This window comes from Anopheles bellator, chromosome 2 (assembly GCF_943735745.2).
Source record: "Anopheles bellator chromosome 2, idAnoBellAS_SP24_06.2, whole genome shotgun sequence".
Classification (NCBI taxonomy): Eukaryota; Metazoa; Arthropoda; class Insecta; order Diptera; family Culicidae; genus Anopheles; species Anopheles bellator.
In genome coordinates, this window is record NC_071286.1 from 20,078,941 (window position 1) to 20,149,339 (window position 70,399).

The 70,399-nt window shown below is 47.6% G+C and overlaps 6 protein-coding genes and 1 non-coding gene across 7 annotated transcripts; 3 read left to right on the forward strand and 4 right to left on the reverse strand.

Annotated features, from left to right (window-relative positions):
- Window positions 1–20,657: 20,657 nt before the first annotated feature.
- On the reverse strand, window positions 20,658–21,783 carry LOC131207158 (hatching enzyme 1.2-like). Its single transcript, XM_058199769.1, has 4 exons — window positions 21,666–21,783; window positions 21,431–21,610; window positions 21,046–21,363; window positions 20,658–20,983 (listed from the first exon to the last, which is right to left on the reverse strand). Exons 1-4 carry the CDS (start codon window positions 21,781–21,783, stop codon window positions 20,658–20,660), a joined length of 942 nt encoding a protein of 313 aa, XP_058055752.1.
- Window positions 21,784–21,891: 108 nt separating this feature from the next.
- LOC131207159 (high choriolytic enzyme 1-like) lies at window positions 21,892–22,821 on the reverse strand. The gene is made up of 4 exons (XM_058199770.1): window positions 22,764–22,821; window positions 22,565–22,699; window positions 22,337–22,500; window positions 21,892–22,266 (listed from the first exon to the last, which is right to left on the reverse strand). The coding sequence occupies exons 1-4, from the start codon at window positions 22,819–22,821 to the stop codon at window positions 21,892–21,894; spliced, it is 732 nt and encodes a 243-aa protein (XP_058055753.1).
- A 9,324-nt stretch (window positions 22,822–32,145) lies between these two features.
- On the reverse strand, window positions 32,146–34,554 carry LOC131212452 (heterogeneous nuclear ribonucleoprotein 27C). Its single transcript, XM_058206320.1, has 2 exons — window positions 34,421–34,554; window positions 32,146–33,715 (listed from the first exon to the last, which is right to left on the reverse strand). The coding sequence occupies exon 2, from the start codon at window positions 33,525–33,527 to the stop codon at window positions 32,292–32,294; it is 1,236 nt and encodes a 411-aa protein (XP_058062303.1). The 5' UTR covers window positions 33,528–33,715; window positions 34,421–34,554; the 3' UTR covers window positions 32,146–32,291.
- Window positions 34,555–35,564: 1,010 nt separating this feature from the next.
- On the forward strand, window positions 35,565–40,462 carry LOC131210967 (DNA polymerase alpha catalytic subunit). Its single transcript, XM_058204300.1, has 4 exons — window positions 35,565–35,645; window positions 35,711–35,914; window positions 35,990–40,069; window positions 40,146–40,462. The coding sequence occupies exons 1-4, from the start codon at window positions 35,630–35,632 to the stop codon at window positions 40,460–40,462; spliced, it is 4,617 nt and encodes a 1,538-aa protein (XP_058060283.1). The 5' UTR covers window positions 35,565–35,629.
- A 591-nt stretch (window positions 40,463–41,053) lies between these two features.
- Window positions 41,054–42,949, reverse strand: LOC131207160 (uncharacterized). The gene has a single exon (XM_058199771.1). The coding sequence runs from the start codon at window positions 42,947–42,949 to the stop codon at window positions 41,054–41,056; it is 1,896 nt and encodes a 631-aa protein (XP_058055754.1).
- Window positions 42,950–43,151: 202 nt separating this feature from the next.
- LOC131212631 (nucleosome assembly protein 1-like 1) lies at window positions 43,152–46,169 on the forward strand. The gene is made up of 2 exons (XM_058206565.1): window positions 43,152–43,288; window positions 43,956–46,169. Exon 2 carries the CDS (start codon window positions 44,019–44,021, stop codon window positions 45,237–45,239), a length of 1,221 nt encoding a protein of 406 aa, XP_058062548.1. The 5' UTR covers window positions 43,152–43,288; window positions 43,956–44,018; the 3' UTR covers window positions 45,240–46,169.
- A 23,375-nt stretch (window positions 46,170–69,544) lies between these two features.
- Trnaf-gaa (transfer RNA phenylalanine (anticodon GAA)) lies at window positions 69,545–69,617 on the forward strand. The gene has a single exon. It is a non-coding gene; the product is annotated as a tRNA-Phe (tRNA).
- Window positions 69,618–70,399: the final 782 nt, after the last annotated feature.

Here is a 70,399-nt window from a genome sequence, read left to right on the forward strand (position 1 = left end):
AGAGTTTCACTGGAAGATAAAAACATAACCGTATTTTGTTTTCTAGATTCGATGTTTGGGCCCCTTTTTTCGCAGCGATTACCCCATAATCATCCTATCCTTTTTCACGGGTCGAAGGCAATTTATATCATCTCGAGTGGAACATTAATGAGTGGTGGGCCTTGTCTGTTTTGTGATCTCTTTATTTCATTTCTCTGATCTGGTGCTCCGATCGGGCCCTACCCGCTTTGAGCACTTCATTAATATTAATCGATTGAAGGCGCATTTTAATGCATCGCTTAGGGTTGGAATTGGGCAAACAACCGAGCAGATTGAAATTGAGCATAAATATTGCTCAAAGCTTTTTATGTGTAACAATATTAACATAAATTCGAACGGGTTGATGCGATGCGTAATGGATATTGATGTGGCCACGGGACCGAGCACGGTGGGAACATAGTCCCAACAAACACGAAATCCTGCCCACTAAAAGAGACATCAGGATGGTTTCTCACAAGAAAAACTCTAGCATCTTCAGGTTCCGAAAAAAAGTTAACCATCGTTTGCCGGCGAACCAGAACCACCGGGGCAATAAAATTCCAAAATCAAAAGACGCTGAAACGACGACGATGGCTTCAGCGGACTCGGTGAAGAAGATGGGGAAAACTTTTCCCGGCCCCCGAAGTTCCGGGCCAGTTCGACTACACTTTACTAAATTATTCATTAACAGATTGCCAGCAGCAGCAACCACCGTGTCTTGCCGAGCCTCGGAAAAGTGGCTCGCCTCACCGAACGGGGGCGGCCCAAAGTGGCCGTTCCCGAACCAGGAAAACGAGAGAAAAATCACCGTTCCACCGATTTTCCTTTTGAAATGGTAATAACAATCATGAGCCGCCACCGCCACGTGATACTATGCGCTGGGAGTGAAAACAAAATGCGTCCACAACCGAAAGAATACCGGAAAGGGAGTCGAAGGGAGTATCCTTTTACGAGCACATCATCTCCCACGGGCAGCACTACGCGCCCTTACGGCCGCACTTACATATTAACGCAACACGAAAGTGTTTTCCACGAGGGAGACCAGAAACGGATGGGGGGGCCTCTGTTGTCGAGGCGAGGCGAAAAACATTATTTTTATGTATTTTTCATCAAGACGAATATGGAGTGATAATGATGAATACGCTCAATTATGATAAAAGCATGGCGCCCGAACTCAGCCTCTCGCACGGGCCAGAGCTGGTTCTAGTGGTGTGCTTTCTCTTTATTATTTTTTTAGTGTATTATTGTTTCCTACAAAGCAGCCTTCAAAAGGGTTTGCTTTGCGAGAACCAAAAAGAAAACCCAAAAAGGGAGGCTTCTCTTTTGAAGATATAAAAAGCATTTTCAGTGCTTCTATGCTGCAGCATACGGGAATCGAACGGAAGCACCCGGCGGAGGGCCACATCGCCGGGAAGCGGAACCTGTTGTCTGGCGAGGCACCCGACAGCGCCAAGTGAGACACTTGAGGGTGCATTAAAACTATCACTTTCACAACCCGTCCCATGGGAAAACGGGGAAAACTCTTCCATATTTCATCTTGATGCACAACATAAGAGGGAGGCATCACGTGAAGGCGGCGGGTGCTAGGTGCTGTTATCCACTTCGATCCACTGCCTTTGAATAGCGAAACAACTACCAACAATGTGTAGGGGGAACTGACTCCATCCATTACTCCGGACCACCGCCACAGTGATTATTACTCAATTTATATCAATTTGTTTGTCATATTCTCCGACCCGCAGTACGGCCGCTTCGGATTCGGCAGATTTTTGGCCAATCCCCGGCGCATTCCCAATGAACCCAGTATCCCTCCCCCAAGTATTGCTTTCCACGGAAGATGGATGTGTTCCGAAGCGAGTATGTGTGTGTTCGTATTTTATCTAATTTATGGCGCACGGCCATGCTCGAGGCCCCCGTTATTTCTTACGAGGACTATCAAACATTCCACGGTCTCTCTCTCTCTCTCTCTCTCTCTCTCTCGTTCGCTCTCTGCCATCTTCGGTTGTGGTGGCAAATTAGAAAATTCCTGTGGCCATTGCGATGGCCTCCCAGAAGGAGTTTCAGTACTTGAGACATCCGGATCCCCAGTCCACGGCTCCATTAGACTAAGCACAGTTTATCTTCCCGAGAACTAGCGAGAAGTTCGCGATTTCGCGAATGTCTGGGCGGCCGGGGCCCATTTACGGAGAACCTACGGGCTAGGAAAAATCTAGCGCCAAATTTATAGCGTCCCAAGCCAACACGCCGGATTGCACGGTTCTCCGGAGTGCCTCCGGAGCGATCGATTGTCGCGCGGCCGGCTCGTCCGAAAGAAAGAGATTTCCGGATGGTGATTGGTTGGACCGCGGAATTCTCGAAAATCGGCTTCCAGTCCCCCAGCATTTGGGCGGCTGCGCTTCGTTGGGCGCTAGTTAAGATGAACGGCCATGAAAAGTCGATTTATGCCGTCCCAGGGGTAGAATTTGCTTCCATCCGATGTTTGCCGATGCCGTTTCGATTTGCAGCAATCGTCCTCCGGCGGTCGGGTCTGCCGTTGATGGATTGGTAGAAAAACTGAAACCGGGTGCGCCCTTTCTTAAGATTTCCTCCGAACCCGTCCGGCTCGCGTGGTTGTTACCGAGATCGGGTTTTATGATCTATCGATTGTGAAACTGTAAACGACACCGGCCGGTCGGCCGGACGGGCCCACGGAGCAATCGTTTATTGCTGCTTCACAACAGTCGCAAACCGGCGAATTTTAATTGTTTATTGCGGTAACGGAGAAATCCATAAATCAATCATCCGCAGGAATGATTTCGCGCGGAACGATTGGAGTCCAACCGGTTTCACGCCGGTGGTTTCAAATTGATTTCGGCGTTAACAATCATGGCAATATGATGGTTCCTTTCAAACGTTTCCGAAGGCCGATAATGGATGGCGATTTCTGGTATTGTTGGAAATCACTGCTCGCCCATAAAAATAAGCCGATAATGTACACGAATAGCTTGGAAACGTAATTGTTTTTCATCCTTTCTATTTTTTAACTATACTAAAAATATAAGATACTTCTGGGATTTGTTCTAAATTTTCTCTTTAATTTCTCATATTCTGTTTAATTATTTAATTTTTAAGTTAAAGCAAACATAAAATTGAAATGAACAAAAATATTTGAAAGGTTGTTTAACGAATTTTGAGCTTCGGACACCTATTGACCGAGGCTGAGAGATAAAGAAAAACGCCCCAATCGCCCCAAAAGATATCTTAAATCAAAAAGGGTCATGTCTTAGCTGTGCAACAGTGTGATAGATACGAATTGTAATCATCTTGTTTCTTCTCATTGTATGTCTGCGTATTTGGCCACCCATTCAGAGCAGCATCAACCTCAAAGCATCAACAATAGAGAAAAAATAATCAATCACGAGAAGATCTACAGCAGATAAAAAAGAACCACAACCATCATAGACACATCCTCCATCAACAAAACAACAATAGAGTAAACCCGAGATAAGGCCACCAGCAGTGTAGAAAATGCCACTGCAACAGTCATTCATGATTATTCGGCACACTTCTTAAGGTAATGTAGCTATGGCTCAGTGCCCTTTCTTTAAGATTGAAGACACTAAGAATGAGACAATGACCGCATAGCGGGCGCAATGCTGGCCAACAATCAAACACATCGCTTACTTTTTTACTTCATGCCCAAACGTCAAAATATCAATGTCGATGAAGGTGAAGGAAATGACATCGAAGCAACCGCGACTCCCGGAAAGCAATTAGTAACAGTAATTTATTTTTATTAGCTTGTCTCGTTCCGTCCAATCACAAAAGAGTAATGTCTGTTTTGTAACAAAAAACGGGAAAGCCAAGTTTACAAACTCCACCCGAATCGGCCATTTGCTTCCTCCTGTTACACTGAGTCATTTGGGAGTCTTCCCCGGGCCGCCCCAAACGGTGCATTCACGCTTCGCGACGCTCGTCGTCTTTAACGAAACAATCAGCGAAAAGCGGCCTCCGGTGTGTACTTTCCGCCCCGGTGTCGGTTCAATCATTTTCATTGATTTTTACGCCCCACGTTTTTCTGTTCCTTTGCAGCCGGAGCAGGTGCCAACTCCCCGATGGGAGCGGCTACTAACGACGAGCGGGTACGCAACTTCAAGAGCCGCCTAACCCGGAGTAAGTAAATCAGCCAAAAGTCGCTCGGAAAGTTGCCGACGCACCACGGCTCGATGACGATCTAGGGCAGGATAAGTGAAGGTGCGCCTCCTAGCGCCATTACCATCGCGAATGGGCCCGCGGGCCGCAATGCGCTGGGCGTCTGGAAGGGGCCAACAATCCACAGGAGGGACATACATTGCGCTTTATGCACAAATCGGCCGCCCAGCTCATGATTAGCCTTCTTGTGTCGCAGCCCGCGGTTTGCCGATAACAAGATACTCGGGCTCTTCAGCGCCTCCACTCCAACTCCACTGAGTTGCTGCATAACGATAAGAACTGATAGTCCCACTGAACTCAATCAGGTTTTGCGACCAGAGACAGACGACGTCTAGAACACGACACACACAGAGGGAAAGGGTGGCCGTAAGGAAATGTGTCTGGCAGGTAGCATACCGTCCGTACTTCACAAGAAATCGAGAATTCGTGGCGAAGGGGGTGCCAGTAACTACAATATCCGCCAAGCATCCGGCGTAGAGGAAGGAAACAGGGCCTCCAGGCTCACAGGGTCGCTTGTTTGTTGTGCCCAAATTGTGTCTGTTTTCTGTCCTGCGGTTACGCGGCTGATGCCGGGAGGCGCTACTTTATGTGAAGGAAATTAAATACTTCTTGCGTTTATCCCTTTTTTGTGCCCGGCCCGAGGGTTCGGCGGAGAAGCTGGGATTGCTGTGGCAAGTGCCGGGGAGAGACTCGGGATCAATTCCCGGTACAAACCGTGCGGTAGATTAGACGCTGTGTCACGGGTACACGCTGTGATATGGGTTCGCAAACCTGCCTGTCACCGCCCGGCCGGGTTTCTCTGGAATGGGTACGGTTCCGGTACTTCCTTCTTGGGGTGGCCATGGAGAGACAAATTTACTCGCGTTTTACACTTTTACGCACCAATTTCGTACAATCCCTGGCATTCCGGGAAAATCCTTTTCCCCGTTCGGAGGTGGTACTCTGGGCGCTTCTGTTAATATCCAACTACGCGTTGGACGATTATTTTCGGGCCGTTACTGCGAAGGTGTAAAACTTGGGAATGGATTTGGGAATTATTTTTAGAGGGCATAGCGAAAAGTGTGTATGTCTTCTATAAAAATTATATCATTTTATGAATTTAGAAAGTAAAAATTTTACATTACTATTCGCATCTTGTGCACATTATTGTTACTTTCTTTTTTATTTAAATTTGTTTGTTACTTCCGGTTAACTTCTGAGATTCTTTCAGCGTGATGAAGTATTGGAAAGGCCTGAACAATCGCATCTCCAAACAATCCAATAGTACAACAATATCCTTGAATAGGTAACGAGACACCAACACCTAATTCGCGGACCGAAAATTAACCTTCAACCTTCACGGCTTCCGAGAGCAGCCAAACTCTTCAGGTGATTATACGAACCATCATCTTCATCTTCCAACTGGGCCGGCCCAACGATTCGGGAGTCGTAGGAAGTAACCCCATTTTCTGGGGTAAAATTAAATTTTACCACGTAATCTCATTAACTTACGCGGGGTGAGATTAAAAAATTAGATCTTGCTCCCTTCGCGCGGCACGCAATTTGGTTGTCATCCGCGTGAACTTTAAGACCGTTTCCGGTCGTTTGCAGCCACGGAAGCGTTTAACGCCCACCTTTGACACACTCTGTTTGTCACTTTCCGAGCAACACTATTAATTTCACCCTATCCACCCTGGAAGAAGGTTTAGTTTGAGATAAAAAAGGGCCACATTAACCTATTTCCGGGTCACCGGATCGTGACCGGCTCGCGGTTCGAAAGCAACAAGCGCGACCGGTCGAAACAAACAACCCGCGAGGCGCGAACGGAGATGAGTTTTATAATTTACTGCCTCGATTTATGCGGCTGTGAAGGTTGCAGAAAAGAGGTCCTGAGCGCTGGGTAAAATTGTGCCTCAAAAAATCATAGTAAATTTTGCAAACTTTCCAGTGATGACGACAAACGATTGACATTCTTTGTGGGTCTCCTGGCTGGTTGGTCAACATTTAACATTCCGTTGCTTTCTGAGGGTTCCCAGTTTTTCTACTTCAACCCCAATTCAACCGTTCTGGCAAACGTTGTAGAAGGTGAATAAGAATTAATTAAATTTCTCGCAACGCGTCGTAATCACGTCGCATCGTTTGGGAGGGAAGATTGCTTTTCTCCTTTTTTAATACTCTATATTCAAAGTCATAGGAAATAAAATATTACACTTCTCGACTGAATAACAATTATTAAATTCCTTGGTGTGCACAGCAGTGCCCAGAATATGCTGAGATCCCGGTACAATACTTCCGTCCATTGAACTCAGTATTTTAGTTCACAACGGAAGGCGTTCCTTAAAAGAATCCATTATAGCTGGCGGTGCCAAAGAAGAATGTTCGAAAATTCTTTCACCGACATAAAAATGCACAAAAAACTAGTCGACCAATGAGTAATGATCCGTTTGCGTCTACTTTATCACTGCCCAAACCGCAACGGCAAACCGCCAACTTATCTGGTTTGCCAACTTTTTGCCAATTTATCGACGAGAAATGGGATGTCGGAAGAAATAAACTTCGGTGGGAAAGAGAATAGAAAATCGCGAAGCTTCCCTTTCCTTTTTTCGATCATTTGCATCCTTACGGACCATTGAGCTCCACAGCATCGATTTTCTACTCCATCTTGCTTAATTGAGACCCAGAACATAAGATACCTTTCGCTTATGCTTCCGATAGTTTCTGTTTGGAAGAAAAATAAAGAATTACTCTCGTCGAGCAACTAAAGTGCTGGTATTGGTCCGGAAAAGCGCATTGCACTAGTTAAAAGAACAATGTGTCACGGATCTTTTTTCCGTAATCAATTAGTGCCATCTGAACCAAGTGCGACCCCCCATAAATCTCCACCCGATTCTGCAACTGCAATCCGACTTTCAACAACTCTCCACCAAACATTGCCAGCAAAATCCACAATCGAACGGCACCCGGGCGGTGTAATAATCCTGACCCAACTCTACGACATCTGCACTCTGCGCCACGTTGCGCCGCGCGGTAAGTCACTTGCAATAAAGTGCAATTATTTCTCCCAACTCACCGCCTTTCGGACGTCTCGGTCGGTCCACAAAAGATGGCCCTTTTGTCCCGTAATGCTCGGTCCCACTCGGGGCCGGGTCGGGACGGTGTTGTGTTCGGTCCAACGGTAGACGCGAAAAATGACATCCAACCACTCCATCCGAGAAGTCCCGGACTGAGGTAATCCTTGGACCTATAAATGAGAAAGTACACTCCATTGGGCGGTCTGGGCGGTTCTGCTAGTCGCGCCGGTGACCCAAGGATTTTTAACTACAAAGACACTCCTTTTCAGCGACCAACGATGGCAGCCCGGCACTCAGAATCTTGCCACCATCCGGTCCTAATTTCTGCCAGCGTCATCGGGGACATCTGCCATGGTGGCAGCCGTATGGCCTAACCATTCTGCTGGACGTGTGTCGGCAAGCTAGTGGACCAAGTGCTTCCGACTGGAAACTCCTAGGTGGTGTTCGGATCGTGACTCGGTTCGGTGCCGGGTGTCGTGCCATGCCCTTAAGCCGCTGACTCGCGACCATATCGTAAAGTTTAATCTCCCAATGATCGTCCACTGCTAACCAGCGTCCCGATGGGTCATCGGGCAATAAAGAACTCCGGGGCCAGCTTTCTGGTGACAGTTTGGTTGAAATGGTTCCCAACCATAGCAGACCCCCGGTACGATGCACCGGTGCAAATGGTACTTCAAGGGCAGAGTGTCTGGATATTATGGTTTCAAAAATCAGGTAAATCACTAGATTTGGCCCACGATTATCCTTTAAGTCACGATTTTGAGGTAGAGTGGCGATAATGTGGAAGATAACAGGATAACAAGCCACTTTAATAGTGACATCTTAAAGACCTTCTTCCGATGCATTCGTATTGGGTCAGGCATGTTATGCAAAGCTTCATCTAAACAGTTCAAATTACGTTCAATGCAAAAAGCGTTAATGAGAAATGGTAATTTAGGACACAAATCGTTGTGCGCCATATTTCTCCTCCGTGGCCTCGGCAAAATACCGCACAATTTCAAATAATTTAGGAATGTAATTAATTACCACCATTCCGTGGGGGCGTCGAAAATTCGATCAAACCTGCGATAAAAAGTGCCCCCAAAGCGGAAACGGAGCATGGAACCGCAGGCATTGAAATATCACTACAATGCCGTCGTCATTTTTCCACCGCTCGTTAGCGATATCAGTGCCCACGCAGTCAGTGGAGTGGAGGTAAGAAAAACCGACAAGAACATGGTTCCCGGAAAAACGACCGAATTTGTTGGACAATTTTTCTTTCCACTCGAAATCACACAACTCGTGTAGGCGCATACGGCGCATAATTCCGCGTATCATGCCGCTTATCACCACCACCGTTGCGCTGCGTGTGTTGTACTCCCGACACCCGACTGTTCTTTTTTTCGGTCCTGGGGGGACCTATGGGCGCTTTCCCTCTATTTCTGTCATTATTTGATTTCTTCTAGGAAAACCTAGCTCCGCACGGGGCTGCCGCCTTTTCACTGTTTATCAGCTGTCCTCGTTCCCTGTGTCACGATGTTTTCCGCCTTCCGTTGACACTTCCCAAATCTCATTACTTCCGTCACATTAAGCCTTATGTCAGTTCATCATCTGCCATATCTTGCCACTACCCGAACGCACCGATTCTGGTCGTCATCCTATTCTGGTTGCAGCTCCAACTCCACCGCCAAGTCCCATTTCCTTTTTGGTGGCCTTTTCCAAGGCAAATCGCACCACCCGGGAAAATGACACCGAACCGAACCGGGGCAAACGATTTCGGCAAACCCTCGGAATCCCTCGCAGCAGATTGTCATTGGCAGTGAAGAGCGAAGAAAAAAAAGATGGAACCACCCAGATTTTGCTTGCTCCGTAGCTTTGCTTTGATTTTAATCAAATGCATCAAACGGAGCCGGAAGCTGAGCCGGCTGCCGAGGGTGGCAGAGCGAGAAAAGATCGGGACCGTCGCATTTTGGCAGCTGCGGGAGCAACGGTTTAATGGAGGAGAAAACTGGAAGGAACCCACTGACGAACCGTCACAGCTGAGGTCAATATTTGGCCAGCGCTGCTGCAGCCAACAATTCGGAGATAACATCAGGCGTTACCGAGCGCCAAACATCTACGGCATTGGCATCCAGGCTTTAAACAGACACTCTCCGCCGTTTGGATCAACGCCCGCCCAATATTCAAAGCGAAAGATTACTCCGAGAAGACAATATGGCTCAGAGTAGCGATTCGACAAAGCGTTCCAATTCAGTAGTCTCAGTAGACCTCAAGTTACTGTGCCGTTCAAGCTTTCTGGTCTTGGGTTTATGGTCTGCCGTTGACGGCTAGATGACGGTTGATTTGTTTGCCTCCTCCATTGGGCTGCTCTGCATGGTTTGTAGCTCACAGGATACCGTCTGTTCCGACGACGATGCTGCTAATGGCAACGATTACATATGATCTATTCATTGCCCGTATCGTGAAGTTTTTTTCTACACGGAACCCCGAATGCCGATCGGATTCTGGTTCCGGGCGTATTAAGATGTCAATCATCTCATTCCGAGTCTTCGGGTACTTCTGGCCACTCGCATTGATTTTTTGAGTAGTTGATGAGCTTCTACGTTGATGGGATTTTAATTTCTCGCTCCAACCCTGACGAGCCCTCCCCGGTCGTGGCTATTAACGTGTAAATCCTACCGTCCGGCCAATCGGCAGGATACGCTACGCCGACTTAAGCATATCAATCAATCGGACCTCGAATCCGACTGATGGACGTTTGGAAGATGAAAGGATTAACGGTGCCGATGCTCATCCCAGTACGGGGGAAGCACACGGCACATGGATATAATTGGAGTTTCCGTCCAGGAGTTTTTGTAGCTCCGACAGATTGTCTTCACTGAGACAACCATTAAACAGCATCTCGAATTCGCCTCCTTTCTGCGAATCGCTTAGAGCACGTCCGAGGCATTGCGAAGGCGAACCTTTGGCCTTTTTAAACCCCTTGTTTCCTGAAGATCAACAATCTGCCACCGTCGTCGAACGTCATCCCACACCGTGGCTCTAATTGACCACTCGCCGCTCCCTGCGTCCCGCTGTGTGTCAAACCACCCGAGTGACGAAATCATCGTCCATCCATTAGCTGCGAACCCTGCGGAAACACCCGGTGCGCCATTAGAAAGGATCTCCCGTGGGTGCATCCTCAGCGTCCACGGACACCAAGCCTTCTTCAAGATCTCTCTCGCTCTCTATCTCCTTCTTTCTGTCTGTCTCATTACCGGAAGAGTCCTGAAGAGTCGGGCCCACAAAAAGGAAGTACCGTAATGCAACACGGTGACAACAACCCCGAACTCTTGCCACATCCTTTCGAGCAGCAGCAGCAGCAGCAGCAGTGACAGCATCATTTACGGCACAACCCGAAACAAACGCTGCCCATTCCCGGGGATAAATAGACGCCCTAGTTTCATTTCCTTCGCCATTAGAAGCACCAGAACGACCATCACCCCCCGGACTGCTTCGGATGCGCTCCGGTGCTCGGTGAGGAGTCGAGTGGAGTGTAGTGAAGTAAACAGCAACTCGTTTCACTAATGCGGCCCGGTCTTCCGGGCACGGAACGTTGAGTGGTTCGCCTTGCCGTTTGAACCACGGCCGCAAAACGCAGAGCACCGAACAAGAACAACAGCAAAAAACATCACAAGGCTCACCACGGCCGGAAGATTATGATGATTGATGTAAGAAAATAGTGCGCCCCTCGTAATGATGGTACAAGTAGTAGCAGTTTTAGTGGCCCCCATTACGTCATGTTGTGGTGCTGGTCGTGGCTTCCTCGTTTCCTTCTCCGTCTGCACTTCCGTTCTGTGTACTTCTGTGTGTTTTCTCATTTTCTTTGGTGTTTTAAGGTTTTCTCTTATCTCTACCATCCTGCGGCCACTCAAACTGGGACACTTCATCACTTCAGCTCAATTGGTACATGGCCACGACGATGTCCGTTTCATCCGGTCGTCGGAGTATTACGGTTGACATTTGAAACCACCATCATCAATGGTGGCGTACATTTTGAGGTTATACAAAGAAGGATCGGGAGCGCTAAAGCGAAAAATTGTTTGAATAGTTGCTTAATGGTTTGTACAGTTCATTCAGTGTGGTTTATGAAAACATTTACATCTTTCAAACATTAATAGTTTTAATTTATTTTAATTCTGTGTGACAAGTTACCAATCTCACCTTTATCAATAAATTCCGTACTCGGCTCTGCATCGACGGTTTCATCAAACATAACTCTGTGTAATCAGAATTTTTTGTCTCAAGATTTCATTAGATTCCAATCGAAGAAAATGGGCAACGTGGCAAACGGAACCAGTTGCATCAGCAGAAGCGACCCTATCCCTCATTAACTGATGATGTTTGGGGTGGCCCAGTCAGTCAGCCAGTCAGCGTTGATCGTTGTTTGCATCTCGAACGATGATGTTTACCTTTTGAGCAGATTCGTCAACCGTTGCGCATTTGTGGCAGGGCTACGGAGGAGCGACTCCGAGGAGCACATTCAATATTGACTTGTGCCGAAGCGAAAGCGATTTATTAATATATTCGCAAGCCGGTGCGTGCTATCAGCCAAATGGGGCCGACGATGGCTGCCCGCTCTTTGGGAACGTCCTAGACGAACAGCCGAACGAACCTGCTGCCGAAAGACGAGACACTTTGAAGGACATTTTGAATGCAAATATTGATCCATGTCCTTGATCACGGTTCGGTTTTGCGCTTCGTCGCTTCGCTGGCGGCTCGAGAGCGGTACAGCGGATATCCTGTTGCGGGACAAACTTTGAGTATGAAGGATAGCAGTGTGTACGTGTGGGAGCATGATTTATCGGAACGTTGAGGCTGAATATTGAGCGGCTAATGAAGCGGACCCGAAGAAGGATGCTTGCATGTAGAAGGACTTCTTGTCTGCTTTCATACGCGCACGGTAGCGGGAAAACACACCATAACTAGTCAAATTTATCCAACAGAATGTATTTTTATTCGCGTATCGCGTATTTCTACTTCTTGGGACGCAAAGCAAGGAAAGTAAAACGAACTGTTTAGCTTCTTACGACAAACAGCATCCCTTTTGAAGGGAAAGAACCTCCGAGCATTATTAATGATTTACTTTCCCAGCGAAAAGGTCAACTCTCCCGCGTGGGCCGCCTTTCCTACTCAAACAAATCAAATATTCCATTATTTCCATTCCATTTCCATTGTTCCAATTATCCAATTGTCAAGCCTTTTCTTTTCCACCTTCCCGGAACTGAGGGTGGCTTCTGAAAAATGGCGATACACTTCCATTAATATCTTCTGTTGGTGCCTCGCTCCAGTCGATCTATGGTGCCATCAGTGTTCGAGATACTGGCAAAAAAGGCCTTCAACCAAACCTTCATCATAGATGGATGAATGTCCTCCGACTTTCTTCCACAAGACTGCCCGTGCCGGGTCGGGGGACGCGTGCACAACGGTACATTTGGCAACAGAATCAACCCGGCCAAATCTTGGTCATAAATTTTAGAAAACAAAACTCTGCCACCCGGGCGCCAGGTTTTGTTTATGAAAATTTGGACAAAAAATCCCCAAATGCCGAATGCTCGTCCATGCGAAACAAACTCCCAACGAAACGGTTCGTCGGAGTCGGAGTTGACCGCCGAGGCTCACGGGTCCGTTGTTCCTTGGAGATTTGGGCGATTCGTCGATTCATCTTCATGTAATATACTGTTTGTTTCGATTGTCGTTGGAATATGCGAAAGTGCGGCCCTTTTATAATATCATTTTTGTTTTTCGAACTCACTCATTTATTGGCACTTGGTCATTGGTAATTGGTCATAAATAGTCTCCTTTTTCTGTCCAAAGTACAGACACTATTTTGAAACAAATTGAAACGACGAAACACAGTGATAATTCATGAAAGATGGCGCCTGTTATGTCTTTTGGCAATTCCAAACTTGACAAGTCTCAACTCCTTTCAAACTCCTTTGCTTCAAACTCTTTTTTCTGAACTCGTTGCAAGTCCAAGGAAATGGTTGTACGCACAAGAAATATGGTCAACCGTTTATCTTGATGAGTCTGCGACTTTTTCTCCACAAAGAGCGCCACGAGGGGATTGTTTTTGTGACGTTCTAGGACAAAAGAATCTAAACACTGCCGGCACCGTTCAACCCATCAAAGACATTTAACTCCGATGCAAATCGGACAGAACTTTTGCCGAACCTGCAGCCGCCAGTCCAGCGGGCAGATCGAGACCCGGGAAAACGAATAATTTCACCGAAAGGACTCCTTCCCGAAACCTACAGAGGTTTTTCCCTCCATAGAGAAACTTCCCGTCAGGTGGAAAACTCTTTTCCCTACTGCAGCGATTATTTAGTCGTAAGGTTTTTTTTATTTTCATCACAAACTCTGCTCTAGGTGGAGTTTTGAATTAAGAAAACGAAAAACACCGCTGAAGCAGCATTTCCGATTGTAGCAATTGTTCCGCTTCCGGTGATCCGCTGGAAAATGCAGGAGGGCTTGGTGCGGGAAAAATTTGCATTTGACCGATGGCCGACGTTCGAAAGCCAGAAGACGATTAAGGCACCAACCCAGGAATGGGCAGAAAAATGCGAGTTCTGCAGCCGGAACAAGAAGGTGACACCGGAAACGGGTGATGCAAAAAAATGGAACGTACCTGCAACTGGCTTGCGCTAGTCCGTAACTAACATGTTCAACTTTGCAGCCACGAGGAAGCGGGACATAAAGGATAACAATACGGAAATGCGATAGTTCTGGAAGGAAGAACGGCTTCGACAAAAAAAAAAACAGGGCCAAAGTCCGGCAGATGGATGCAAAAGTTTTTCTTATTACTGTTTAATTTATCTTTTTTCTTCTGCCCTTAGGCCATACAAACAAAGAAGCTGCATTGCAGAGGTACCATGCAATGGTTGTAAAGGTAATTTTAGTTGAAGGAAAGTTTTCTCTTCAGTTCGGTTTGCTTATGAAAAAAAAGATCAACTTTAGAGCTAGTATCTTGTTTCACCAAACAGCGAGCGCGACAAACAACGAGCGCATGAGCTGCGTGGCAATGCACTTAAACAGAACATGATGAAAATGCGTAAAATATGATTTAAATAAAATGACAATAAATCGAAAATAAATAAGAAATGGAGCGTATGATGTCTGCCACGGCCTTAAATTTGATGGCGAAACCTTTCACTCGAAATCGAATTCTCACGCCAAAGCGCATCATAAACCGAGTTACGATCGGTTGCAGCCGCGTATCGGTGCCGTGACACCAATCGGGATTTATTTTCCTGCATTTCGCGACTTAATTCCACAATCGCATTCACGGAAAGCTCCAACCGCTTGGCATCGGCCAAACGGTTTCATTTTGTTCGTTGCCAAACACCGACATCAAATCATCGAATTTTGCGAATCGCATTTTTATTGCCAATTCCGGTTTCACTGGGCGATGAAACGAACGGAGGGAAAACTGTCGCTCAACCACTCACGCTGATCGGAATGAAATTTTTATCGACCTTTTGGAATTACTGGAACGACGGCGACCATAGCGCGGAATAAGTGCTGCTGGCGCTGCTCGAGAGACAGCAGGACACATTTTAAAACGGGAAACGGAATGGGTGCACGGGTGCGGGAAGATAAAACTCACCACAAGCGGCCTGGTGGGTGGCCCGGATACGGAATTGGCAAACAACCCGGATTCCAGGCACCATAAAAATTGATTCCAAGGTGCCAACCACGCGAAGGATGTGTCGCGCTAAACGAACTCGCAAATGCATTTCAAACCCTGCCGAGTGGTTGGCAGTGCGCGACAATGTCCTCACACGCGCCATATCATAGCGGCCACATCGATGCTAAACATCGTAAAATAAACGCACCGTTCCACCGTCGCGAGCATTCGAATCTATCTCGGCCCTCGGCTCCATTTCCATTTCCCGAATATTAGCCTAAACGATTCGGCGGGCCCCCGATTGCCGCGGGCACTTTCCTAGGGAAACAATCCAATTCACGGGCTCGTTCGTTCGGTCCGAGTACCCGGATCCGAGAGTTCGATCTACGATAGTTTTCTTAAGCGCGTCCAGGACTCCCGTCCCGAACGGAGTACCGTTGGTTCCATCCGCGGCCGCGTGGCACGTACTGCGAATATATTTTGTTTTATTTTCTATTATTGCACATTATTTCCGGTTCCGTGTGTCGCTTCACGAGGCGAAACCGAAGGACTCTTCAGAATGGAAACTTCCGTGCGCCTCAAGTCCCAAATGGTGGCTCTAATGGTATTGAGCAAACCGTACTTCCGGCCCGAGCTGGCACCGGGCACGGGACCGGAAGTTGGAAGATGGGAGCACGTGATCATTTTTAGTGTGTTTGGGGTGTGATTGCTATTATTGCACTTAGTGTTTTATGCATATCGATGCACTTTGTCCGGTGCCCGGTTGGTGCCACATTGTACCACGCACAGGGTGGCGCGAAAATTGTTCCTCAACGTACGGTTGAAGGTTGAAGTTGAATATGAGTCAAAGCCTTATCTTTCAAATTTAGTGAATAAATTATAAATTAAAAGTTCTCCATAAGAACCACAAAAACCAGCAAAGGAATGTAATATATGGAAAAAATCAATTAAACTAATAAGACACAAGTTTATGTTGTCTGGAAACTAAACATAAACCTTCTCTCTTTGAAGTGTTTGAGTTTTACAAACAACAATACCAACACAAGAACAATTCGCTAAACTTTAAGTAAATTTGCTTGAAAATAGAAGTTGTTCTCCATTTGTAGAAGCTTCAGACACACAACATTTGATCATCTGTACAGAATGTTTTATTACTTATTCAATTAAACACCATATGAAGCTTACAAAACTATTGTTCACAGCTTCAAACCCTCATCGAAATTTCGTAGATCTTCCGAATATAGAGTAATTTGAACGAAAATTTCAACATTGGCGACACTGCTTTTGTGCCACACCGTGGCATGCATTGTGAGACGTTGTCGCATCTGGCACTAAGAACTTCTTGCCGCCCCCCGGATTCGGATGCCAACTTTGCCAGCATATCCATAAAGTTAATGCGGAACCACTCGAGTCGAGGAGCAACGGCAAGAAACAGCGAAAGGACACATGCCCACTGACGGCAATGCACTTCTTATTCGTGTCCTTGCATTGCAGCGACGGATTCCGGTATGTGTGCATTGAATTGGTAGTGTTGGTACGATTCGGAAAACCGTATCCTCGCGGAGTCCCGACGTTCGCCTGGTACCGGTTCGCCAATGGAAAGGCATACGACGGCGGCGATCGTAATAATGCCACACGATTCTTAAATTTGTCTCTGCAAACAGGAAATAACGGTGGAAACAGTAAAACGCACACAACTCCGGGGAGGGTTCGGGAGAAATGTGTAATTTGGGCCAATTTGCATTCACCACTTCACGCCACGCGACAACGAACGATTTTATTTCCCCAAAAACCAATAAAAACACTGACGGCACCCGTGTTCCACTATGACGCTGCTCTCTCTAAACGACCCGGCGAGGTCCTTCGTCTGGTTTAAAGGGTCTCCGATCTTGCGCCATCATAGGTCGGTGTGAAAACGGTACTTTATTAGTAGTTTTGATTTTTATCTCCATGTCTCCAGCCCTAGGGAAAGGGTCGCATTTGGCGTCGTCACGTCCAAGGGACAACTTCCCACTAGCACGTCCGGGTGAATAGGTACTATCCGATATTATAACGCCATTTTGGCACGCATTCCGGGTCGAGATAAAACGAATGTGCTACCCGAGTGTGCAAAGATTCCATCCCGGTTTTAGTGTCCCAATGGAGGTTCTCATTGTTTCTTTTGGTTTGCGGTGTACAACTACGAAAGATAAGGCAATCGCTACCGCAATTGTTGATCAAACAATACTTCATGTCTGTCGATTGATTTCCACAAACCCAATAAGGCTCCTTTTTGTAGTGTTAATGAAATTCCGCAGAATTCGAATTTTCCCCGGAAAGGATACTAAATACAGACCCGGGTTCGACTGCGCTACACTGTCGACCCCGGGGCCTCTTCTCGAAAGTGAAACGCTTTCTTTCCCGGAAGCTGACGGAAACGGCAACACGGGATTTCAATCGAAAGCCGACTGCAAAAGCTTGTAATTGAATCGATTGAATCGTCATCTGATCCTCCGGAAGACACACCGGATTCTTGCCGGTGTGCTCCGGATCTGGACTATTTAACGTCGAAAGCAAAATAGATGAATAAACACTGGGTGCACGGTGGTGCCTTCGTTCGGATAATTGTGTAAGTCATCCCGAAGCGTCTTTCCGTCTGGATGGTTTGCCCCGCTCCGGTTCTGGTTGGAAAGTTGGCCAGCTGAGACCTCGGTCCTCGCAGATCGCATGTTTGGGTTTTCGCTACTCCAGAGACCAGCAGCAGCAGACTGCTTGCTGTGGCCGTATCCCGCTCGGATCCCCCGGGGGCACAGATGTTGCGGTCCTCCATTAGCCGGTATCGTTCTAGGGAAAGATTGCCTTCGCAGAACATTCCCCGAAGATTGTAAACTTTTGCCAACTGCACGGTAAACTGGTGCCGATTGTTTATGGTTTGTTTAGCCGACTGTGTAACAATGTTCCACTGTGGTTCCACGTGCAGTCGTGATCCTTAAATCAATCGTCGCAATATTTCTGCATATCGCCGTTGCTGTTCTGCATATCCTGTCTAAGGTTTAACCTAAGATTTCAGGTGCAAAATTTTCAAAATGTCCGTGATGCGGTTTTGAAGTAGTTCTAATTCAAAAAACATACGAGGACACTATGTACAAAAAAATTGCATTCATTTGTGTAAATTTTTTGGTGATAGTGTCCATCAAAATGTTTTACTGTAATGCCTCAATATGCATCCTTCTTCGATGTCGTAAAAGATTGTTAAAGAATATTTTAAACAAACTTATAAACATGATCTTTTATTCAAGTAAAATCTATTTTCAAACATATTCAACGTTTTTTGTTAACAATGCAAATTGTCGATCGATCTCACAGCACCTAGCTTTATGAAATCGGCAGATCATAACTTCTCTTTTAACACTCCATCTCGACACCGCAGTTTTGTGTGGCGCGGACTTCGTGCACTGCTGTGACCAACCGGAAAACTACAGTGCGAACACGAAAAACAACATCCGCGCGGCAAGGCAAACAAACGAGTCTCAGTCCGTTGCAAACTCTTTTCTTTGGCCATTAGCTGCGTTCGAAATGTTTACCATTTACCTTGGCGAAACTTTCCCGGCCATAGGATACCAGTGTGTTGCCGCCACGTTTTGCTACTTTGCTTACTTTCGAACAACGGCCACGGTTTTTGGAAAAGTTCACAAGTAAACATAAACCTGGCTGGTTCGAGGCGGGCAAATAGTGAACCTAAGCGTGAAAGCCGACGTTTTAATAAACAGTACGGTTTGATACTCTTATTTACTTCGAAAATATCGTTTATAATAGTATTTTCCCATTTGGGAGAAAAGTTTCAGTATGACCCCATCGAAAGGATATCTCTAAACGAAACGAACCAACCTTTCGGGAACTTCCACAATAAAACGCTCCATTGCTTGCGAATCCTTTACTACGAATTTACTACGTCACTGGCAGTTCCGAATTGAAATCCTTAAACATTCGTTTTGCTACGAGGTCCATTGTAGCGGATAATTTATGACAAATTTTTGATCCATTGTGGAACCCAAACTCCGAGACGGAGTGGGTCACGGTGATCCCTTTGGCTCGCACCAAAAGCACCGGCCCCATACCGTTCGCCCGCATTGACCACAAGGGACCGAACGACCGAACGAAGGGTCCGTTACTCGGAAATGGACTTTTCATGCATACGATGTGTTAATCATGCCACTAACAAGCATTATCCCTTTATGAAAACTCGTCCCCAGCCAACGGAGCCGCTCGCTTCGGTCTGCCCGAAATCTATTTCATTGAATTTGGGGTTAGACTTGGAATCGCACACGATGCACGCACGTACACCCGTGTCCACCTCCTGCGGTCCTTTTAATCTCCCAACCGCTGGCCCTCCGAGCCGAGCCGAGAAATGTATGTTCTTCGGGCATCGGTGGCCCCAGGAACCTTGTTTTCCACTCTCGGGAACAACATTCTTCAGAGCAGTTCAAAAGGTCGAAATAAATTAATAAAACTTTGCCACAAACTTTCCCCCCGTGTGTCGGGGCCGATTCGACGCACCGTGGATCGTGAGCGGCCCAAACACATTCGACACGAAAACACAATTTTCGAATCCAACAAACGAACGATAATTAACTCCCAAACCGAGGTCCCACCGAAGGCTTTCACCGGGAGCGCGTTTTTGAATACGCATCGACGGAAAACCTCGCTCAAAATCGTCCGGGAAATTCCCTCCGGGAACCTCCGGGGCCACTGCTCGACAACATAGCGACACGAATCACTTTCGACGGACGGCGGACCATAAGGCACACACAGGATTCTGGGGAATCGCCGGGAACGGCTGGTTCGGAAAATTCTGCGAAGAAACTTGGTTTTCGGTTTCGGTCAAGATTCACGGAACAAGTCATGCATAACATGCGGCAAACTTCCGAAATCGACGAGTGGATTAGTTGAACGATTCATTTCGAACCACCGGTTGTGGTCGGATGCTTTGCCACTGCCATGCTTTATTTTGTTTTAAATTTTTTCCCATACTTTAAGTTTTGTAAAAGCAAATCGAAACGAAACAATATAGAACAGGATTGAACATGAAAAGCATAAAAGAAAAATAATGGTGACATAATGCATTCGAGTCTGTGTGGAAGTAAATAAAACTATCGAATAAAAATGTGCAAATGAACAATATACAGAAAATGGTTTTGCTGTTACTCAAAACGAGCAAACACTGTACAAAAAAATAATACTAATAATTTCCCTATTTTGTCTTCAAATATTGCGAATACGATATAATACTGCAAAGAGATTACATAAAAAGCAAAACGAGAGACCTTTCAACGTGAACATTGTTGCTTTTCCAAAAAAAGAATAAAACGAGCTGCTTCAGTCTCTCTAGGCCGACTTATGAAAGATACTAATTTGATGCTCGTGCTTCTGCACCGAACAGTTAATTATTTCACTTGAACTTTTCCCGCTCGCTGCACCGATCTGGACCGATTTCACGGACGGAACAGGAAGCGAATCTGTCTCTGACAGGCTCTAAGAACTCCGCACTCGGGTCCGTTTCGCGTGGCTGAAGCTTCTTTGCGAAAATGGATACAATTCACACATCCACCATGTCAGGGGTTCAGCGAACAAGGAACTGTTTAGGATTTCCGGACCGCAACCGTAAGTACATTCGGTAACAGTTTTTATTGTGTTCTGTCATTTCGTAACGTAACGCTGCTTTTCTACATTCAACAACATTAACGTAAAAGTGAAAAGTTAAAAGAGAAGTCATATTAGTTGCGCAAGTGCCGTCGGAAGCGAAAGCCGTCCGGTCTGCCGTGTGCCCTCGCCGGGATCCACCGGGACGGAACCGGCAGAGGTTCCCTTGGTACCGGAACCCCACAGTACATGATGTTGATCAGGAGCGCATCGTACCAGGTAAGGGTCATCCGTTGTCCAATCTCACCGTCCCACGGCACTGTCGGGCGCATCGTATCGAGCTCGTCAGGACGAACTGAAAAAGCGTTCCGCCGATAGTGCATTATGCTGCCGAGGTCGTACGGTACATTGTACGTGGTCGTATTTCCAGGATCAACCAGATCGAAGTTACTCTGCAAGGCTGTGGCAATGAAGCGCGCTGGGGTAACCGTTTTTTCACTCCTCTGACAAATATTCTCTCACCATAATCGGGGCTCATATTATCGTACAGTACGGTGACATAACGATCTCGATCCAGCCGATTATGCTCGTGGTAGAACCCGAGCGAGTGCATCAGTTCGTGGATCGGTGTGGTGAGTGAATTGGCACAACCGGGCTGCAGATTGACGATCGTACGTCCAACACCACGCCCCACATCACTCCAGCAACCGGCATCGGTGTTATCGATCGACACAAACGCCACGTCTTCCGTTGATCCGATTCTACGCCGACGGAACCGCACGCAGGTGAGCCGTTCGAACTCTCGCATGGCCCCGTTGATAAACTCCAGCTCGGAAGAATCTGCCTCGGAGGGTAAGATACCGCATCAACGGCTGCACACGTGCGTTGAATTAATCGGAATACGTACTAAAGTTTCCATCGATCGAGTAGACGACGGTCGCATTGGGCCAACGGTACGCCGCAGACGGACTCCCGGCCAAGGCCATTGCAAATCGGGGTCTTGGTAGCCTCATATCGCCACCAACGAGATTACCCAACTCCCAGGGTTCCACACCGGACGATAGATCATGGTTTCTCACGAGCACGTCTAGGAGCACATCAAATGTCATCCTTTTCCCCGGTCCCGGGTAGTAAGCTCTTACCGATAGAGGTATCGATCAACCGGTACAGTGTGGTTCCAAAAATAGAAAGATCGATCGGGATCAAGTCCGCTGTGGCGCACGAGCCAAGTAGCAACCAGACTGCCAACGAGCGAAGCATTATCACCCAGCAATGTTGTTACCTCAACGCTCTCGATCACACTGATCTGCGTCATTAGAAGACAGATGGAGTATTGCAGACTAAACGAACACAATCAGTGGGCTTTGTTTAGACACAGTAGAGGAAGTTTATGGCCAATACGTCAAACTCTGTCAACCGATCGCGGTGTCCTATCTTCGTGCCGATCCACGGTTTCTGAGGTACCATCGTCACCAGACGGCCCGGTTCAATGCTGTACATGTCCGGTCGGTAGTGCATAATGCTTTCGTAGTCGTACGGTACGGGGAAGGCCAGATCAGTCGACGGCTCGACGATCTCGTAGTTGTACAATGCGCCCGGCTCTGGGACCACGTTTTCGTACAGGATACACACGTGCCGATCACGATCCGGTCGCGTATGCTGATGGAGGAAACCCAGCACGTGCATCAGCTCGTGGAGGACCGTACCCAAGTTGTGTGTACACTCGTGAGGGATGTTCAGATACTTCGAACAGGGAAAGCAGTAACAGTGATAAATCATCTAACCTCCGCTAAAGGATCGTCCGCATGCATACCGTTGGAGGTTGCCTTTGGCGGCCCGTATCAGCCCAGCACCCACCTTCCATCTGATTCGTTACAAGCAAATAGTTATTCTGGTGCGATCTTCGTACAAATCGTACACAGGATACGTTTTCTAGGGTTTCCATCGCCTTCGAAATGGTAGCTACTTCTTGCAAATCTGAAACGATCGTTACAACCAGTCTCTCTCTCTCTCTACACTCGACGTAGGCGATTTAACTCACCAAACCCATCAGCGATTAAGTACGGTACCGTAGCGTTGGGCCAACGGTAGTGTTTTGGGAGTACGTCCACGATCGGATTACCGTAACGATCGGCCTTCTTGGAGGGACAATCTTGCTGAGCAGTTGGACTCTTTTCTGAAGCAATAACGAAACGAATCACCAAAGTCGACAAGAAAATATGACAAACGCCCCGAATTACCCGTTGGTTTGAGTTGCAGGCTAGTGATAATGATGGCGGCCACCGATCTTAGCCACATTGCGTTCTTTTACAGAGTGGTACTGTGGAACTAAATCAACCCCCTCAGTCACCTTTACCAGCTGTGCAAACGACTCAAATGCCGAACGAAACAAGCAACAGCACCACAATGTCATCAATTGTTGCTGCACGCGAGAAAAAAAGTTTCATTACTTTTTCCATACAAACAATCAGTTTTATTTTTATTTGCATTTTCTCTTCATTTTCCGTTTGTTTGCTGTTGTACTCATAATAACCCCATCTGGCCCATGCTGATCTTTCCAGAGTTTGTGGTAAGGGATGAAAGTAAAATTGGGTGAATACTTTCTCTCAACGTGCCTGTGTTTGGAGAGTAAATTAGATCTCCATCGATTGGTTGCTGCTCAGTATCAAATCATAACCGTGTCGTCGTGTTTTGTATGACGTTTTGACGACGTGCTACGAGTCGGCGGCTCCCCAGCCGCCTAAATACCCATCAAACGTTACTAGAACTGGTTTTTTATACATTGCTTCTGGCTGCTCACAAACCAAAAACTAGTTTTCTGTTTGCCTTGCGTAGATACTTACGTAGTAACTGTCGATTGTGTACTTAAGGGAACTTAATTGTAATTGAGGATGCAAGTAGTATTCTAAAAACACGTACACTCGCCATTCAAACAGTTGTTACTTTACGCTGTGTAACTGTTTCGAAGGGACTTACACGTGTATCAGATACTCTCCGTCTCTAGGTTTCATCTACTTTCTGGGTTGGATTACGGGTATTACGGGTACGGGTTTGAGAGCAAGGGGAATAGGTGTAAAAACACACAACGTGTAATAAAGTTGTCGAACCAACGAACGACGAACCCAAACTCGGATAACTAGCGCCCTTCAGCTTAATCCTCAAGTTTAATCCTTTATTCGCCCTCCAACTTCTTCATATGGGGTTTCCGTTCTCCAACTGGGACCAACTCTAAATGGGATCGCTTTGCTCAGTTATACAGTATGTTTGTTTTTGTAGCGTTCAGTGTGAACCTATATGTTAAATGCGTTTATATGTTACTGCACATTCTGTCTTACACGATAAACCAAATCTACCACCGTATCTCATTAAAAGTATTGTGTTTTTAATACATATTTTCATTCCTTATTCAATGTTGTGGTATGCCTAATTTATAACTGCAGAGTTACGTTTAAAGTACATTGATATTATATGTATTATATTTAGTTATTTCCTTTTATTCAGCGATTAAATATAGTGCACCCTATAGGTTCGTTCTTCCGTAAATGCCCTGCCCTCTGTACTGTATAGTAGTTTGGTTACTGTTTGTTTACAGCATCTTTCGCACAAAAAGTTGAAGTTGTTCTGGGCTTTATTGCGGCAAACATTCCATTCGCGACCGGGAGTGACCAGAAGGGATCTTGTGTGTATATATATTTGGTTGTGTGGTGAGAATGATTGGCTATTACGTGTACATTGAGTCTCCCGGTTTTACTGACTTTTAATCCACATCCGAAATCAACCATCCCTTTGCTGTACAACTTCCTACAGCCGGACGCGTATTGCCACGATGCGCTTCAATGAAGAGACTTTCGCTCCCAGGGTGTTCGAGTATCAACAGGTTGGTTAATGCTGGTTATCAGAATGATGTTTCTTTAAACTATGTGTGTGCCTATGGTTCGAGTTTCTAATTAAATGGTGTCTTTTTCATTAGATTCTGACCCTCTTGTGTGCATGAAGAGTTTTGTTCTGTATGTAGGCTACATGTACATCTTACTACTTGCAGCCGAGAAGTATTGGTTTGATAAGGGCTAAACTTCCTTCCGTCCTTACTTTTCGAAATCTTCCAATAATTACTATTTTCATCCCTGTGTGGAAAGCCACAGTAATCGCAACTCGTTAATGTTCTTTCTAGACGTTTCTGTAACCCACACTAGAGTTGTCCGCTTCTTTGATTTGTTAATGTTAATAAGGCAATGTCAAAAAGAAATTTACTTTCTCTCATTTTCTAAATCCATCCAGTATATGTGTGTATTTGTAGAATCGTTTGTTTCGTTTTTTTCGTTTTTGTATGTTTTGGTTTTGTTCTTGTATAACAACTAATTTTATAAGTAAGTATGTATTCTGTATGAGTATGACTCTCTTGATGCCCGTTGCTATCCGTAATGCACTCCTGCGTGCCTGTTGCCTTAACTGTTGCGTATTTACTACATACTTTAAACAATATGGATTAGTGACTCCTTCACTTCGTGTAGTCGGACACACCGTTGTATAGGGCTTGAGAGGTTGATTTGATTGGATTTACTTTTTAAAATGTTTCTATCGAAGTAAAATGTTGATTTTCCGCGCTTTGAAAGTAAAAGAATCTGTTCGAGTTCCACAGTTTGGTTCCACTTTCTCCTCTTCGGTATAGTACAGGTCGATCATCACCGCATCAGGTTCGCACCATCTCGGTCCGTTTTACAATCGTGTACAAAATACATAAATTATGCAATATGCAGCCACATTGTGCGAGGGATCCACTGACAGTGTTTTCTTCAACAAACGCACCGCACGATCGGCAAGATCTCGGATTAACACTCCGCAGGGTGTCGCTTTAAAATGTAGCTTAACGCTAATCTGTGTGTCTGGGGATGGTTGGAAATCATTTATGCTGGGACCGTCTCTCTTTCTCTTAAACATACTAAACAGCAGACAGCTCCCGTGGATCACAATCTCCACGAGCGCAACATGAACTAACCCTAGGCAAGCAAGGGAACCACGCCGCACTGTCAGAGGCACCCAACCACTACCGAAAGGCCTGTGAATTAGAAGCTATTGACAAAATGTGTTATTTGTTTCCTTCAAAAATATATGCTCTGCTTAAAACACTATAACTTGTGTACGTGTGGCTGCGTCTGCGCGTGTTTTGCGTTTCGTTTCTAGTCGTAATTACATTTCTTAACGGTTGCTCTCTTTAATTACTTTTTCTTTTAAATTAACGTACACGTTCCTTTGCTTATGCTCTACGACCGTTCCTACGTTCTAACTAGACAAACCCGGAACGGGTGTGTTGTAAACGACCGACATCAAAATGAAAAACAGACGGGGCTCAACAGAGAAACAAAATACCTTATCTCGTAGGACTGACTTTGTCAAAAACTAATCCACAGCCTTGCCTCAGTTTACGTTTTTACTTAAATTGTCCCCGGGTTCCGCCTTTGGTTTGCGATTGCGTACGCAATTCCTACCGTATAACTCCGGTACGCTTCAGTGTGGTCACGCGAACACCATAAAAAACGAGGTTTGCAAATTTATCAAACTCCTTCCTTTCGCCTTAAACGGGTACGTGTTAAAAGATAGAGGTGCGCCTTATCAAACAAATGTCAACAAGCATCGAGCGCCGCAGTCGTAGTGCCATTTCGGAAGTAGGTAACATCTTAAAGGGACACCTTAACGGATATTTCGACTTTTGCTAAACTTCATATCATGTCTGTTGCCCTACTTTATTGTAACTCTTATTACATCTGTTCTGAAGGGAGACCGGACTTGGTGAGCGTGAAAATTGGAAAAGGCCCCAAAACGACAGACCGTGGTGCTGGTCTGTGTTTGGTCTCTGGGGAGACGGTTGGCGCTAGAGTGTATTATCCTGTGTACTGATAATGGAGTTCGAATTCGTACCCCACTTTAAACAACTTATGCGAGTTACATGTTATTCCATAAAAAGTTCACCGTTGCCTTGTTGTTATTACCTCTTAATAGAATTTGTGTATAGAATTTTTATTTACCTCTAATATCCTTGTAGCCCGCTCTAACCGTTCGGTTTGAATTTTTGAGTTTTGAAAGTTAATATTAATCTGCACTTTGTCTTATTTAGTTTATTGATCGTTAGCTTTAGATTTTTCCCTTTTGTTTGTCCCTTTCCTTACACTCTGCTTACTAATTACGGCTTCTTAAATTCAAAATTGATATTAACCAGTCTTTTCAATTTCATCTTACATTTTTACCATTTGTTCTATTATTTTAATTTTTTACTCGGACTATTTGCTTAAACAGTAAATATCCAGTCGCTTGGCCTTAACACTGTTTAAAGTTTTACCACACCTCTCGCACACTGCTGCTGCCCAGGGGCTACACAAGTTGATGTAGGCTGCTCGTTTGGCTTTTCGGTGACCATTTCGTCATCCACCATTCTGCCAGGCGCATGATTTAACACAAAATGTACACCTCGTACTATCATCATCCGTACTATACTCGAAGAGGAGTTGCTTGACCGGAACCAGCAGTGGAACTGAATCGAAAGCGGTCAACACAATGCGCGAAGAAACGGAACCCCTCCAACATCCAACATTCACAGTCCAGCAACTGCTGTACCTAAATAATAAATTATGAGCAACACACGAGAAGCAAGAAAACCGATAGATAAAAAAGCAAAACAAAATACACGTTGATTATTAAATGTATTGATTTATTAAATTCTGTAAGTTTAATACAAAAAGGAGGATAAAAATAATAAAATGAAAAAAGAAACGAGCAAAATTGTTTATGAAAAACAAAAACCTCAATTACGCCACAACACGCCCTTGTCCAGGGAGAGAAAGGTAAATGAAAAAAAAACAGCGGCGAAGAAACAATACATTAAAGCAGCGAAACGTACTACAAAAACGATACCGGCTTTTGGAAAGAACGATAAAATATAACTCGATTCGAATTCGCACTCTTCCATAATTGATTTGTTTGCAGCGAACGTTCAGCACGGAGTACTTCACGCTGCTATCTCATGTTACGTGACTCCGAACGTTTGTGGGGACGATAAAACCCCGCAAGGTTGCCGAGGTTCAACCAATTTCTTAAGACTTTACTTTGTAGCGCCCCAACCTGTCTGATATCGATTGCTCTACCAGTGGGCGAAAAGAAGCTGATCGTGAGGCTCCTCTCGTTGTTGCTTCCATCCATATATCATGTCGCGGTTCTGTGATGCGTGCGAGACATGCGTGTGCGTGGGTCAGCCCTTGTTGTCGAGGACTCTCACAGTCCGCGTACCTTCGTTTTGCTCTTTCAACGTTCCTGCTCCTCTCTTACAATCTGAAGATTTACCCTTAAGCTTTTAATCTTACTTTCCGTTCGTTGCTTCGCACAAACTAAATCTATTTCTTATATGCACTGTTTAAAGAGGCCAAACTTGGGCTCTGTGTGTTTGTTTGTTTCCGTTTTTTGTTTATTTTTTGTTAAGTTAAACATTTTACGTTTGCTCCTGCTACTACCGTGCTAACAACATGGTTTCTATTTATCCGATTTTATTATTTAGCTTTCTATTTATATACTTTAAAAATTAGCCTTCAATATCTCCGCGCCCGTAGGGTGGTCTTGTACACACTACTCTGCTCTATTATAGTGTAAAGTTTTGTTTTCAATTTTTGCTTCGTGTACGAGTACTCGATCTTTGATTTTAATTTAAAAGAAAAGAAAAGGCTAACGAAAAACAAACTATTTATAATCACATCGATCTTAGAAATGATCCTCTTACGGTAAGCTTAACTTCGAAACTTAACGACGATGGTAAACTCAGGCGGGAGTTCCCTTCACAGTTGGAAGGAGTAGTTAAATTTATCTTCAGTCCTTTCGGTTCCAGGAGTTCCACGGTGAACTCGGCGTTGAAATAGTACCCTCTTTCTTCAGATTACTACTGTACAATTTGTTTCTACCGTACCATGCTGAACTTAAAAGTCTGCTTTCCCTGCCAAACTGATTTGAGAGCCCCGAAACGCAGAGCACACGCACACGCACCCCTCTAGGCCGAGAGAAGAAACGAAAAGGTTTGGTTTGCTGGTAAAACACTAAAAACACAACTCTAATTTACGGTGTGGACGAAAGGACGGGCATCATGTTTCATTTTTGTCGACTACACATGTCGTAGGTACGCGCCAATAGCGGGTTTTCTCGTCTTTGCGTTACACATTAGCGCATTATCGTACGGAAGAGGAAAGAAAAAAAAGTTAGCAAATACAAATTATAGCCAAATAAACGTAACATAACTCTCTGTCTCCTCTGGCGGATCTCGGGTAGCACACAAACACACAAACACCATTTTCACTCGCCCCCTCTCCAGTGGGAACGCCATTTCTGGGCCTTTTCTCTTAAAATTCACTTCACACAACTCTGTTCACAACATTAGGCAAGTTAGTATACAAACAAAAAGTAAACCGGAACGCAACCAGATCGCGCATGATCACGAACGCGAATAGAGAGGAACATAAAAGTTTAGAGTAACGGATCTGTCTTATGCATTGTTTTATAAGAAGGAAACGAGCATGTGCCGTGCGCCAGTAGGAACAACAACAACAAGGTGGGGAACAATGATTAATTTCTAACTATTTCCTTTTTCCGGTCGAGCCCATCGTAAGATTAGGCGATAGGCAATATTCTCCCGTGGCATGTGTGGGTGTGGGGGTATTCGATACCGGAAAACGAGGTGAAAACTCACACCCCGATGGGTTGGCCTATGTCTTAACTATTGTATGTTTCACATTCTTTACAAGTTGTTTAAAAAAACGAACGGTTCTTTTTCTGCTTAAGGTTTCACCAACTGAAAGGGCGCTGATTGTTTTGGCTAGCTTTACACTGCGGTATTATTTCCTTAGCTTCCGCTACCTCCTTTCAATTACTTGGCTTGATTCTTTTAAGTATTACATATCGATTCAATCTTTCTATTCTCTCTCGCGCGTGCGATCTCTCTGCCTAATTGTCTGTCCCTTCCTCACTCGTACATACTCTAGCTAGGTTAGCACTACCGTTTTGTTCTCTAATATGTGTATCTTTTAATAAATGAGCAACTCCATACAGCTAACGTTTCCAACAAATCCTAATTTTGCGCTCCCGCATTCGGTCGGAAGCGATTTCTCAAACTCTTTAAAACACACACATTAAACATCAACCTTACAAAAGTAATTCCTTAAAACAGCTTTCTCTACAACATGTGTGTTTCTGTGTTTGCGTATGTGAGTGGCTGAGTTGATTCCTAGACGTGTTTGGTAGAAGTTAATGTTAGGAGTTCCGAGCTCAGCTTCACAGAGCTCGTAAAAGTAAAACGAAAATCCTTGGCGTTTGCACTCGTTTTTCCCCGGTTGTTCCTAAAGATACAAAATATCAGTTTCCTCTCTTCTCTCTCTCTCTTATCGTTTACCACTTATCGAGTTTGATTAAGGCGGGTTTGATAGTGAATTATCATGTGTTGTAATACAATTAATCCTTCCTTTGCTACTTGTAATTTGTTTGTTGTGGCGCTTATTAGTGAGTAAAACTGATCATATCTCGCGAAGAAACATCCATTACGCAAGCGGAAGTTGGGCAGTTCACGATGTGGTGAGAAAAATTTGGTAGAAGATAAAAAAAAATATCATATTCTACGGTATATATTGAGTGATAGCAATATATGTATTAAAAAGAAAGCAAAAAATGTACAGAACGTGGCATGAAAGCATGTGGTTTGTCATCCGGTATGGCAGCATACCATAGACACAGAATGAAAACAGAAGAACCTATTTCTAGACGCATTGCGACATAACTTGAAATTTTACCGTTTAAAATGAATCGTCCCTTCCAAACTGTCGCTGCCTTGTTGTTCTAGAACTACGCACTAAATCTGCTCCGTTTTGTAATGTTAAACTTCAATATTTCTTTCTCCCTCTCTCTCTCTCTCTCTCTTATCACTTCAAACGATAAAAGTTCTCGCTACTGTAGTAATAGTACAAATTGCAAAATTTCTTAGTCAAAACGAAAAAAGGAGATGAACGAAACTAACCTTGCGAGTAGAGCAGAGTTTAACAACATTAAACTACCGTCTAATTACCATTCTTAACCTGGTTGAAATTGTCATATACCAAAAAAAAAATACGTTAAACTTCTAATCCGAGAGGCGGGATTTGGTTGTTTTTACATTAGGTGTGCTACCCCCGAGCTACAGAAACTCTCTGAACCAACAACATACGCTCGCGCTACTTACTCAAGTGTATCGTGTAGTAAAATATGTTTTGCGTAAAACCTTAAAACAGAAAACTTTCCAAACCGTAAGGAGGGAATAAATCTAGTGAAAAATAAAAACAAACAGTAGTTTAGTGTTTAACCGTTACTGGAAGCTTGCGATTGGCCGCGGGCATCATGAGACCTGAACAAGGTGTGGGTAGGGCGCTAGAGTACAAAATTTGTTACATTATACATAATATATATCCGTAAGCACAAAAAGTAATTCGATGAAAGAAGCTTTTTCGATAGTAAACAGTAAACCCATTTTTGTCTTTTTCTCTATCCTCGCATCATGATTTTTACGACCATTGGAACAACAAAGTCAATGCCTACTACTATCGAGGAACCCCAAGGAGGGCTCCATTTTCCAATGTCAAAGTCCGCTTTGCAACCTCATTCGACGCTCATTTTTGTACCGATTCCGTTCCGGTTTGAAAGCCTTCCTTGATCCTTTTGTTACGTTTAAACCAGAGGGCCAGTTTCTGTACGAACAGAAAAACAAAATGATATTCAAATCTAATATTTCGCAACGACCTCCATTAAAACTCGTAAAACGAAAACAGGGAGCATAAAGCAAACCAATAGTAAACTGCATGCATCGGTGCGCCAGTGTGGCTTCAACGTTTCAAATCGTAAGATAACTCCGGAAAACTGGTGTCCCCATCGTCATCCTGTTCATCTTTTAGCTTCGACCAATTAGGTTGTGTTTTGTTAATTTTTCGCGCTCTGTCCACATTTGCACCCTCTCTCTTCTACGAGTGTTCTGTTTGAAGCGAAAAAGAGGTTCGTTCCGACCGGGCGCCATCGGGTTGTTGCCTCTTTTCTTACTGTAGAATGGTTTGTTGTTTAGCTTACAGGTGTTCGCACCGCTGGCATATGCCCTCATCCGCTATCTTGTGTGCATGCCGGCGTTATGCCGTATCGCTCCTCTTCCATGTCTATACTCCGGTATATTATTAATTATTATATAGTTTATATATGTTATAGAGTTGATCTCTCCAAACCGTCACACACTTTCCATCGCGTTTTCGCTGGATAAACTACTGAATCCCAATTCTGCGCGGCAATTCTTTAGTGCGCCATCATTTCCTCTCATGTCTGTGTGTGGTTTCTTGTATTTGTTAAAGAAAAATAAATGAATAAAATACAGTTTTGCGCTGGGCAATCACCCATCACCAACGCTCTCTCTCTCTCTCTCTCTCTCTCTCTCTCTCTCTCTCTCTCTCTCTCTCTCTGTTTGCAAACAGTGCGGTTCGTCTTCCTCTGCCACTGATATTATCCTCTATCGAACTTACTCTCTCCGCGGACACCCGGCAAAAATTCGTCACCTGTCCATCCGCTACCGGTTTGGCTACAGAAACTCAGACGACGAAATTCCCCATGGCGCCAGAAACGATAGACTGCGGCGGTTGTGCTGCGGATGCTGCTGCTGCTGCTGGTGGTGTTAGCGCAGCACTGGCCATGATGGTCGCCAATGCACCGCCGCCGCCACTGCCGCCGCCACTCGTCACCTAGAAGGCCTGGTACGGAGGTTGCGAGGTCGCATCGCTACCGGCACCGTACACCGAGCGGGGCCGATTGTTGTACGTGTTCTGATCGTTTTGATAGTAATTGTAGCCGGTGGCGGCCGCAGCCGCAGCCGCCGCTGCTGCCGCTCCACCACCGTAGGCCGCCGAACCACCGCCGTACTCCGAGCCCGGTTTCGATGGACCACCGCTGGTGGGACCAGCCGAAGCGCCCGGACCGGCCGTCGGACCCGACTGCGGGCGCGAGTACATGTCCGCCGTCGAACCGGCCGCCGAACCAGCCGTGTTGGGTGGCATGTTCCACGAGTTCCAGTTGCCCGATCCGTAGCCGCCGGCCCCGGAGGCGCCCGAGTTGTTGTACATGTCGTATCCCCCATAGCCTTGGGTCTGCTGCGGGGTCGCGTTGTAGTTGCCCCACTGTTGCGGCGGCGGAGGAGCTCCCCAGCTCTGGTACGCATTGGCAGCCCCGGCCGCACCGGCTCCGTATCCACCGTAGCCCTGCTGCGGCTGCGAAGCGCCCCAGCTCTGGTAGCCCTGCATCATGTTCGACTGCATGTTAATCGGGGGACCGCCCATCTGACCGTTGCCCATCGGCGGCGCCTGCGGTGAGCCCCACTGGTACGAGTCCGTGTTCATGCTGTTGTTGCTGTTCTGGTTACCATCGCGCGGTTCAGCCTTCTTCACCTCCACCTGCTTGCCGCTGATGTGCACGAAATGGTCACTGGTCGCGCGCTCGACCGCGACCTCGTTCTCGAACGACAGAAACCCGAACCCGCGCGACTTTTTCTTCTCCTGATCGTACATGATCACCACCTCCATGACGCTGCCGTAGCGACAGAAGAAAGTACGCAGATCCGTCTCGGTGATGTTGGGCGGCAGCCCACCAAGGAACACCTTCGGGTAGCCACCGGTGCGCTTCGGTTTGTGCTGCGAGCGCGGATTGCACGGCTTCGGATCGATCGTGCGCCCGTCGAGCGTGTGCGGCCCGTTCTCGAGCGCCCGGTCCACGTTCTCCGGATCGGCGAACGTCACGAAGCCAAATCCGCGCGACCGGCCCGTCTCGTTGTTCTTCATCACCACGCAGTCGATCACCTCGCCGTAGCGGCTAAAGTAGCGCTGCAGGTTCTCGTGCGTCGTCTCCCACGACAGTCCACCTACGAACAGTTTGCCCTTCTCGTGATCGTCCAATTCCGCTGCGATCATCTTCTTCGATGGGTGCATTTTCTTTCGACCCGAACCCGCCGCTGCCGTCGTCACTATCGCCGCTGGTGCACTCTTCCGGCCCACGGGATAATGGGAAAGGTGGTGGTGGTACACGCCGTTGCCTGAGGGATTCGTGTTGCCGGCTGTGGTTGGGTGTTCCGATGCGAATCCGACCACCTCGTCCGCCAAACCTTAAGCTTGACTTACTGTGGGCCACGCGCAAATGGACGCCAGCAACAGGAAGTGAAGGGAAGAGAGAAAAAAAATCAAATCCGTCAGTCTGTGAGTGTGTCTTTCTGTATGCATCGCAATGTGAGCGGACGAGCGCTTCTGCATGTGTGTTCCGTTGGACATTTCCGTTCCGCGTTACCAGGAGCGCGGATTTCCCCGTGACAATATCCGGTTAACGCACCACGATTCCGTCGACGCGGCTACAATTACTCACTTTCGCTTTAGGCTAGCAACACACACATTCACACGCGCGCTACTTGGTGCTCCTTCTCGCAACGTAACGTATGGTTTGGTCCCGCTGAGGCGCGTGTCAACGGATCCGGCCTGCGAGCCCTTGAAACTAATTTTCCCGAATACCCGATACCCGAAACTAGAGTATAGCCTACCCGGATGGCGGTGTAATCCGGAAGGTGCTAAGAGAAAGCCAAACGTTCGGGTATGCCCGTCGAAACGAAAAAACTTGTTCAGAACTGAAAATTTACTTAAAAACAAAGTCGTTTGGCGCGATTCGCTTCGACATCAATGCTTGTGGGCCGCTGGAATCGGTCACGGCACGGCACAAAATATACGTTCTCCACGCGCGATTCGGATCCGCCACACAAGCCACCAAAACCTCGGAGACTCGCGAATCTGGCCACCTTCTCGCGCTCGATTGGCCACTTTCCGTCCCAGGTACTTACTTTCTAGTACTTCTAGCGGCTTCTTTACGGTTTAAGGATTAAAATTATGCTTAGCGTTCCGGGTTTAATCTTAATAAGATGCCTTAAATACTAATTAGAAAACTAAAAAAGGTTAAACTTCTTAGAAATCTAAATAACATTAAATGGTGCTGAGCATCGCTTTTCCCTTTTCGCCTTTCGAGGTTAGGATCAGAGCAGCGATGGTTGGAGAGGCGGAAAATCGCTCTACCTCGCGGTTTTCGGGGCGAAAACTGTACCCCTCTCTGTCACACTCGCGCACAACGCTCCAGAAACAGCCAATCGCCGAGCACTTTTCAGCCTGCGTCACCACTCCGCTTGTCTAAAAACGAATCCGAAGCACATACTGCCGTCTCGTTCCTGCTCGTTCCTCCTCGCGACAACCCTAGGGTTGTCGCGAGTTGCAACTGTTCGCCCGGGCTGCGAAGTTTTTGCGGCGTCATGCGGCGAAACCTCCGAGAGGAATTTCAAATTTCAGAGAACGGGGTACGGATTTTGTATTTTTACCTGCGAGGATGGTCGAATTACGGTCGAAAATTATTAATTTCACCCCAAAGGGAAGGCCACATTTTAATCATTGAGTTTTGACCAGTAAACTGATTTTATTTGAAATTACATGCCAGAATGTGGCTCGAATATATCAGTTAAAATACACATGTTGTACGTGTTTCTGCTGTTGCAGAACTGTTCAACAGGTTATTGCTTAGATTTACAGTTTAAAAGGCAACTGTATAATATTTATTTGTTGTGTTCTGCTTGCTTTCACGCGGATTTTCTCCGCCTCTTGTTGCAGCTCAGAAAACTTTGCTATATTCGAGGAACAAATTTATCTCATCATCATTCATTAAATGAAACACATTTCAAAGGTGGCAGCGTAATGTCTATAATTTTATCGTAACGATGAACGATGGAAAACCAATTAATAGTTTTGTAAACCTTCGCTTGTGAAGTGGTTGCGGCGAAAACGTTTCCACGCAGTGCCGCCAGAGAACGCCCGCAGCATTGCTCGAATCGATTCGAGCACCAGTTGCTTCGATTTTGTTCGCGCCAAAACAAAACACAACAGAAGCAGTTCATCCCGTTGCCGTCATCGGTGCGCGTTTTCGGAAGAGGTGTGTTTGCTTAAATGTCTTACATTTCATAAAATTGGTGGCTGATTTTAAACTTGACGAAACAGGCAAGCAGTGCAAAATGTGTGACTCACCAGGTGACTATCGAACTCCCGGCAGGTTCGAGAGATCGGTATTATGATTACGTTTTGGTTTGTTTTAGGATCCGAACAGCGATCGAAACGACGTCGTATCGACAAGACGGGTCGTTTTGCGGCTTTGGAGAGGCTTAAGAAAATGAAAGAGGCTGGCAGCAAGCACAAGTACGAAGTGAACGAAATCGAGAACGTGTACGATGAGGTCGACGAGAAGGAGTACGCAAAGCTGGTCAACAAGCGCATGAACGAAGATTGGGTGGAAGACGATAGTAAAGATGATTGCACCTTCGATTCCATTCCGCATTGATTCACCAATTCTCTCAATGGTTCCTCTCGTTCTGCAGATGGTTTCGGGTATGTGGAGGACGGTCGCGAAATCTTCGACGATGATGAACTCGATGCACTGCCCAGTGGCAGCAAACAGAAGAAAGGACGCAAGAGCACAAAGCGGGCGCGTGATCGCGGTGACGGTGATGACGATACACCGGCCACCGGGAGAAAATCGTTGAAAAACTTCTTCAATCGGGAGCAAGCACCGAAGGCCACAGTTGAAGATGACGCGGCTCTTCAGGAGATTTTGGGAGAAATCAACTCGGAGGCTGGAGTCGACACAAACGAGGCGGGCGGGTCGAAGCCGACCAACGACGTGCGCTCGCAGGCGAAGCCGATTCGTCCCCTGCAATCGAAAACGGTCCCCCGCAAGACGCTGAGCGCGGAGGAAGAAATGAAACGGTATATGGAAAATTTGAGTAAACATTTGAAAAAAACTGAGACGAAACCGACCCACCACGAGGTGGACAGCGACGAGGAGATACTACAGAAAGTGATCGCAGAGACGGAAGGGAAAACGGTGGCCAGAAAGAGTACGGCCGTGTCTGCTCAGTCGACCCAGAAGAAAGACACATCGATAGCGCCGATCATGAAAGAGGAACCGATCACACAAACCGAACCGCCGGAAGTGACCGTCGATGAGGTCGCAGCGATTGACGGAAGTCACTTCCTGGATGAGGATGATTTCGAAGAAATAACGTCGGGCCCGAGCGGCCACAAGACTAAGGCAGAGGAGCCGATTGAGGAGCCAGCGGCTTCGGCCAACCTGCTCCACGGATGGGACAACATTTTTACAGGTATTGAAGAGGATGAGATGATGGGTGTGATCGTCGATCCAGATAGCACCGCGGACAGCGGTGATGTTAACGGAGGCTCGTCAGCGGAGGTGCTAAAGTTTTGGTTCTGGGACGCGTGGAACGATCCGAACAAGTGTCAAGGAGAGTTGTATCTTTTCGGGCGCACCCCGACACCGGGCAAACCGCGAGAATTCCGTTCGATCTGCGTGCACGTTCAGAACGTCGAGCGGTGCATGTACCTGTTGGCGCGCGAACGCGACACCGAAACGAACAAGCCGGTGAGCATGCTCGAGGTATACAACGAGTTTTGCAACGACATCAGCAACAAGCTAAACATCACCAAGTACCGGACGCGCGTCGTAACCAAGAACTTTGCCTACACGAGTGCCACCAACGGACTCCAAGTGCCGGTACAGAGCGAGTATCTGGAGGTCCGGTACAGTGCCAAGCTGCCGGCGCCATCGCTCGACCGCCGCTATCGTACGATCGCGCACATCTTCGGCACCAACACAAACGTTGTGGAACAGTTTCTGCTCGAGCGCAAGGTGAAAGGGCCGTGCTGGATGGAACTGCGCAATGCCACGCAACGCGAGACGAAATCGAGCTGGTGCAAGTTGGAGGTGGGCGTTCCGGATGTGGCCAGTGTTACGTTGGCCACTGACGGAACTGGAACAACCACTCCGCCTCCACTCGTACTCTGTTCGATCAACGTTCGCAGCACGCTGCGCAACAACACCAACGAAATCGCGATGATCACGATGCTGGTGAACGATCGGTTTTCACTCAACAAACCACCTCCGAATCCACCGTTCAATCGACAGTACTGCGGTGTGACACGCCCGTCTAGCACAATCTGGCCGCTCGGTTTCAATGCGGCTGACTGCAAGGCGAAGGTGACCAAATGCGAAAGCGAACGCTCGCTGCTCAGTTGGTTCCTGTCCACGTTCCAGGTCCTCGATCCCGATCTGGTCGTAACGTTCGATTCGTACGACTTTCAGCTGGATCTGATCTGCCAGCGGCTGATGACCACCAAGATGGCTCTCTGGAATCGAGTGGGTCGGCTGAAGGTCAAGAGCCCAGCCAGCAAGCGAGTGGACGATTTCTTTGTGGGGCGAATGATTTGCGATGTGAAAACGTCGGCCGAGGAGCTGATTCGCTCGCGGGCCTACGATCTGAACACACTCTGCACAGAGGTGCTGAAGGTGGGCGAGGGAGAGCGAAAGGACGTGCTGCTCGATGAGATCCCGACGATGTACGAGCAAGCGGACAGCCTGGTGCAACTCGTTGGCCTTACGATGCAGGACAATTTCTACACGCTCCGGTTGATGTGTGAACTGAATGCGCTGCCACTTGCCCTGCAGATCACGCAGATCGCGGGCAACCTGATGAACCGCACCCTTCACGGTGGCCGCGCAGAACGGAATGAATTCCTGCTGCTCCACGCATTTCATGAGCGCGACTACATTCTGCCCGATAAGGCACCGCCCCAAACGGGTCCCCGGAAGGATGGTGGCGCGGCAACCGAAGAGAAGAGGAAGCCCAAAAGCAAAGCCGCATACGCCGGCGGCTTGGTGCTAGATCCGATCAAGGGTTTCTATGACAAGTTCGTGTTGCTGATGGACTTTAACTCGCTGTACCCGAGCATCATACAGGAGTACAACATCTGTTTCACCACCGTCCTTCCGCCGGCGGTCGGTGGGGAAGGCGGTGACGAAGAACTCGCCGAGCCGACCATCCTGGCGACGACTGAGATCGGCATTTTGCCGCGTCAGATCCGCAAACTGGTCGAAAGCCGTCGGGCCGTGAAGCAGCTGATGAAGGCGCCCGATTTGTCACCGGAGCTGGCCATGCAGTACCACATCCGCCAGATGGCCCTCAAACTGACGGCAAACTCGCTGTACGGGTGCCTCGGGTACACGCGGTCGCGTTTCTACGCACAGCATCTGGCCTCGCTGATCACGCAGAAAGGCCGCGAGATCCTGCTCAACACGAAGTCGATCGTCGAGCGAATGAACTATCAGGTGATCTACGGCGACACGGATAGTATCATGATCAACACGAACATCACCGACTACGAGCAGGTGTTCCGAATCGGGGCCGGTATCAAGCAGCACGTCAACAAGACGTACCGTTGCCTGGAACTCGACGTGGACGGGATCTACAAATATCTGCTGCTGCTGAAGAAGAAAAAGTATGCCGCTGTGACGATAAGCAAGAAACCGGGCGACACTGGGGGAGACTACGTGTGCAGTCAGGAACTGAAGGGGTTAGACATTGTGCGTCGCGATTGGTCACGGATTGCCGTGATGGCGGGCAAGATGATCCTCGGCCAGATATTGTCCGATGCGCCGATGGACGATCGGATCGGTAACATTCACGTGCAACTCGAGAAGCTGAAAGACGATCTGCAGGCCGGGACATTGTCGTTGCAGCTCCTCGAGATCACCAAGCAGCTTACGCGGCCCCTGAGTGAGTATGCCGATGGGGGCCAGTTACCGCACGTCCAGGTGGCAAAGCGCATGAACCGGCAGCGTAATCGCAACTACAAACGGGGCGACATGGTAAATTACATCATCTGTCAGGATGGCACGTCGGCCCCGGCTATGAAGCGTGCCTACCACATCGACGAGCTGCGTGACCCGGCCAACGCAGAAAAGCTGCAGGTCGATGTGGAGTACTATCTGGCTCAACAGATCCACCCGGTCGTGTTCCGAATCTGTGAACCGCTCGAGGGCACGGACGCGTGCCGACTGGCGATCTGCCTAGGACTCGATCCGGCCAAGTATCGGACGCTGCTGAGTGCCAGCGGTGGGCAAGACAGCGGTGGTATGCACGGTGGAGAACATGGAGAAAGTCTCATCAAAACGGCCACCGAAAGGTATCGGTTGTGCCATCGATTCGAGTTCACTTGTGTCGGGTGTCGCACCAAGAACACGGTCGCAAGTGCATTTCGGCCATCATCAGTCGCTGGTCGCCACCGGTCGGTGTTTGAACGGTGTGCTAACGAGGACGGAGGATGCACGGTGCTTCCACTGCAGTACATTCCCGCGATCGTGAATGAACTGACACTGGCCATCCGGGGCGATATTAAACGGTTCTACGCGCGGTGGATGGTGTGCGACAATCCGATCTGCAACCGAAACACGCGCCAGTTTGCGCACGTGGCCAGCAAGAACAATCCCTACTGTTTGCACTGCCAGCGCGGTCTGCTGGTCCTGCAGTACTCCGAAACGGATCTGTACAAGCAGCTGTCCTACTATCACTACATGTTCGATCTGGACCAGTACAGCCCGAAAAGTGCGTCCGTATGCGTGGCCACCGGTTGAATGAAGTATTTGATTTATTCCGATGCTTTTTTTTTCTTACCTTTCAGTGACAAAAGGGCTGGCGCCGGATGTACGGAACATGTACACGGCACTCAAAGAAACCGTCGAACGGTTCCAGCAGCGCTCGAAGTATGGTATCGTCAATCTGGCCGCCTTCTACATGGACTACGCAGTGCCGGCACCGGTGCGAAACCAAGGACCACCGTCAACCCGTCTGCTGTATCCGGTGCGCGAGTTTACCGCCAATCTGGTCAAACGGCTGGAAGCAGAGGACCTGTCGGCGTTGGTTAAGAGCGAAACTGCAGACCGCAAGGTGTCGCTGATGAATGAAAAGTTTATCCAATGGAAACTTTACCTCAACTGACTACCATGAGAAGTTTTTACGATAAAGGGATTTGATTGTAAGGTTTCTTGGCAATAAAAACGGTTGAAGCCATTGTCCTCGACCTTGAGACATGCGAAAAATTAATCTCGGTTTAGTTAGCTGCTTTTAGTGCGAAACATTGTAATTTGTAACTGTAACGAATTGAAGTAGGGATTGTTTGGAGTTGATCGAATCGAGCTGTGTTTGAAAAAAAAAATGGCGCGTCCGGTTCAAGAGCGGATTTCGAAAGAAACCGAAGCACACCTTTACAAGTAACAATATATTACTGTTGTGCCCTTAATGCTGTACATTGTTCTGTTTGTGAAACACAATTTTTTCTAAAATTAACATACAACGAATGGCTTTTGTAAGGCTCGTTTTTGCGTTCCCTGATTTTCTACCGAACACAGTAGCTTTTGTAAAGTTAGCTTGCGTAGTTTTAAAGTTATCAACGATTTTTACGAAAAAAATTAAAAATATTTCTTCGAAAAACCGTTTAAGGATGAGAATTTATTTCGTTGGCGCTTCGAAAACAGGTTGAATGTGAGATCTTTCAAACGGTTGAACCGTCAATCCGATTTATTGGTAAACTTAATAGAAACTAGATAGTTTACCCTTGAGATACTTCAGCATATCATCACGGGAGTAAACTGGCCATTCGTACCACGGTATTTCGACTACTTCGTACCCAAGCGTTCGAAGCTGCTTGAGCTTCATTGCGTAGCCTCCGGTTCTGCGCTTCACATCGCGCACGTAACAGTTCCACGATCCGACGACGATCGCTACCAGACGGATGTTACTGTCCCCATGGCGATCCTTCAGCACCATCTCGCGTGTCATGATTTCGTGACTGATTTCGATGTCACTCAAATCCAATACCCGTTTAGCCTGGGAGTCCCAACAGAAAAGAATGTCCGGCCGTTGAAAGTGAGGCAGAAGGTGCATGATGCGACAGTGTGACCGGAGCTCGCAAAACGTTCGCTGAATGTCCAGCAACATTCGGTCGGACTTTGTCAACCGATACTTGGGATTTGGCAGGTAGTCTTGCGTTAGTTTGCACACGATCTTGAACGCACCCGCCGGAAAGCGATTTCCACCGTACTGGGCGCGCAAACTGATGGCCACAAATGCATCCAGTGAGACGGCTTCCCGTCCGGCGCCCGGAATGTTTTTATTGTAGGCGAGTCTCAGGAATTGCTTTTCGAAGGCAGCGGAAATGTAGTCCATGTTGTAAACGTTTCGCAGCGTTAAGAAGTGCAACAGGGCGATGTAGCAGCGGGGATAGGTGACGATTTCGGCGATACGATCCGGCAACTGCTCCAGTATCCCGTGGCACAGCAAAGTGTCTTCCTTTGTGGCGAAGGACGTATTATTGTGAGCCAACACGAACGCTATACGTTCCATGTCCTTTAAGCGTAGGCTCGGTAAGTTGTTGTTAAATTTATCTACTACCATTTCCAAGCTAGCATTATGGCACACGTGAATGTCCGTTCCGAGCAGTGCCACATGCAAGCAGGCCAACGTGGATAGACGGGGAATTTGGGGCACCAACGCCGTCAGCAGCGCTTCCATGGAAGCTACACTAGGAATGCGAGACGAATAGCGGAGCAGTTTCAAAATCGCAGTTAACGGTATGTCCTCGACACTGGCCACGTTTCGTATCGTTACATCGTAGATCTTTTCCAACAGCTCCTGCCCGCGGATCGGGGTTTCGGTTTTGAAAAATCCCATACACAGTACCGCCACGTCGTCGATGCTGAACGCGCCAAAGTTTTGCCCAAAGTTTATCTCGATGTCCATCATGTTCTCCATCGGAACGCGGGTTAGGTTGATGTAGAACACCGTTTTGACTAGCGTTTGAGGAGGTAACTTCCGCAAACGGTTGCTTATTTTCCACAGTGCCTTATTTACATATTTTCCCTGCTTGGTCAATCGCAACGGGTACCATAGGTCGGCGAATTGAAGCAACTTGTCCGTGTCCCATTCCGCGATTCGCGCTAAGCACTGGCCGTCCAGTGATGTCCACAGATTAAGATAATTAGTGTCGTAGATAGATGTTATGTCCTCTAGCCTGCTGAGTAACTTCAGGGCTTGCGCTAGCTGGTTATCGGCAAAGTCTGGCACACCGTTGACGAACGCTTTGACGAAATCAGCGAATCTCTCGTCGTCCACCGGAATATCGTCGCGGTTGACGAGTACCACGAAGCAGCCGAGCAATTTTAATAAACGTTCCGGATCAGGATTATCGAGCATCGAGTTCCGCACGAATCCGCCCATATCCACTGCTGACTCGTCGCATATTTCACACTGGCGCTCGCCTCGGTGCAGAAACGCGCTGGCGTAGTCATTTTCGGAATCAAGAAACTTCTTAACCGACTGTCTCGCGGAAACGTGCAGCGTCCTGTCGAGCGTACATTTCGGTAAATTCCTGCTGAGGACGAAACGAGGCACAACCCGGCACAATTGAAGCATTCCCGCCCGAAACATCGCGGAAATTGTTTACATTGTTTACACTCTCATCTGACGTTCGTGCATGCGTCAACTTTTGACAGGCGAAGCGACAAACACAAATGCAAATCTTTCGTGTTTGTGTTGGTGAGATGTTGAAAGATGAAGAAAAACTAAAGAAGAGTTTTGTATGAAAACCTAAAGAAGAAACGCGTTTGACTGTGTTCGTGTGTCTTTTGCAATTTGCGGTGGCACAGATCGGAGCGTGCGGCGTTTTTCGACAGTCCGGTTCAACCGAAGGAAGTTTAGTTCTCTAGTGCTGTTCTTCGTCGGCCGTGTCCAGCTTCCAGCAGTAATTGCAGCAGCAATCGTTTAGAGGTGTGTTCAATTTTTCTTTCCTTAAGTTAAACCGAGGCAGGCGGAACCGGAACCGCTGGGCCAGAATGTGGCGACGTTCCATGTGCTTCGCTGTGCCAGAGACATTTTGCGCCGACATGCTGTTCTACAGCGTAAAAGATTGAAGAACGTGAAGAATTCCGTTTCAGTAGCAGGCTGCTCGATTAAAGGTCCTTGTGTATGTTCCACAAAAAATGCTGCGAATGGTGTCCAACTTTTCGTCCCTCCATTCGGGAGAGTATCAAACACGTTCGATCAGACAGAAAGCGCATTTCCTAACCTCATTTTCGGGCGGAGGATGTTCTTTCTTTCCTTTGTCGTTCTTCTACTGCCCTTCTGTGCGACTCCAATTCGCGATTCTCCATGGAGATCGTTCGTTGGGCAGAAGGAGATAGAAATATATGCTCGACGCAGGCGAGAGCGAGCCATCCGAACACCGCGCAGACAAAAATGTAATGCGTCATAAATGAGAATGTTGAACACGTTCTTTTTCGCACAAGCGATATCGCCGGTTCATAGCGGTCCGTTGGTTGGTCCGTTTGACGGGGAACACCGGAAGCGATCCGTATTGGTCGCGATTGGTATTGCTTTGCGCTCGTTGTTGCACCCGTTTGGTAAAGCACCTCTTCTCGTTTCGATCCCATTGTAGATTGCCAAACGCTCACAAAAGCATCGGTGCCACCAACTGCCGTTTTAGGAACGAATAGACAACATGACGACCGGAGCTAAAACTAGCGAATCGGAGTGCGAGGTGCCGGATTTTGTTGACTCGCCCGGGTACCTCGATCCGACTTCCCGGCGCTACATGATGAAACAATTCATTAGCGCGCTGCCGGAGGAGGCGCAGAAGCGTATAAACGCCCTGAAGCACCTTCAGATGGAGTACACAAAGCTGGAGGCAAAGTTCTTCGAAGAGGTCTACCAGGTGGAGTGCAAATACCAGCAGCTCTACCAGCCGATCGTCGATCGGCGGAAGGAGATCGTGAGTGGTTCCGCCGCCCCGACGGAGCAGGAGGCCGTTTGGGTCGATCCGCCCCGGAAGGAAGAGGATGGCGAGGACGAAGAGGAGTTGGAGGACGAAGAGATCAACGAGAAGCTGCGCAAGATGGCGCTCAACTATCACAAGGATCTGCCGCAGAACGGGCAGGGCATCCCGAACTTTTGGCTGATGGTGTTCAAGAACACGGAAGCCATGGCCGAACTGATCCATCCGCACGACGAACCGATCCTGGAGCATCTGCGTAATCTGAACATCGTGTACGAGAACGACCCGATGGCGTACATCATCGAATTCCACTTCCACCCGAACCAGTACTTCAAGGACACGGTGCTGACGAAGAAGTACTTCCTGCGCTGCAACGTCGACACCGAGGAACCATTCAGCTTCGAGGGACCGGAAATTCACAAGTGCACCGGTTGCCCGATCAACTGGTACCCGGGCAAAAACGTGACGGTGAAGACGATCAAGAAGCAACAGAAGCACAAGCAGCGCGGTGCCATCCGCACCATCACGAAAACGCAGCCCACGGAGTCGTTCTTCAACTTCTTCTCGCCACCGCGCGTCCAGGAGGACGACAAGGTCGACCCGGAGACGCAGTTCCTCATCGGGCGCGACTTTGAGGTTGGCCACTTCCTGCGGGCCCGCATCATTCCGAAGGCCGTCCTTTACTACACCGGCGAGGTGTTGGACGACGACGATGAAGACGACGACGAGGAGGAGGAAGAGGAAGAGGAGCTGGACGAAGAGGGCGAAGAGGAGGGCGAGGAAGAGGAGGAGGAAGAAGGGGATGATGGTGGTAACGATGGGGCGGCCGAGAGCAACAACGCTGCGGCACCGGCCAACCGGCCTAAGCAGACGAAACGGCGCAGCGGTGGTGGTGGCGGTGGCAAAAAGAAAGATGCTCAAAATCCGGCCGAGTGCCAGCAGCAGTAGTAAACCAAGGGGGAAGGCGGAGCATCAGGGGTAGGTTATGAAGGAAAGGAAGAGCCGCACTGTGTGTCCGGTCAAAGTTCAGTGGACAGCAGTGGACTCCCAAACCGGAAAGTGCGAGAGAGAAATGACGGGTTAAAGAATAAATTCCTCCCTATCCGGTTCGCGGAAAGTGAAATTCATAACCTTTTTTAACGCAAACCATATAAACATTACAATTGCGAAAAGGAGTGGCGAGAGAAACAATATAGGTAGCGGAAAGGTGCACGCGGAGAGCACATAGCCAAGAGCTCAGAAGGAAACGCGATCGCTGGTCGAAGTAGTAGGACTTTGCAGAGGGTCATCCCGCGCATCTCGCTCGCAGCATGTAAGACGAGTCTTTCTAATTCCGTTTTTAAGGATCCCGGTTCGCGGTTTCTCGTAAAAGCCCGTATCCAATAGCAACCGCACACACTCAGCTCCGTAGCCTCTATTACTCTCTGGCGACCGGAACCACATCAGCAGCCAGTTTCCCCATTATTCATTTGTCTCCGTTTCTATTTTGCTTTGTGCTCGGAACGATGCTCTTCGGTATAAGAGGCACACACAACAAGTTCTCGTATTTCCGTCTTCAAGAGCTGGAAACGACTAACATTATACACTAATAAAAAAAAAGGAACATGTATTTATGTCATTGGAAACATCCGCTTTGTAGTGATTTCTTTACTCCGGCGTGTGGTGTAAATCGCGGAGTCTGCTGAATGAAGGTTGTATCTGGCACTGCTCATTGCTTCAAACTCATTAGAATAAGGAACCTGAGATACGCAAGCGAAGAACATCACAACGAAGTTTGTAATACAGGAATTAGACAGCTTTCTATCATATCGCGTTATGTTAAAAAATGGTTTAGTGTTGAAAGGGTACAAGGAGAGAGTCGGTAAATGAAGCAAAAGTTTGATCGAAAGCTGTGTACGGTCTATTGTGTTTTATTTATGCCACGAATAAAGTTGAACATTACCAAGCAGGAAAGAAGCAAACGCACGATGCATAAGTTGGCGAAAGAACGGTTCGTTGGAATTTGAACTGCTTTTGAAGGACGCAATAATACATATAGTTTACGACAGATGGCGCATCGGTAGGTTTGCAGTAAAAGCTTCGCTGAGCTAAAGCCCGGGCCATATTTAAATCGTGGAATCACTTTTGAATAATGAGGATAATAATAATAATAATTTTCACTTAGTTTTGTTTATTTTTAACAGCAATAAACTTAATTTGTATCGTGGTAAGCTAGCAATAATGTTTTCAGATAAGCTTTCCGCTTCGCTATGGTAAATGCCACTCTTCAAAATAGTTAGTCAATAGTTAGTTCTAAGTTTGATTTTCATTGAGCCACAAACCTACAATGTATTCCAGGAATGCTTCTGATCAGATATTCCACACGTTCACAAGGTTTTCGCAGGAAGCATACATATTCTCCAATTACCCATGCCACGAAACCCTTCCTCGGAATGCACACCATCGTGTTTCGAAACATACGCGAAACTCTTTTGATTGCAGTTAATACATATTATCGATCGTCGGAAGAGGCCTGGTGTTGGGCCATGAAAATCTCGCGTTGACACTCAATTACTTCGCTGGAATTTTGGCGTTCGCGGAAGCTTTTATTGCATACTAAATGGGAAGGGTGTGACAATTTCTCTAATCCGTATGGTCGTGTGTGAATGTGGGTGTAGCTTGTTAGTGTGTAGATCGCTAGTTTCCACAACGAACGACGCAACGATCGGCAACGGTGGAAGCCGTTCGTGCCGTTGAGGCCGCTGGCAATCGCTTCCGCCGCTGTCAAAGTTTGGAATCGAATTAACAAAATCCATGCAGCGGGAGAGTGTTGCAATACTAACGGATTACGTCGCGTGGGTCGCCGCCGCTGCCGCCACCGGTTGCCGTTCTACCAGTACCAAAGACACCGAGGACACAAAACCACAACTGCCGCATTGACGAGACTGTTGGGCTTATTGGGAAAATTCCTTGCGTTGACCGGGGTTGGTACGAAACCGAAGTTCGCGGAGTCGGTCTTAGCGCTCAAGCAAAGCACGCTCGACTTGTCCACCGCCCGATGGAATGTAATTTAATTTCTTCCAAGAAAGTCATCCCCGGACCGAACCCGAGACTTCGTGTCTTGTTCCTGAAGGGCGTGAAGGTTATTAATTCTGCTGAGGCAACCACCCGGAAGGGAGGAACTCTTTCTGCTTTACATTTGTTCAATTGTTTTTGCCACAGCACAGAGCAAACATTCTTTTGTCCGTTCTCGGCTGTTTAATGGCATCGGGGTTCAGTATTGCCTGCCTAGCAGTAGTACTGTAGATCGACGTAAAAATAAAACAAACCATAGCCTAGTTATTGGAGTCAGTATTAACCAGTCGCCTAACAGGATAAAATTAACATCCCGATGAGAGTAGGGACTATCGAATGGACACACTGTTGAACATTTCAATGTAAAAAGGAAAGAGAAATTGGGAACATTTTCACTCCATCTTTGACTGCCTTTGCTAATGGTTCCTCCAGTCGCAGTAATTGATGACCGCCCATTGGCATCATTTGAATTAATTTCAAATAATATGCGTAAGCTATAATAAAGCCTTCAATCACCCATTCAGTCGGGCCATTGATTTCACTTAAACTCCATTATCAATTAAACAGGTTCCGGAGAATATCGAGTAATTACGGATACAATTATTAAATCAATACCCTAAGCCCCGGTGCAAATCCTTCTGCAAACCAATTGCGCCACAACACTCTCGGGCGTACAGCGTACAAAACTGTCCGGCATTATGACCTATTTTTACGATCGTCCTCTTGAGTTCCCGAAGCCCCATCGTCGATTCCAGCTTCATCCTGTGGCTTTCAGAAGTGTCGAATGGGAGTTATATCAATGCTCGTTTCCGATACCGAACCGAAACCACGACCGCTTGCACCCCGAGAGCGTGTTCCCTAATTGAAGTGCAGTTCTTGACGTTCCCGGATGGAAGGCACACGGTACACCGGCTGTACGCAAACGATACGGAAGTTTGCTTATAATCTCATCTGGCACTTATTAGAAGCACCCACCAATCGACCCTATCTCCCGGGGCTCTTTTGCTCCGTCCGCTGTGCGGGACCTGTGCGGGTACCGTTGTCCGCAAAACACGACCTACGACGAGAAGGTGTCCCAAATGGAGACCCTCGAGAGTCGTACAGCGAAATGGGGAGTCTCAAGAACCACCAGCAGTACCTCCGACGACGACGGCGAGATGATGCATTTGTGCATGTTTCGGCGAAAATGAAATCAATAATTATTGTCCGTACGGTGCGCCAGCAGGCAACCCGAACAAGGCCAACCCCGCATTAGTCATTCGTCATTCGGCTGAATGCTGCTGCGAGGTGGTCAGAGAATCTTCACTTGCCGGCTCGGTACTGAATCGAGTAATGCGGAAGTCAGTTTGTGTTTCCGTAATTTCCGTAACTTCCAGAGGCTCCCGGGCCCTTTGGATTTCCTTGAGCTTGAGGGGTGCTGTGGACCACAAGTTGTTGGTAGCAAGCGCCATCGCCCAGTGACCCAGACCGTACGCAGCATTTCTGTGGTTTTGGTGGTTTGTCTCTCGGTACCTCGGGCGAAGATACGTACGGTCGTCGTCGACGAGTGTGTTGCCGTGGCCGGCCTTTATGGGTGTGTGAGCTGCTGCACTGTGCTACAGAAAATTGGTTTGTGATCGTACCGTGCCAACATGCGACCGTCGTCCTCGTGGCCGGTGGCGATAACTTCAAAAAGCGTGTAGCGTAGACCCATTATTTATGTTTATTCAATAACCAATTTATTTCCGTTACCCCAAACACAATCAACAACGCCCGCAAGAAGAGGGATGACAGTCGAGGGACTGGGGATTCGCCGCCCGGTGGTCCGGGGATCGTCAATAAACATGACGCTAGTGTTCGCCGTCCCACTGCTAGCCGGGCGCCCCCGTTAATCCCCGGATCCATAATCGTCTTCCATCATCTGCTGCCGTGGAGTAGAAGTTTGTCAACTTCGGGGCTGGTGGGCCACAATGGGCGAGAATATGGTCGTAAAAGGCTCATGTAGACGGGAAAGGGGTGAAAAATTAGTATACATGAAGTTCCCGGCTGGGTCTCATATTTCTAGGTCACAACTATGCCCGATGTCTCGGCCCGCTGGATTTTACATCGATTCCGCCGTTGTTTACGGTTATCGTGTCGATGTGAACAGGTAATGACGCAACGCTCGGCAGATACGCATACGTATTGAGATAGGTCGGTGCGGTGGTGGTCCTACCGAAGCCGTAACCTTCTTGGGCTGGCTCGGATTCCGCTCGATGGTCCGATGGAGTCGTGCACGGTGAGTGGTGGTGAAAAAACCAATTCTCAATAACGAGCGAAGGGCCGGTTTGGGCCTGTGGCCAGCAGCCCACCGTTGGGGTCAGTTTATGGTTGGATTGGTGCAATAACTTTGCGAAGAAACATGGCCCAGTTTATGGTGTCCCTGGAATACGGGCTGCCGGCACCAGAGCAGTGTCACTTCTGAAGGCTGAAGGCATCAGCTGAAGAGTCGGGAAGGAAATTAAACCATTCCAACGTCGATTCCGGAGCCGTTGGCTGCAGCTGCAGTCTGCTGCATCGGCCACGAATCTGAAAAGGATGAACGGATGAACTAATGAAAAATGTTTCCGATTAATCAGCGAATCGATACGATGACGACGACGATGACGACGACGACCGGCCCCCAAACCGACATTTGTCCCGAAACTGAACGGTGTGGCTGTGTAGGGTCTGTGTGGCTTTTGGGGGCTTTGGGTTGCAATTTATGTCCGAAATCGAAATCGTTAACGGAGCAGCGTGCACTTCGTAGGACAGTCCGAATTTTTGTACAGGGACAAGATATCCCGGGGACGCGCCCTGTGAGTGAAGAGAAAGGAAACGGCAGAAAAGACTGATTATATGGTTTCCCTGTATGGATCCTAATCGTTGGTCGGTGGTGGCAAGTTATGGCCATTGCATCAATCTAAGGCTTTACCTGCTGCGAGGCGTAAGGGGATACGAGTATAAATTATTATGCCATTATATGCACTTGACTTTACGGTACCTGGAATTGCTGGTAGATGAAGTCTTCTTCCAACAGACGCCACGTGTGGTCGCAACTATCCAACTTTAAGGCCGACACAACGGCCGACATAGCTCGCAGCCACAACTTGTGCGCCTCGTAACACTGTGACTGTTGTCCTCGCCGAGAGTATTGTTGGGAGCGCCAGAGCGAATGCTAAGCTCCAGTAACAAGGCAACGAACAAACAAACCCGGGGGGCTAGTCCGAAAATAAATCCCCAAAAACTGTGATTCTTCGAAAAGTAATTGAATTGTGAACCAGCCGGTGACGCAAAAGTTTTACCGTCCATTTATGTTTTTTTTTCTGGGTATTATGGGAACAAAACTGAGGTTTTCGGATGCCCTCAGGAAAGGACGACTGCGGGGACGCTAAAACCCCTGGACGGGGATCGGTAATGAACAGCAATTTCATCAAGTCACGTCGGGCTACACGGCGCTGGTCACGGTCAGCTGGCGGCTGTCACCAGCTGGGTGGCCCAAAATCTCGGCCCGGCAAGGAATTCTATTCATCCCAGAATCTTCGATCGAGGATGAGCCCGAAGGTAACCGTGTCACGGTTCCCCCGCGTGAGCCGGCGACCCTCGAAAGCCTCCCTGAGCCCGTTCGGTGACTGTTTTTTGCTGGCTTGTTGCCGGCTGCTGCTGGTTGGTGAAATAAATTGTCATCTCACGGCGGTGGCCGGCGGGACCGTTGGAAATAGTTCTCGGAAAGAGAGCGGCAGTGGCTCCCTTGTTAAGGGAGCACCATCCTCTATAGATATTGGGGCTTAGTGGGAGGAAAGATCCATAGTCACGCACCGGGAGACCGGGAGACCGCACCAAGGTTTCCTGGTTTTGTTAAGGTTTGTCTTCGCCGGCGGGCTTTCGTTTTCACAATGACCGACAAGAAACGCCCAGGCACACCGGTCAACCTTGTTGGGGTCCTAGTTGGCGGCATGGAGACTGCCCGGAGTCGACCCGGTTCTAATTGTCGCCGTTTGCCGAATACGTCCCCTTGCGTGTCATCCGTACCACGCAAGGGATTCGGTTCTTCTCGCACGTGCGCGCACGTGTGTGGAGCAACTTGGCAGCAGACCCACTTTCCTTTCGGCATTCCGTTCGACCATTTTGTTTTCTTTTTATCAGTAGTTGCCTTCCATCGATCCCATCAGTCATTGACTGGTCTATTTCGGATGCGATAGAGGAAGATAGAGATGTTCCGGTAGCGGGGTCAAGACAATGCGGATCCTGGGCTGGAACTAATTGGGCGCTTTCGACACGTCAGTGATGTTGGGCAGGTAACAGGGTAACAGTTTTCGTGTGCCTGCTGGTTCGCAACGCACATTGTGGTAAAGATGTCGGTGATTGGTTTGTTGTATTAAAGATCCGAAGCCGTTGAATTACTTGCCAATATATCTAACATGTTGCCGCCGTAGCGATAGTCATGTGTTACAAATTGCGCTTTCACTTATGAGATAAATATTTTATTTCACGTTCATGTCACAGGATCCAATAATTAGCTAGCACGGACGAGCAGTGAACAATTCTTCAATTCTGCCCAAAAAACGATGCATTTATAAACATTGCTCGTGTTCAGGGCAAGCCTCAAGCTTGTGTTGCATGGTAACGGCAGATTGCGACATTAAGTCTCCCGGCGATGTCCGAGTCTCCGTATTATACGTTCAGGATAAGGTGTGGTGTTCCAAGAATGCGATCGTGGGCCTGAAAGGTGTCGGCTCCCGTCGGATGAACGACCCGTCTCAGTGAACCAAGGTGTAAGCAAAAGTCGGATAAGTCATCTTACGGTCGAACTAGTTGGCCCTATAGACAACGGCACCAAGTGAAGCGTGCTGCGGTCAAGCCAACCATAAGTGAACACGGACAATGGCGGACGGCAGAGGGTGCTGCTGCATAAATTGAGCTTTTCTCGCTTGATTTGACTCCGGAGCGGTGGGGTCCTCTGTCCGCAACTGTGATGGCTGTGTTGTGTGAAATTGTGTTTTCCGTTTGTCGCTGTGTCTTATTTGTATTGTGTTATCACCCTGCTCCTGGAGGACCCAGAACACGGTAAAAGTAGGAAAACAGCCGGATAACGAGAGTTTCCTTCTGGGAGGAAGATAAATTTGTGCTTTTCGTCCCTACCAGCGCTGCTCTGACCTTTTTTCCTCGAGGCCCCCCGTTCTAGTCCCGAGGGTTGAGGTTTCCGATTTTCCGAGTATTCCCAATGTTTCGAGACTCAATGAAACAAACAGACAGAATGGGCTGCAAGACATCTTTTATCCAAAAGGAAAAAAAGACAGAAGGGCCACAAGCAAAGAAACGTGAAGATTCGCCTTTACGAAGATGGCCGGCGGTCTGTTGGATTGTTGTTTCTCGGCCGCCACTGAAGAAAATGGTTTCAAATTGAATTGGAAAACTTTTGGAGCCCGCGAAAGGCGAGCGATGCCCTTATTTTGCACTCCAGCGATTGTTTTCTTTATGGGTTCGCTTTTCTTAGTTTTAAGGGACAAGAAGGAAGTACTGGCCGCATTGTGACACTGAGCAACTAGTCTTTTTGTGGCAAGTAAAAAGACACCTAAAAGGATACACTTCCTTCCGGAGCCTAGCGGAGCAGTGAATGAAAGGGCGATGAGTTGCAAAATGTCAGGTAACATAATGCCACCGTTGGATGGGTGGTGGTCATAGGGAATAATCCAGGCTGAACCACGATGAAGGATATGAGCATGTGCGAGCCCCCATCATTGCGTTGCTGCGGTTTCAGGAACAAACTCTTTATGTTTTTGTGGATTGTCAATGGAAGCGCCATTTATTGAGATGATTGAGTTGTAATTAAGGTTGACGATCATAAGCTTAATGAAATTAACAGACATTGCTCTGTACTGATAATGTGTACACAAATCAAGACTCGGTTCGTAGTTGTGCTTTTATATTTCTTGTAATTCATCCCATTCTGACGATTTCAATGTGACCCCCCCAAAACAGGATCCGAAACGAAATCAATACCGCTCGCGGAGCCCATTCACGTCCCAGCGCTCCGGAAAACAATCCTTTCCTTCGACAGATCCTGACCAAACTGGATCATTCGAATTGAGCATCCATTCCAGTCCCATCGGCACCGGGTTGTTCAAATAGACTGAAGTTGAGAAATGGCCCAAAACCAAAAATGGAGGCGCCCGGTGGTTGTAAGATAAATAAAGAGTAACCGAAACCGTTCAAAAATGAGACAAAAGTAAGAAACTCAGGACGACCGACAACTTTAGGCAATTTATAAGTTAGTTTTTCCCGGTGCCCCGGAATCACCGCAATGATTCGTTGTTTACACAGTCCCGGGGCCGGGACCCGGAATGGCTATGACGTCGCTCCTCGTTCTGCTCAAACTTTTCCGACCGTCAAAACAGACCGTCCCAAGAAATAGGTGGCCACCTTGCCCAGCTGTCCGATCGGACCACAGGTACGGTGACGTCTCAAAGTTTGATTAGTGGCCAGTTTGGCCAGGGGAAAGTGGGAATGAATTTTTCTCATTATGAAGTCGGAGTGGAGCTGTGTCGGGTTCGGAATTGCGGCAAAGTTTCTGCTTCAAAAGTCCTGTGGCGAATGCGGGAATGCAAAGGCGAAGAGATGGGCTTTTGAGATGAATCTCGGTCCTCGGTGCGCCAATGAAATGGTTGATGACCATGACGATTTATATTTCGCCCAAAATCGTTCTAAATAAATTCATCAATGAGAATTTTGAGTAGTTTTAGGTTCAGGTTTAGTAGTCGGCTCTCGGATGTTTATCATTCCGCTAACCGTGAGCGGTAGTAAGCTATTTATTATTAACTTCCTGAGAAGAAGATCCTCCGCTCACAAGGTGTCCCGCTTCCGGAAGACCTGAGCTGTCAGTATAGTCGCGCACAATAGACCACCTCCTTTTATTGTTGCTTTTCGTCGCGCATTTCATTCAATTACGAGCACGCTGATCCGTCGTCCGCGAAGACGCTCCGGTGCTTGGGGAAGATAGTAAACAAGTCCCTGTTACGGATTCTGGCTTTTATCAACCCGGCGAAGATTGATTGCTGCCCGCAGAATGGAGCGAACCGAGAGAATCCATCTACGCAATTGGACCACCTTCAATTTGCATCTGTTTATTGTTGTGTCAAAGCAGAAGCGTAAGCGAAAGGAGTGTGAAGAATCAGGTTTCGGTTCTTAAAGTGCATCTCGATCATGATACTATCAGTTTTATTTTCATTTTTGTAGAAGAATTATCATTAATAATACAATGTTACTAAAATACAATAACGATATAGCCGAAAAAGAAGTATTTGGCCAGAAAGAGGTTCTACAAGTGACTAAATACAACCTGATCCATGATTTTGCAACCCGATCCATGTCTGTTTTGCATGAACCGATGTCGTACGCCCGGCCGCTTTAAGTGCAGCTTCAAGCACACACGCAAGAAAATGTGTTTCATTATTTATTTACACAACAACGAGGCAAAGAATAGAGAGAGAAAGAGAGAGAGAGCGGCGTGGGTTGCGACAATATGTGTTCTCCTGGTCCGCATCGGAATAGGTCCATCATGCTCATCAGCGTGCAGCAGCCGCATCAACCCCTGGAGCATCGTGTGCAACATGCTCAGCCAGGGACGTGGCACACTCTCCGTGTGGACAAAAAAGCACGCCCCGGAAGTTGTTGGCACTCTCGGGCTGCCCGGAGACCGGAAAGACGGTCCAAGGGCAACTGGGCGCTCCCGTGACCACAAAACTGACACCCGGATACGGATGAGTTCCGTTGGCCGGCGCTAGGATCAGGAGGAGATTTATACACTGGACATAATTCCCAACATGTGTCGTTTGTTACGTGTCGTCGTTTGTGTAATTTGTGCCCCGAGCGACCAGAGTGGACGACCACATGCAACGACGTTCAGCGGCGTGTATCGAAGCGGATGCGAATGCAGACCCGAGTAGGAAAGCCCGAGCTGCACAAAGCATGACAAACGAGCGAATTTTTACCTCAAAACCCTTGGGCGGAAAAACGTATTTCCAGATTTTCTTACAGCTCTTGGAAGTCCAGTCCCGGTCCAGAAGATGCCATCGAGGGCCGTGATTGAATCTTCGATCGATCCAAGATCGGCATGAATAAATCAAAAGGTAAACCACATACGATCCCCAATGTCACGGAGCACTCCATCTTGGGACATGAATTTATTGACACTCGGCAGGCAAGAGTTTACTGGTGGACAAGACCGAAAAGGATAACAAGTAAGCGTACGACAGCACATCCGGTTGTGGGGCCATTGAATTTTTGATTTCTATCTATAAGTCACCAAGTGTGCCCGGCCTCTGTTCTGACCTTCCCGGCTCTTCGATCTTGTGCCGGGCGGTACAAGTGCAAGTTAGTCAGTTACTGCCTCAACAGATGGCCTCGGCACCATTTGCTCGGACCAGTGTGACCGGTTTCGGAAAATCCCTTCCGATTTGACATTCGGAGCGGAGTTTTTCTGTGATGATTTATTTCACGTCAGCCCGGTTTCGTAACGGCTTCGAATTCAATTTCTTGTCGAGGTCCGCCAGGCGAGGCCGAGAAGTAGGGTGGCGCCAGGGCACGGTGCGGACACAAATTGCTAAATGGAATTGCCGAAGGAGACGCACACAGCAAATTGATTTGCACGCGATTTTACGCTGTAAATCACTGCGAAGACGGATGTCGATGGTTGAAATGTGTTGCTGAGTGCTTGAAGTAATGGCCGTCCGAGGCGAGGCGCGCTGGTGCCAGCCGCCGCGAAAGATGACAGCATATTCGGGAGCCAACCCGGGAAGCGATTCGTTGTTTCAGCACGAAAGCTTGTGTCACGGCCAATAACGGGATTCGCAAAGTGCGATTTTGATCATTTTTGTTGGAAAAATTGGTAGTAAGCGCGGCACCGTCGGAATCGGTGGCACGGCAATGTAAATCAATTCGGTGTCATTCAATTTTCTTTAATCATAGGCTTGACATGTGATTTTGAGCCGATAAGCTTTCGTTAGGCTTTTGGCGCTGTTAAATAGCGAACGTGTTGTTGCCATCATTTTAAAGTAACAAAGAAACGCACTCGAAAGCCAATTCCATCCTTCCGAAAACTGGCCATCGTGATTGAATTATTTATTGATTCAAACTTAGTCGGAAGTATTCTATACGATCGCGCAAATCACACAACAGGAACTCAAGTTAGCTTTATAATATTTGAATATTTTGGGATTGAATTGATAAGAAAGCTGATCTATCTAATGTCTCTCAAATAGTATTTGAGAGACAGCGTTGGAATTTGGTTATTGGATTCAACATGTTTGCGTCAGTCAAATTTTAGGCTACTTGATTAAATCACCAAAAGTTATCCTCATCAGTTGTCACCACCATCTAAGTTGACAGCGTACGGTTTACAAGCCTTGGCGTCGGCAAAGTGGTTGATGTGGTAATAATTGTTCCATTTTTTGGACGTATTTAGTAGAAAGCAAAATCGGATGTGGCGCTCTAAATTGAACCTCTAAATTATGTTTATCAACAACCGGAAAGTCCTGCCGATAACAACCAACATCTGGTTATTTTTCGTGTTTTGGTTGTTTCTGCTATCATCGCTAATGATTTTGGCTTCATGTTTCCGTTTCAGTGTTTCGAGTCCTCCCGATTTTGAGTCTTTATCGCTCATTTCACTACATCATTATGGCGGCAGCATTTTGGAGCATGGAAGCAATAGCCATTGTTACAGTTCGTGGAATGTGGGACGAAAAACTGGAGCCAAAGTTTATCGTGGAAATGATTCCTTCCTGACGGCGCTGTTGAAATGTTTCCAAACCACCAGCGTATCCTCACGGAACCGCATCCACCGATGTTGTCCCTGTCCTTGTTACATTGTTAACGCCGCAGCCACATCGGTTCACCGTTCTCATCCATCGATCATCGATGTTCTCATTAAAATAATTCATTGAGCTGTAAAGATTACGCTCGGAAGAGAGGGGCCTACTTTCCGCGAACTTTATTGTTCACGCGTAATTTCGATATCTAGTGCTTTCCGATTCTCCTGTTTTAAATTGGCATGTGTCGGTGTCGCTGGATGGAGATATGCTTCATTTTTTGCAGATCACTATTTCATTTATGGCTTCGAATTCGGCTTCGTAATTTTTCCTTCTACTAAACATTGGTTTCTTTTGTTGGTTTTTTATTTCTGTTATTTTCGGTTTTTAAAGTAACGGCAATTTAGTTTACATTGCTTCAATCTGGATTTTGGACGTTTTGAAATGGATTGTTTCTTGCAAAATGTACATGTTGATACCATGATTTTAGATGCCGAACGTTCCATAGACATGAATAAATTTCTATAGAAGTCTGACTACTTTCTGATACTACTCCGACTGTCGTAGTAGCTGATCTAAGTGCTTTTTATTGCGATTGGTGTCAATCCAATCCAATCCAATTCGATTCCTTGCAGTATGCTGTAGAGCCGTGCCGTGTAGGATTAAGACCCGTACGTAATTGCAACAGTTTTTCGCTGAAATGATTTCGAAATGAAATGAAACACAATATTTGAGAAAAGTTAATTATATTTACCTCATCGTGGTCACGCTGTCACACAGAACCGTATGCAGGGCGACACATCTCTCGGCAGTCGACATTCGGATTCGGGAACGCCCGGGGGCTATTTTTGTGAGTTGCACTCCGGGAAAATGCAATACGCCATGATTAAAACCACTCACCTTTTTTGTCCCGTGGCCCAGTTGGAAAACAACGGCGAAAGGAGTTTAAACAAACGGAAAACGGCGCTAAGTAAATTACATTACCGTAACCTACTGATTGCCTTCGGAAATAAAACGATGATAAATGTGGTGTGTACGTGTGGGTGTAGCGTTATTCGCTACGGAGAAGTGTCCGGAAATGCTGGAACCACCACGGTGCGAAGGAAAACTGGCCTGGGGGGATTGAAAGTGTAAGGAACGATATTTTCCCTCCCCTAAAGAGTGGACAAGCTTCGTCGAACTTGTTCTCCGAGGACTCGCATCCCTGAGGCCCTATCGGACGGCCAGGATACGGTTGTACGGTTGGATATGTTCATCGAAGGATAATCTTTGTATCCCTTGACAAGGGTTCCGATTGCAAGCGAACTTCACAGGTTGCGCCGGTGCGTTGATATTTCCGAAGGTTCAGAGGATTTTCTCTTTCTCCCGCTTGATGTCATTGGTTTGGCGTTCCTTTCTAGTTCCACGCGAGTGAGCTGCGCATTTTGACTTTTTGATGGACCAAAAAGAACAGTTAAAAGCAATAGATAGAAGCTTGTTTGAACAGCTTTCCACGAACGAAACGTTGTTCGTCAACAAAAGTATGAACCTGAATTTATTCCACTATTCCTGTTCCTGAATCCTATCTGAATGAATCTATTCCACTGGTGGATAAATTTAACATTTTAAGTGTAATATTTCAGGATTTCATTTCTTACTTTCGATTTCACAAACTTTTACTTTTTACTATAAGTAACGATGACGATGACGGAAGCGAGACAACAGACACGACGTCAGTTGACGACTTTGTCAATGCTTAAGCTTTGACCAACATTTAGACCAAAACCGAACGAATGGCCATTTGCAACTGGAATAGATAGAACAGATCAGTCAAAGAACGACAGCTGCAATCGATAGCCATAGAAAGTGAGACAGAGAAAGGAAACCGAAGAATCGTTTGGTTTCAATCACGCAACGCTGTGGAGTCGTTCTTGTGTCATCACGATCAGTGGACGAGCGTTTGCGCGTGTTAATGCCAAACTAGACTGTGTCAAAAATGGGAATACGTTTTTGTTAACACACCAGAAATTTACCGAGATTTCGTGTGCGATTCTACGTGGATTAGACAAACTAGTAAAATCGGAACCGATTGAGTTAATTTAATCGTTTATCGGTAATCGGTCATTTTAATCGTTTCCTTGCACTGTGAAATTGTTTTTAAGTATAATAAAAGCCTTTGATGCGCCCCAATTTGCGCAAACGTGAGTGTGTTAGTGAGTAGCCGTGAACTGGTGAGACGAGATTTGGCAAAGTGAGAGAAATAAGATGTAATGTGAGGTGAGTTGGAGCTTTCGGGTGACTTCGTGAGAGTTGATACGGTGAGTTTGATATGATTTGTAAAGTTATTGAATCAATCATCCGTTTATCGCGTTATTCAAACTCGGTCAATAAGCTGTAAGTAGTAAGAATTAAGAGCTGTTCAACAAGGATAAATCAGTGAGAAAGCGATCCCAAGAATGCACCACACGCCGAGAAAGCAACTAACGGCCGGAGTGCATAAACACGGACCAAAGATTCTTCCTGGAACCGGCGAACTTTCCAACTTCTCGTCTGTCTTCGCGTCGGTTTCTCTTTCATCGACAGTCGGCTGTAATCGAATGTGATAGTTTTGGTCGTATGCTTCGAAGTTCGCGCAAGACGTTCAAGCGAAAGAGAGGTTAAGAAGTAAAGGAAATAAGGATCGCTTAGTGGGCATCACATGAGTGGTTCAGTGGGCGACACGTCGAATCGATTTTGTCCTCCATTGCGGTGCGCTTCCTGCGAACGGTTCTGGCCAACCCTGGCAGAAGATAAACTATTTTGTTCCTTGCGTCGGAAAGGGTTAGGGTAAGTGTAATTTAATTTCTCCGAACCATTCAATTAACTACAACCGGGGGTTCGATATGACGACGGTGCTGTCCGTCGCAATTACTACGGGTACTGGTTAATGGCCCGTTCCGAGAAGAGCATAGCAGAGAAATCCACGCAGACGTCAAGTTTCTGTTTTGTTGGAGAATTCGATAGAGATAGAGTTGGAAGTGCTTATCACGGCGCCTTATCGGGTGGCACGTTGCTTGAAGACCAGCTGGAGATCACTGCCCATCAGGCAAATAATCTGCCAGAATGAAAGTGTGGATTATTGAAAAACAAATCACAGCTCACCGCATTTCCCGCGCATCAGACACGTGTTTTCCGTTCCCCGCCAAAAGCGATCTGTGTGCACGAAAAATCAGCATCGTTTCGGTTGCTCCCATAGTTTCCCGAAAACTTGCTCGCCGCTCGCTGGTGGTATGATTTTTCGCTTCATTATCCACCGCCGGCCGGAACGGTGGGGAAGGGGGGGGGGGGGGGGGGGCATTTTTGACACCACCAACATATGCACCATGAACATAAATCTCTCGCCCTCGCTGGGAACTTGCTGTTGTCGGCAAAAGTCTGCATTCATCGCAATCGTGGGGTTGCCGTCACCGTCGTCGCACAATGAATAAATTTAATTAAAACTTTTCAAATTATATAGACCACCCTGGCCGGGGTGCCCCAAATGGGGGCGGCCTAGCCGGCCGCTGTCGCCACCCCGTCCGGGCGTTTCAATGTGCATGTCGAGGAGCCGGGCATTACCGGACCGGCCGTGCCGTTACTTGCCACGCAGGAGGGGACCCGGCCCAGGACCCGGCCAGTGCATTTCGTCTGCGTCATGCTCTGGAAGCGAGCTCCTCTTTTTTCGAAAGAGTAATTAAAATTGATTGAAACAGCCGCGCGCGCTCGAATTATGCGGTCCTGATGGCCAGCGATGGCCGGTGGTTCTGCAAAGTGACCGCCAGATTATCGCCGCCGCTGAAGTGAGATAGCCCGCACGGAACCGAACCCGCAAGTGGACGACAGACGGACGCAGAGTGTGATAAATAAAGGAGAACAGAGGGCGAAATTGGCGCCAAAATGCTGGTAACCCGAATAAAACGCACCGACCCACGGGCAACAAAAAAAAAAATGCGCGGTCCCATTGCCATTGTTTATGAGTGTTGTTTATGAGCGTCCCACGATTCCCATCAGGCACCCGTCCCTGTCGGTAGGCTAATGGAGCCATTTGAGGAAGGCAAATCACTTTGGAGTCCTAGGCCGGGAGAGAGAGTTCCGAACAGCACATAACTCAATTATGACTTTTGAACGTGTTGTGCGTTGTTGCTCCACACGTCACTGTTTTGCATGAAACGAACATAATTAAGCTGTCCCGGCTTGGCTGGCTGTTGGTTGGGCGGTCAAACTAATAGCTAAAACAACGCAGTAAAATAGCAGTTTTTTTACTGGATTGTAATGAATTTTCAAGACTTCTCGCGAAACAGCGAACATCGCCCCGTCAGCTGAGCTGCGAGCATCTGGAGCATCAACTTTTGCCAAAGAAGAAGATGGTCGAGCAATTAGGGGAACGGAAAAAGTTTCACTGACCAAAGCGCCCGGCCAATGGGGCGAAACTATCTGCCAACTATCTGGTGCCCAAGAAAGACTGCGCAAAGTTTTGGGGGTTCTAATAACCGGCGAAGGACCCAGGGAAACGATAGCCAAGAATGTGGTGCGAAACGTTTCATAGTTCGTTCAAGTTTTAAGCATTTTAATCGAACACAACGGCAGTGGCAGAGGCAGGTTTAAAACGTTCCGGAAATTGCTGTCAAACTTCACTGTGGGGAAGTGGGCAAAAGTTTCCACAGTTGAACCACAGTTTTGGGCTCCCTATTTGACCTCACAAAGCCGGACAGTGAATGGAAACACATTCCAGCACCAGAGATCAGAGGTGAAGTACATACTAAATTTTACATTAAAAACTCATCTTTAAGCAAAGGTTGCAGATAAACGTTTGCCGCTGGCAAGAAGTAGAGAGCGGTCACAAACGAACCCAATAAACGGTGGGAAGTGTGCCATTAGCACCTGTGCGAGCCGCCGCAGGTGTTCGGTGCAACCCTTGCACCGGCTGATGATTGAATTAAAGTGACTTTTTACCGGCCCTTTAATGGCCTGGCGGTGGTCAGCACAGGGGTCACGGCAAAAGCATCCGACATCTCACCCAAAAAGGGCAGGCACGTTGGCCGGCTGGCTGATGAATAATGCAGCAGCCGCAGCGGAGATGCAGCTTCCCTGAGCGAGGTTCGATTGGGAGCGGGACGAGCGGTCCTGGCTTTAATGGCCAATTGTGTGTCTCTGTGTGTTTGGTGTGTTGAAAGTGTGCTGAAAGTGTTGCTATTGATTACATAGACAGCAAAGGGTGCCGGCCAATGGCCATTTATCACCTTCAGTATCAGGCAACAGCTCCTGGCCCCGGGAGGGACATTCCCGGGGAGTGCTGACAGGGCGGTTGACCGTTGGGCGGACAATGCGGCCCGCCCGACGGAGAGGGCGAAGAAAAGAAGCAGAAGACAACAAACAAGTGCCGCATTTGGCATTCATTTCCAGGTACCCGGTTCCGGTTGGCGCAGGGTTCCAAGTTAACCCGGGCCGCAGGCAGACCGGACGAAACTCGGACGCCAGACTCGACACTAATTTGAGCGTGAAGCACGATAAACGTCATCAAGGCAACCCAGGCCACCTCGTCCTTCCGGCGGTCCCCGAGAAGTGTTTTATTGTTCCCCGGAGAACTCCCCCCCGGGGGTCCTGGGATGGTATCATGAGTTTGCTCAGGGCCCAGCTTGGAAGTGGAGACCGCTCCAGACACTGGTAGTTAAACTTTGTGCACGGTGAAACCGGAGCACCTGAGTGGAACTACTACAAGGGTGTGAGCGGAGGACACACCTTTAAAGTTTTTAGTAAAAGCGATTCTACCGAGGTCACTCGCCGATGTCCCGGGCGCCTTTACTGGAAACGACCGGCTCTATCTCCTGTGCAGTTGGTAGCATCGTTTAGCGGAACGCCGGTTCGGTCCGGCCGATCGGACCTGGGCCTATCAGCCTCGACCTAACGGCTTTCCGCACGCAGGTCGCAGTGTCGCAGTGTTCGGACACTTGGCGCGGTTCCGGTATGCGTTCCCGGTCGGGCGTCTCCGACACGGTACGTATCGGTACGTGTGGATCGAATGGTCAACATTTATCTTTCATTTACGAATGTGACCACTCGGTACTACCGTTCCCGGGGCCGATAGGAAGCGGCACGGACGCTTTTTGCCGACCGCCTGGCCTTTGATGGTTGAGGTTTGCTTTCATCCGCCGGTGGTGCAGTTCCGCGGGGGCTTCGAAGCAGTTGCCAGTCGCGGACGTGAAGCCACATAAAACGCCGAGCGCCACCGAGTATGATGCAGAATGCTCTGCAACATTCCCGAAATGCTCCCCTGGAACTGCGGTGCGGACCGAAATTCATCCGCATGGTGCTGGTGTGGTAATTGTTTAAAGAGCTTTAAATTGACACCACCATCGAACGGTTTTCGGTCGCGGTGAATGAATCATTACCAGCTGTTTGCCGGCGCATCGCTCCGTTGCGATGGCTCAATTGAATCGTTTAGTTTTTCCACAATTTTTAAAGCATAACGGTCAGAGCTACCACACTCTCGATTGCGTCAGAACTCTTATTTTGTATATTTAAAAAGGTTTTTAATTTGAAACTAGTCTTATAAGTAAGCCTATTTGGAAATCCCCGTGCAGTACTAACACGGATTACTAACAGAGTGGGCATCGGAGGTCTCAGATGAGAGCTAACGTTTGGTAATCGATGGTAGTCATTAATATAATCACTCTAAATACATTATCTATATCGACATCTCTGCCAAGTCGTGTAATCACCCTGAAGTGGCTCGTTCGCACATCAACCGCCTCTCTGCACGGATTGATCGGGTTCTAAGTGAAAGTTATTTGGAATCGAATTCGAATTAAGTTGGTGCTTAATATGGCTCTGCCCGTTATAATAATAATGAAAAAAACAATGGCCATCCACATTATGCTTTATGTGTTTTAAAGTCAATTTTCATTTAATAAAATAATGGCGTTGTGGTATATTTATATCCCTGTCTCTGAGATATACATGACAGAGTGACGCAAAGGCATTATCATTCCAAGGACCAAATAGATCTGATTTTGTGCGCCACCGTGGCCTGTTGCTGGCCAATGCAATACGAGATCACGAAAGAAGGCAAACAAATGTGAACAAGCAGAGGCACCAACGAAACACCGTTTTGTGTCACCGTTGTCCCCGTGAACCTGCGATTGGCTTATTTGCAAGTTTTCATCCACTCCGCATTGCAAGTTGTTCGAATAAAAGGCGGAAAAATGCTAACGATTTCCACGAAGCGCGAGCCCGCGCTCAGGTGTTTTGGGCCGGAAAAATTCGTGACCGCCACCGAGTTAAGAAAATAATGTTTACTTATTCTATTTTTTTTTTGTTGGTTTCTTCGGAAAGCTGTGTGCTCAAACAATATCAGTCAAATTGGCAAACACCAACTACGGGCGACGGGGCGACAGGTGGAAAACGGCGGGAAAAGTGAAAAGAGTTTGCCGGCGAGGGCGAAGGGAAAACAAAAAAAAGAAACACAAGACAAATCATAATCAGAAAAGTTTTCCGTAGGCGCCGACGGTGCTCCGTTTATTATGTTGTAAGAAAGAATGTCGGCCGGCGAAGAGCCGGACGGGGGCACATCAACACCTGTGCCGGGTTTTTCTTTTGCCTTCGGCTCCATCACCAAAACCGGATATGAAGTAATGCTTCCGGAGTCTCGCAATAGAGTTGGGGTTAATATACCGTTTGGGCCGTTCATGCCACTCTTCGAAGCGGAAGTAGAATTTGGCGCTTCACAGTTTTCCACGGGACTTTTCGCGGCTCGCTTTTCGTTTTGTTTTCGATAAACCGATGGAAAAGGAGAAGAGGACAGAACATCATTCGCCCAGAATATTGAAACAAATTTGGCAGCCCCAAAAAGGTTTTCCGATACGCACCGCACCAGTGCAATGAGTTATCCAACGCGACGGTGGAGAAAACAAGCCGGGAAGTGACTCTTGGCCGTTGGGGGAGTGTGATCAGGTGGCAAACTGATAGCTTTGAGCGGGAAGTGATAAAGCCGAAGGGGGTTGAAAAGTCAATTTTCCCGCTCCTTCGCGGCGGCGCTTTTTGCACGTTTCGCTACTTTATGAAAGTCTTTCGTTTTGTTGGAAACTTTTTGCTGTGGTCCATTCCATTCTCTCTCGTTGTCGAGTTTTAAGTTTTCTATCGGATCCTTTCCGGGATCTGTATCGGATGCGCCACGCCGGGCTTGGCTCTGTCTTTCCCCTTCCTATAATGGGTTTGAAGTTGAATTGATTTTTTGTTGATTTCCTCCAACGGGCACCACCGGGTAATGGAAAGTTAAGATTTTTCGCCTTCTAAAGTTGACGACGATCAGCAGGATGTCATGGGAGCAGGGAGATCGAAAGCAAGAGAGACTGCCAACGTGAAAAACTCCTGAAGCGATAGTTTGTCACGTAAGCTGTTTATGCAAAACAAGGACAAACATCAACGAATCCGATCGACCGGCGTGGGGTACGAAAGGTGATGAGCTCGATGCGAAAACTGGGTCCTAAGGAAGAGGCCTGTAGGGCCTTTGAACGACAGTTCACGACACGTCGTTCGTCGCATCCCAGCTGGCTGGCTGGTTGGCTGGTGGACGAGGCTTTGATGAAACATCTCGCAGTATGGAATGATAATGAACTTTTATTTAGTGTTTATTAGAACATCGAACGGAATTCCTGATTAAGGATGCCCCGGTGGTAGTCCTAGTACCCAGGCCCTGCCGACCCGGAGGAACACTGAGGCGGCACTTATTAACATTGGCCTTGGAGCTGGCAGTGTGTGGGGAGGATTATTTCAATCAACCTCACCCAAGTCGTGGTTGCGCCATGCCCTTGAAGAACAGAGTGAGCGAGAGAGAGAGAGAGCGTTTCGGTACGTCTGCTATTTGGGACCGGGCTTTCATCAAAAGGCGCAAAAATGCTACACCAGAGAGGCTGATCAATTTCTGCGCAAAAAATCTGCCACCTTGCCGCTGGGCCGCATTTGCTATTCGGCCAGGTGCTTCAAGTCAACGCTTAGCTTCGCTTACTTAACGCCTCCAGCAAGTCAGGAAACGCATGCCAGCTGGTGACTTCGGCATACGTACACCATGTCCAGGCAGTCAGTTATTGGATGGGCTCGAAAGTCCCGAGCTTTGACTCAGTAGCTGCTAAAGGAAAAATATAACTTGATGCTATCTTCCAGCTGTATATTTCAAAGGGCTATTAGCTACCGCAAATTCTAAAGGGAGAAATAAAATTAACGTAATATAAAGTAGTTGCACAAATTTACCATTCGACTTAATTGATGCATTAGCGAACCTTCTTCATGCGCAAGGTACCGGATCAGATGGAGCGCCAGACACTGGATTGGGCTGTGCAACTTTGTCCCTATATTAGCTTTCTTCTTTTTTAACATCCTTCGCCAGCTCATTACGACTTGTTCACTCATTGTAATTGACAAACAATGCCTTGATTATTAAAACACTGCCTTTATTCTCCAATGGTCCAGCGTTACTCCACGATCCGCTGCTCACAGGTAGCGCATCACGAGACTCGGAAAGTATCATTCCATGTAGTAACCGCACTGACGACCTACCGAGTCTGCTGCTGGTGAGAGAAGGTAATTTTTCACGCTTCATCACCATTCGCCATGTCGATGCGGCCCCGGCCGAAAGGCGGAAGCTCCTGGAGACGCACATGTGTATGTGTTTGACACTACACACATACACACCCATGGACACCAACAATTGAACACGGAGCGGCACTAAGGAATAGATCACGTAATTTATTTCATCCCGGCGAGAAAAAGGTGGATTTGGGTGTCTGCTCTGACGTTTGGGCGCCTACTTTGCCCCGGGCCAAGGACGATTTGAATGTCAGATATTGCCGGAGTTTTGTTGTTTCTTCGGTTCCGTTTCGTCGCGTTTCGGGTGCGCTTTATCTGAACAAGATTAGACGTTTGGGGCGGTAAAGGGCAAGCAGTGTAAATGAGGTTTGGCCAACGGTGCGAAGAACCACACTGGCACGGCGAAGACGCAGGCTTACGCGGCCGGAGGACACACAGCGCCACGCTGTGTGGCAGCTGCCGGATGAAAGATGAAACAGCTTTCCACCGTGGCACCAGGCGCAGCCGAAGGTATTTTCATAAATCTGCCACCCATTTTCACCTTCTTTTTCTCGGAGCCGCCCGGCGGCGGCTCGTGTTGGTGGCTTCTCTGCAGCATCCTGCCGTGTGTGGCTCGCTTTCTTGGTAAACGTCTTTGTCGCGCTCGCTCCTCGTGTCCTTTTGTCGGGCGACGTGTGAATGTGGAATGTGCCCTACGCCATATTGAATTCCACCATGAGGTTGTTTTTGCTCGACACACACGCCGGGGGACCTGGGTGACATTGTGGTGGCCGTTATGCCCGACGGTTTGATCTGCCTCCGCTCTCCGGATGTTTGTGCACCAGTTTTCGCGTTTTCATTTTTATTCGTTTTTTTTTGCTATTGTACCATATGCTCCGAAACAGGAGTTCACACGTCATCCGGTGCTCCCGGGCCGGTTCTTAGGAAGATCGTGTCGGGCGCGAGGTCTACCCGGAACAGCATACCGTACAATATTGAATTTCAAAGTTAATGTATGGAATGCGATTGAAACGTGCCCACGGACCGGGGTGGCGCGTGCGCCAGGACTTCGGGGACAGCCGAACGGGTAAATGGCGAAGTGAGTATCGGTGGGAAAAATCAAATCAAAGACCCATTTTTTCCGGTGGCTCTGTCCGCACCGGATATGGAGAGTCCTTTTCCGGGGCGTGCGGGGATCGAATATTACGTATTGAGAAGATGTTCATCGTGGCCCATTGGATTGGATGGTCTAGACTCGATTCGGTGAAATGAGGGCCCATCTTAAGGGGGCCCGGGTATGTCGGCGTCCTACGCGCTGCTCCTTTTGATGGGTTTCGGAGCATAAAAATGGCCCAGTTTATCGGTATGAACGATTGGCTGCAAACGCCACCCACCACGCCACGGCCATGATCTTCGCCGTCTCGGAGTCTTGGAAATTAATGGAAACGGAAATTAAGTCTAATGAAATTCGGAGCCACTCACGGTGCCGAAGTCGGAGCACCGATAAAAGAGCGCACTGAACTTTTTCCACTGCTGCTGCTCTTCGGATCGAAATAAGAAATTCAATTAAACGATCGGACGTGCACCGGGTGACCCGGTGAGGATGGAACGCATGGGAGCGTAATGTTGCCTTTACATTTTTCAGTTTCTGGGAACGGAATTGAAATTTAAATTCATTTGCCGATACGCCGGCCGCTCACTCTTTGCCGTTGTGGGAACCGTTTCCACAGAACTTGCGAGATAATGTTAATGATAATCAGCCTCTTGATGATGCAACGAGCACTTCGGCTTCATCATTCGTCCTGTGCGAAGGGGATGATGCGGGCCTCTTTAGCGCGTGCATACGGTTCACTTTCGTTTCGCATTAAATTGCATGTGCTTCCCTACTCGGCGTCCTAGGGGTTTTGAATGGAGCAATGGAGCATGCAAATTAATTCGGAAGATGTGGCCCATCAATTAGAATGGTTTTCACCTAGCGGTTCTTTGGAGATTGTTGCCAATTGTTGATCTTATTCGAACCCGTTCAAATGATTGGAAAGGCATCTGTAACTGTTTTCAATTGTTGTATCAATAGCCTGTAATGAAATTTAAAGTTTCGATTAAACAAGACCCCGACGATTTCGTACCGGAATCTCGTTGGTCGGGGAGCCTCGTGAGGACCGAATCAACATGCTAACGACCGACGTACGTAATTGCATCCAGCTCCGATCCCGGTGCACGATTTCGTATTATCCATAACTTTCGACTCTCATCGAACGCGGTGACGAGCAAAAATAACCAGCAAACCCCTCAGGCTCTCTCTCTCTCACTCTCAAATCCTAACCCAGCCTTACCTCCAAAAACGTTGAAAACGTGTAAACGAATACATAAATGTAATTTGCAATTTGTAGCGTCGGAATCGATTATCACGGCGCTGGTTGGTGGCGTTGGTTGGACCCGCTGGAAGAGGGGCTGCGACTGTGGCAATATCCCCCTCGAATTCGGTGCCGTCTCCTGAACGCGGGGTTTTCCTGCTGCTGCACCCCACGAACCTTGCGCCACCAGTGGGAATATGTTGCGCGGTGCAAAAAGTAGATTACCGGCATCGGTGGCGCCCGCCGCGTTTTGGGACGGGTTGGTCAGGCCAAATGCATGATTATTTTAATGCGTGCGAATGTAAATTGCCGAACGATGGTGGTCGTTCGGCCGGGCGAGGGTGAAGGGTGACGCCACGCCACGGCGGTGCCAATTAGAATGGTCAGAATGTAAATTTGCACGTTTGCAAACTGGGGCATCGACTGATTACCGTTGCGCTTATCACAAGCAGCGCACCCATCGACCCAGCATCCCACAGCGGCCGAAATAGCTCAGTTGGGAGAGCGTTAGACTGAAGATCTAAAGGTCCCCGGTTCAATCCCGGGTTTCGGCAGATTGAGAGACACGCCCATCATCATATTAAGTTTGAGCTCCTTATTATTTTATGCAGTCGTCTTTTGGGCAGCATTAGACCAAGTGACTTGGCAGACGAGGTTTTGTCAAGGTTAAGCCCCGGTAGACCCTGTCGTGTAACCGATAGCTTTTATAATGTTATTTTCGTTCACTGATGCTGGTCCACTTCAGTGGGCTGTCAAGGAAGGCAGATTACGTTGACGAATTTAACCGAGTGCAGTCGGTCGGTAATGGAATAACGCTGTCATAAAATGTTAACCTCCTACGGCATATCCTGGCGTCCTCTTGAACACGAAGTACTCGTCCACTGGTCGCTTCTTACTGTGTATGAGTTAGAGCTTTGCAAGGTCCAAAAAGGAGCCGAAGAACCACCGTACTCGGCATACGACCAAGGAGCGCACAATATCTTCGGACAACTTTTGCAAGAAATTGCCGCCGGCCAAACATAGAATCCATTTGCGGCAGGCCCGACACTAGCCACGGCCGCCATATGATTGGCTGTTATCCGAAATGGAACTTCGTCGCCGGTTCCGGATCATCTGGCCAAAATGTCGCGCACGTACGACGCGCGTTGACCGGTCCGCGTGATTGTCCACTTGGACTTGGAAGGCACTTGGATTCCGACGTGCTTCTACTTACCACATCGGAGCCTCGTTTGGCAAGAAAATGAAAGAAAATCGTCCACGGTGGCACACGGCTGCGCTTAATAGGTTTCTGGCTACCGGAACCGAGCGCTAGTTCGGTTCCCCAAAGTTCACTAAA

Excerpts from the sequence above, each read along its gene's own strand:
- LOC131210967 (XM_058204300.1), top strand. Across the intron at positions 35,915-35,989 it reads AGATTGGGTGGAAGACGATA|ATGGTTTCGGGTATGTGGAG; the intron begins GTAAAGATGATT and ends CTCGTTCTGCAG. Across the intron at positions 40,070-40,145 it reads GGACCAGTACAGCCCGAAAA|TGACAAAAGGGCTGGCGCCG; the intron begins GTGCGTCCGTAT and ends CTTACCTTTCAG.
- LOC131207158 (XM_058199769.1), bottom strand. The coding sequence starts at position 21,783 with ATGCTTCGCTCGTTGGCAGTCTGGTTGCTACTTGGCTCGTGCGCCACA. Across the intron at positions 21,364-21,430 it reads CTCGATCGATGGAAACTTTA|ATTCTTCCGAGCTGGAGTTT; the intron begins GTACGTATTCCG and ends CCTCCGAGGCAG. Across the intron at positions 20,984-21,045 it reads TAATATGAGCCCCGATTATG|CCTTGCAGAGTAACTTCGAT; the intron begins GTGAGAGAATAT and ends TCATTGCCACAG.
- LOC131212631 (XM_058206565.1), top strand. The coding sequence starts at position 44,019 with ATGACGACCGGAGCTAAAACTAGCGAATCGGAGTGCGAGGTGCCGGAT.
- LOC131207159 (XM_058199770.1), bottom strand. The coding sequence starts at position 22,821 with ATGTGGCTAAGATCGGTGGCCGCCATCATTATCACTAGCCTGCAACTC. Across the intron at positions 22,700-22,763 it reads CCTGCAACTCAAACCAACGG|AAAAGAGTCCAACTGCTCAG; the intron begins GTAATTCGGGGC and ends TTATTGCTTCAG. Across the intron at positions 22,501-22,564 it reads CTTAATCGCTGATGGGTTTG|ATTTGCAAGAAGTAGCTACC; the intron begins GTGAGTTAAATC and ends CGATCGTTTCAG.
- LOC131212452 (XM_058206320.1), bottom strand. The coding sequence starts at position 33,527 with ATGCACCCATCGAAGAAGATGATCGCAGCGGAATTGGACGATCACGAG.
- LOC131207160 (XM_058199771.1), bottom strand. The coding sequence starts at position 42,949 with ATGTTTCGGGCGGGAATGCTTCAATTGTGCCGGGTTGTGCCTCGTTTC.